This window comes from Grus americana, chromosome 17 (genome assembly GCF_028858705.1).
Source record: "Grus americana isolate bGruAme1 chromosome 17, bGruAme1.mat, whole genome shotgun sequence".
NCBI lineage: Eukaryota > Metazoa > Chordata > Aves > Gruiformes > Gruidae > Grus > Grus americana.
The window spans coordinates 15,350,188-15,422,276 of record NC_072868.1 but is presented as its reverse complement, the minus strand read 5'-3'; positions in this window follow the sequence as shown (position 1 = coordinate 15,422,276).

Sequence of the window (72,089 nt, the reverse complement as noted above, 5' to 3'; positions counted from 1 at the left end):
TGCTACGGTGACAGAGAAAATGGGATCGTGGGATTCTCAGCATTAAGTAAAATAGGATACGGCAATATTTTTATTTCCAAAGCTTTAGATTATGCACAAGTGATTCTGAAAGCATGTCCCATGCAACTTGAACACATTATGAAATCAAAGTGTTCCACAAATAAACTTCTTTTGCAAGAGAGAGTAACTGGCAGGTTATAGTATGAAGTGTTTAATTGACACTGCCTTGTACATATGTGTGTGAAAATTCGGGAGAAATGTTCAATAAGAAAACAAAAAAAAACCTTTCATGTTTTCTTTCTAGCAAGACTGTATTGAAATCAACCAAGCTTAAAGATACGCAGGTTGTGCTCTGTGGTCAGGTGTGCCGTTGTGCACGATAAACGATACGGAATGTTCCCTAAGATCTCTTAACTTAACATGAAACCACGTGGGTTTTTTCCCCAGTCACCTCTTTTATAAGACAAAAGCAACATGCATGGTGAGATACGGGGCAGAAAAAGGCAAATACATGCCAGCCCTCGTCCGCACGATGCACGTGCCTGACCTTTGCCCTAGGATGGACAGCTCTACAGATTGGTCAAAAAAAAAAAAAAAATTATATTGTCCAAGAAACTGTAAAATAAAATGTAAACTTGGCCCTAGTTGGTTTTGTTATTTGTTCATTCCTTTAAATTAAGAATTAAAACCTTCCTCCCCACTGAATCAACAACTTACTGTGCTTTCTTCAGGCTGACATTTATATGAAGCTTGTATATACCCTTTTTCCTCACCAGAAGATTCTTTTAAACATGCATGCATTTTCTTTAAGGGTAATTAAAGAAATAATATCAGAAGAATAAAGCCTGCAATGTTTATAGTCTGTCTCTCAATCATTCATGAAACGGTTTATGCTTCTTTTGTTCATCAGTTAAATTATACTCGTTCCAAACTGAAGCCTCCAGTGAACAAGCTAAAAAATAGTTGAGATAATGTATAAGTTTTCAGCTTAAATTTTTCCTTTTATATCAAAGCTAGTGTTACATATCCGCAACCCTAATTGTGAGACTTTTTGAGTAATAGATTCCAGGATGCTGCTCCTAAGGTAATTGTTTCACCCAAAGACTTGCTGATACTATCACCTGTCTTTTGTAACTGAATATATTAACACTGATGACTGCATCTTGTAAAATCAGCTCTTACAGAATCATCATAATAAAAAAGTATCGTCTGATTCAGAGGCAGGGCAGAAAGCTTGTGTCTTACAAAATCCTGTGGCGTCTGTTGCCCTGCATGGGTGGATGCGATTTCTGATAAATTGTCCTCAGTCGCTTTTCTCTGGGAAATCATTCTGAAGACTTCATAGAGACAGATTTTGAAATGGAGAAGTTGAAAACAGTGCAGCCAGATGAACAGATCAGGAGTCTTTCAATTAAAATTTATTTAAATTGAGATTAATGTAATTTAAATTATTAAAGGGCATTGTGGACTTTCATTAGCTTCTTTACAGTCGACATAGATTTCTTACTTGTTAATAGTGTATTCAGAATGTCAGCCTTGATTTAAAGAAACAAAGTCTAGGAAAGCAGATTTCTTTCCCACCCACCCATTGTAGTAGTTGATTTTCATTTCTTAAAGTCACTTCAATACTAAAAATGATTCTGCTTACATTTTAAAATATAAGTCATTACATATCTAAAATACATTGAAGTTATGCCTGATTTTATACTATATTATAATAAGAGACTGCTTGTAATGATTTCATACCCCCAGAGACTTGTTGAGCTGACACTTGGTCATGGTACGGGTGGGCGTCCGTGATCACGTAGTTCTGCAGATCGCCTACGGCTGAGGAAATGGTGACTACTATTCTTTTCTTTTTAGAGAAGACTTTTTTATTTTTTTATTTTCCCTATGGAATTTTCTGTAAATTCTTTGGTAGATTCTCACATAAAGCCCTGGGTCTGAAATGAAAGATGGAAGGGAATGAGGAGGACATTTCTGTGGTTAAAAACAGATCAAAGCTTACGGTTTGCCATAGAAAAACCTTAGCTTGAAAACTTTGTATTATTTTCTTACAGATTTTTATAAAAGATTCTTGACAGAGTTTCCCCAAGATTTTAAATGTTCAGTTGTTAATGTGATACCAAGATTAAGTGAAAAAAAAAAAAAAAAAGGAGTAGTTTGTGTAGCAGGTAGATTATGGGACTACCTGTCAAAATTGTCCCTTTGGGATCACCGTGGGACTGATCCACTCCCTCTGAGGTGGGTGAGCATTTCTTCATTGGCTTGAATCATGTGTATGGAATTGGCCTATTTTTTTTTTTTGAGGGGTCAAAAAAAGATATTCCATTTCTAACCTTGTGATATTAAGATGCTTAGCTATTGAGAATGGCCTTTATGTCAGTATTCAGAAGCGTTGTATCTACCCTTTGAAGCATACTGACAGTTTTTTAAAAAAATAAATTGAATGTCCCTTAATTATTTGTATTCCAACACCACCTGAAGCACTAGGCTGGAACAGTCCTTTGAATTTTCATAGTTGGACACACGGAAAATGAAAGGATGGTCTCTCTTTTAAAACTTTAAAATCTCTTCCACGAGATTTGAAATGACTGAACAAACCCAGACCTTTTGTTTAATTCCTGGCGTTCGGTTCAGCTGCTGCTGACTCTCTCCAGTGCCAGCTTTTTCAGAGAGGGCAGCACAGATTTAACCCATTTCCTAAGGATTAATGCACAGTCTAATTATGAACTTGGAAGACAGTCTGTTTCTAACAGAGACATTACCTGCTAAGCTGCCTTCCCCACCGCAACCCCCGTGATCTTTTATCAGCGAGGCTTTGACCTGGCAATTCACCTAATTGCAGTTCACTGATGAGGTTCTGTCTTCCAAACCTCCCCTGGACTGTTTTGGGTGCTGCATGCTGGCAGTATCAGCCAAATATTCCATGTCTTCTCTCTTGGTTCCAGCCACACCTCACACAACTTCACTGAAGTTGAAGAAAAATTTTGTTGGTTCTGATGGTTTTGGGATTCAGTTGCAAAATTTCAGTATTTTGGAAAAATCTGATTTATTTGACAGAACGTGTCTAAAGTGTGAGGTTTTAACTTTTCCAAGTCATGGCTCTTGGTGAGAGGGCAAGAACTCCAGGGCAGTCGGGACATTCAAGAAGACTAAATGAGAAGGTAAATTGCAAGCTAATGCCTCTCCAAGGTTAGTGGAGCTGGCTTCTAGTATTAGCGATTTCTGTTGTTGTTGCGGAAGGTTTCTGTCCCGCCGGGAGAAATTAAGCCTGAGGAAGCTCATGGAATTTAAATTTTGGGATCTGGAGTTTTGCATGCAAATGCTTCATTACCGCTTGCCCCACCGGGTCAGCAGCAGACGGTGCTGGGTCAGAATGTGTGTCGTCCCCTGCCCTCCCCGTCCCTCTCTCTCACTCCTGCGTCACCCCCCTGGGCCTACGTTGTCATCCTGACCCGACAAGGTAGTTTTACCAAGCAACCTAAAATTCTAACAGCTTTTTTTTTTACTGTGTTATGTCTAAATGAAAATTCATATGAAAACATGATTAAAAAAGGGAGTGCTACAGAAATCACAGTTAATTTATACTCTGCAGGCATGGCGGTAACACCTGATGAGATGTTGCTAACTACATTCAAATGACACTGCTGTAGTTTGAAAAGAAATTCATGCGCTTTAGCAGCACTTGACAATGGCTGTTTAACAACCCAGCTAATCAGAAGTGGATTATAGCAACAAAACTAATGAAGCACTAAAAGTCTTTAATGAATAATGGAGGATTTTTCATTCTCTTATGCTCATGTGTTTATTCATTTAAAAACAGTTTGGGTAAGAACTGAAGTCACATACATTGGTTTGATACTGGATTTATTTAAATGCTATATCGGTGTGGAAATTTAATTTTTAGGTTCTTTAGTCTTAGCCCTTCCCTAAACAAGACTAAAGCCCAGGTGCAAGTCTCTTCAGTCTGCATTTTGTTTATATGACATATAGTTCTCACTCTTGTCTAGCAAAGAAATCCGGGATGCTGTGCATACGTCAGGTTTCAGCTTTAGCATGCGTATAACTGTGTCTAAGCAACAAATTTGGATCCGTAATCAAGCCCGTGTGTTCTTCCACAGGCTTTCCACGCTGTGATTTCTGAGCTTGGGTCCCTAAGGGAGACTAAAGTTGAAGTAAAAGCTTTTCGTCCTTGTGTCCCAACGGCTCTAAATTTAGCGAGTTTCAGAGACGGGAATGTAATAATGTAAAATGAATACGCTGGCTGCTGACTTCAGCAGAGGTACGTGCATATGCTATGTGCACCCGAAAATCTGACTCTCCCTTTTCCACTTCTCTTTTCTCTTTAACCTCATTTCACCAGATGTGACAGAGATATGTAATTTTTTCTACTTTATGAATCTCCCAGCCTTGGAGGTTTATTTGTCCTCATTGGCTGTGTGACTTTTGCAACTGGGAAAATATCCTAACGGCACCTCTGCCAGCTCTTCTGGCTACAGCACGGGTGGCGGCTCCCTGCCAAGACGAGCGCGCTCGTTCCCCTTCCCTCTTCTCCCTTACAAAGCTTTAGTTATCCTTTTGATTTCCGTGTCTCGATTTCCTTAGGATAGGTCATTTCACAAAAAGGTTTCCGTAAGATGAATCTGAGTACAATCCTAAAAATTACAGAACTCAACCAGGAATGGTTGGAGAAGGCGTTCTGGGCTTTATGTGGCAATATCTGTACTAATAGTATCCCTGGATATTTCCCATCTTCTGCCTCTTCTAGATTTTTCAATAGAATTTTAAAAACTTGTGGAAGTTTAAAACTCTGGAAGGGAAGAACAGAACGTTACAGGTGTCTGGTCTAAAGGCTGAAATAAGAGTTTCACAGAACAAAGTTTACATAATTAATTTGGCCATCTTCAGGTAGCAAAACTCTTTTTCCAGATTATTTACAAAGGAAATTGATTCTGGCAGTAAGGTCGAGCAGTCAGATTACAAGACTCACGTTTTCAATCAAAACCGTTTCTGTCTTATACGTACACAGTGCAATGATGCAGAGCAGCAATTACTGCTCGAAAAGTGCTATTAATTGGTACGGATACAGAAACTGTAAGAGGTGCAGAGACAATTAAGACAGTTACATTTACATAACTGAATATTTTCTATGAATTATGGCTATTGTTGCCTGTAGCATTCCTTTTCAGCGCGAGAAGGAGCGTTTCATTCTTTAAGGGCAGCGCTCTTGTTGGAGCTCACGGCTCAGGAGGTAGTTCAGACCTTTTTCTGGTTTGCTGCCGATACCGGTTTGGAAGCTGCTGGGATAGAACATGGCAAAGAATAACCAAAGCACGTGCGTATACAACATCCGCGAGCTTTACGCGTCGGTGTTAGACTCCACCTTTCTCTGGTTTGTGCCAGGAGTCTCAGCGTTTGTTGTGCACCAAGTTTCCGTTTCAGCAGCACCGACGCAGCCATTGAGTATGTGAACCCACACTCCTTTGGGCTTAGATTTAAACAGCAAAGGGCTTTTTGCTCAAGATACAGTTGCAACAAATTGTCTTTCTGTGTATATTGTTGTTTTCTCTATGTAAGTTCCACAACTGTGCTGGCTGCTGTCAATGTTTTGCTGCAACCTCTGGCCCCTGATTGCCGAGGTAGAGTGTTTGGGGGTTTGTTCCCCTTTTTTCTTGAGCAGGAGCCATTAGATGACCGTACTATTTTGTACACCTTCGTTTGGATGTGATCCTTACAGATTTGATCTATGAAGTCTCTAACTATGATTAAAATGATTATTGTGTTTATTATTTGCTTTTCTATGGCAAAGGGAGCTAGTTTTACCTGTAGGGATTACACTATAAAAAGGATTGTGGAAAAAAATCCTTAATTCCTCCTGGTGAAACTACGCCTAGTTATAGTAGCACAAATACTTGTGAGCATATTTCTCTCTCACTTTAGAACAAGGCTGCATTGTTTCCATTAGCTTTACACAGATGTGTGTATCGTATTTGTTAACATGCATGTGCAGAGTATTATTATCAGAACCGTGTTAACAAATATCACAGAATGCCAGAAAGAAACCGGACCTGATTTAAATCTCTAATTCCAGGGAAATGTCCAGTTAGTACACAGAGCCACCATAAAGATAATAACCACTTAAACCTTCAAAGCGGGACTTCTGTGGAACTCAATGGTTCGCAGCGCTGCAATGCTTTTTTTGCGTGTGGTTGAATCTCGCCCCGAGCAGATGACATGCTGATCACATCCCGTGTCTGATGGAAGGACTGTCGCTGGCTGTGATGTTGACTAATAACCAAACTAGCAGATGTTGATACTGACAGAATTTTTTGATCTAAAGAACACCACCAATTGCTGTCCCAGTCTTTTTATTTCTTATGTCACGCTGAGATAAATATGGCAATGATGCTTAATAATCTCTTTCTGATGGAGAGCAGCTGAACGCATACCTCAAACCAGAAACACTTCCTATAATCTTGGTGGACACCGTTTCTCTGATGTTTCACATATTGCTTCAGCGCCTGAGGCACTCTGCTGGGATCAAACTTACTCTGCCAAAACTCCAAACAAAGCCCGTACCGACAAGTTCCTGCACCTCTGATAAAGTTCCTCTATGGTCTGTACTAGTAGTCGTATAATTTATCCCTTCACGCTCAGTATAGATTTTAGGAATTGTGACGTAAAGCTGCGGAGTTGTGGGGATATTCGGTAACTTTTTCCTGATGCCCGTGAGCGGGCACACGTGCTGTTGCAGAGCTCTGATTGAACCACGTGCGTGCAGGAAAACTGCCTCGTGTAAAGCCCTGCGTCAGGGCTGCCCAGTGCCTGCGGGCAGCTCGGCTCCCTCGCAGCGGCGCAGGCGCGTTCCGGCTGACCCAGTTTGGTTCCAGCCTCCAAGGTTGGATATCGGAAGCAGACTTCTCGGTGTTCTCCTGGCCACTGGATTTCGAGATGCGGCTTTCTTGTGGTGTGTGTTAATGCATGGCAACTTGTGATGTCACATGATCGTTTTGCCCAGGATTTTATACTGTTTAATGCATCTGCCGCTTCTTGTGCGCCACCTCTTTCTGTTCAAGGTCTCTTTCCCCTCGTCTGCCTCGCTCTTCGAAAGAGAGCTGCTCTGACTCCCAAACCCCCCCCTTTCTTTGAGCCTTCACCTGCTGCCATCCAGCACCTCTTGCCCAGGTTTGCTTTAGTTTGTCTAGGAAGCCAAATAAATATTTTATTTATTCTGAATTTTTCCCCTGGGATTTTTTTTTTTCTTTTGAACTAAGTGCAATACATTATTTCAAAGGAACTCTCAAAAGAGCAGCAGCTGAAGAGTGCTGCATATTTTATGTGGATTTTAAACAATGTCCCCGGTCTGTGGAGGGAGAATGGCTCAATCATTTGTATAACTTTGCTGCAGGATGTCGTGTCCATATCTCAGGGGTAGGTAACTTGCATACAGTGAAGAGTAAAAGCTGGGTGTGTGTCTGATAGTCTACTCACACTTAGGTCACCAGCAATTCCTACTTTATGCTAACGGGCAAGCGTCAAGAGCAGAGTAAATATAGATTCGTCTTTGCTTGCGTGAAGCTCATTGTAAACTTTGGATGAGCATTTACAAGAAGCCCTTCCAAGGTTGTTTTCTCAGCATTACTGAGAACAAAGGAGTACGAAGAAATACCCTGTTACTAGATAGCGTACTGAGCTGAAATATTAAGTCTTACCAAATCCTTACTATCTTTTCTAAAATACGGATCAAAGCTTTATTTAAGTTAGCAATGTCAGATCAGAGAGGAAAGGAAACGGGGGCAGGTGATCGTGTGTGAGAACGAGAAGATGACAGTCCCCTTGACTGCCCCGGGATGCTTTGGAAAAAGACAGGGTTGCTTTTATTTGGGAACTTCCCATTAGTTATATAATTTGGCTCTAAAGGCAAAGTGTAATTAATATTTTCTAAATTAAATCTAATTTGTTTTGTTTATACAAACAGGAGGAGGAAGTCAGCTTAGGACGTCGAGGGGGTTTTCCTCTATTATATAATTCTTCTCTAATCTTGAATTATCTGAACTCCCTAGGTGTAAATCCAGGCTAGCTCTAAATAAACCAGTTCAGATTTTGGAGCAATGTAGTCATTTCAGGACTGCATTATGTCCAAGTTAAAAACATCTTGTCTGGATTGAATCAAACCAAAGTGCTCAGATAACAGCTAGCCTATTTCTGGAACCTTAGCTGAGTCGCGTCCCAGCATGGTGCTGGTGGGACCATGAATTCCTTCGTCTGTGAAGCAGGGGATAAGAGTTCTTCCCCATTAGGACCTGTAAGAATAAATAGAGTGAAAGCTGTAAGATGCTCCGTTAGTGTAATAATAGGATAGTCTAAATGCTCAGAATAGATTTTAAATGTTTATTGTAATATATAGCCATTTATTATAAGAATTTAGGATGAAGATAAAGTATACAATAAAATCCAGACTGCTTCAAATACCTTTTGTAAACATTAATTCCCAAGACACTTAGTTTGTAAGGCCTGTGTGCAAACGGACATGCCTGAAACAATGACTGTGGTTCATGCCCATATTTAAATCTGTGTAGATCCACACCAGCTTGATTGAAATCAATAAATGTGATTTGCATCATTATTGTAATTGTTATCGCAGGTTTTCACCAGTATAACACATGAGATACTCTAGTTAATCGATGACTGTAATCAAGTCCTCTAATTTTCGTGTTTATACTCTTTATTGGCAATTGAAAGCAGAATGATAATTTTTAAAAAATACAATGGCAGAATCATGGAAAGATGAAAAAGGATTTATTCTGGTTTATGTTTGATCCTTTCCTTCTTTATTCAATAGAACGCCACACAAGCATTAATGTTTAAAACACGAGGGCTAATGCAGAAGGACGTACGGATATTGCAGTAACACGTTCGGAGTTCTGTTCCTGGAGTTTGAGAGCAGTGTCGCAGCTCTAACAGCAAATCTAAGCGCTTGTCGGAAATACTGAGACTGACCGATGACAGTGCCACTCTTTTGAGAAATAGGTGTGAGTTTCCAACAAGCGCTGCAAAGCTATCTGCCGAGGTCTTGCCTTTCTGATTCCGCTCCGCAGGTTAGTGTCTGCCTCTGCCAGATAAGAGCCCAAAAGGTGACGGAGGATCCCTGAGCCTGTCACCGGCCCCGGTGCGATCGCCAGTCAGTCCCGGCGGCGCTCGGGCACTATGGCGATAGCAACGATGAGCTGTTTGCAGCGCTCTGCCTGCTCTGTGCACGTGAGAAGGCGCTTACGTGGCTAAGGGGTCCGTTAGACGAGGATCGAGGCTGGTGGTGCGCTGAAAGCTCTTTGAATGGCTTGGGAAGGCGGTGCTGCCCGAGAGCCGGACCCCCGTTATTGGCCTTTCTGCTCCCCAGTTTCATCATACGCGGAATAGCGACTCTGTTTCTCTATTCGCGGGAAACTTTATGGCTTCGTTCCATTAAAGTTTGCAAACCTTTTAGTGGATCGTGGGAGTAAAGCACTCCCGAAGGACAAGACCTGATCCAAGTGCAATTGTTGCGACGTTTAAGCCCCTTTCCTCCCTTTCTCTCCTGCGGTTCTGCTCCTGCAGGCTATCTCTGACTCTAGCCGAGCCCTTTGCTTTCTCAAGCCTGTGTTATCTTAATCTCTACGAAATCAGACTGATTATTGATCAAACAAATTAATTTCCTAACGGTTCCACCACAGCTTCTTGCATGTAGAATGGAGCATCGCTACAATAATAGAGAACACATTGTGAAAACATTCTAAAAGCAGCAGAGAAATAAGAGAATAACTGTAAATTCAATTATTTTGAAATGGCTGCACTGTTTCTAATTAGCTAATTGCAGCCAGAACATAATTAGGAAAAACGATAAAGGTTGAAATTCTTATTTGGAAAAAACCCCCCACAACCCCCCCCAAAAACAACAACAAAAAACCCACCATAACCCCCCCACACCCCCACCCTACTGTGGAGAGAAATATTCCTGAATAAATGGTAGCAGACAGCTGGTCAGAAAGGTGGACCTGACAAGACGATATTATTTACCCTTCCCATATTGACTGAGATAATTGCAGTAATTGCAGAGTTCATTTTCGTACAAAGAGTAGAAACTGCTTGAAATCAGTTTAATCTGCGAGAAACGACACGTTCCTCATATAGAGACAAAGCATTTCAGGCAAGCAACATTTATTTCATCAAAAACTTGTAAAGTAAAGAAAGCATTTTGATTTAGGTACCAGATGGATGCAATGAAGAACTCATCATTTGCTAGCTTATAAAGATAGGAGATATTTAAAGGAAAAAAAAAATCTACAGGATGTGCTGTAAAAGTACAATTTCTAGATGAGATACTGTTTTCAGACCAGCGCGATCCCAGAGAGAACAAACTCTTAATTTTGAATGGAATCAGAGAACATTTAAGGTAGAGGCAGGAAAGGTGGCAACCGCGTCAGTATTTAAGCAGGAACCGGAGGATTTGCTCTGTCCCAGCGTACTGGCCCGTACCCCAAACCAGGAAGGTGTTCCACCGGACTGAACAGTGCGCGTTCCTTTTCAGCTTTTCGTAGGGTGGTGCTCTACTCAGAGAAAGGGTTTTGTCCTGGTGTAATCTATGAATTTTGCTTGAGATGCGAGACCATGGTGACCAGCTACGTTTTGCGAGTGAGCGGGTATGGGAGGGTATTCCGTAGCTGAATTCACCAGCTGAGGAGGTATGTCTTTACTTGTGGTTGCACTGTGTATAAACTAGTAATCGTTCTACGGTAGTTTTTTTATTCTCTCACATGCTTTCTTCTTGCCTGTTTTTCAGCAATTCATTTAAAATGTAACTGCTGTAAATACAGATCACTGAAAGAATCGATGTTTCTTTTATTTTTATTGAGTTTGTTTTAAATCAGCACTGTTTATATTTTTCTTTTTAGAATTTCCTCTCCAAGCAGTTTCATTTGACTGAAAATACTGCTTATTATTTATGAGGCGTCTTTTCTTTCACTGACAGACAGCTGGGGAGAACATGCCATTTTCTATTGGTCTTGAGAGATGAAATATGAAACAAGGGCTGGTTAATCCTTGAGCTTCCAATCCGACCTCTGCTCAATCGTTAGATGTCAGCAAGTTAAAATATATAATACGGCCACATTAGACAAATTTGTCAAGCAAGCCATATTGACTAACAACAGGACAAGTTCTACCTTACACAAATCAAATCCTGAACCCATAAAAAGCGCGGAAGGCCTTGGGAAGTATTGTGTGAAAACAGGCGTTTATTTTGTTTTTCTGCTCGCGGGACAAGCCCTGTGACTTCAGCAGGAGCTCCTTGTAGGAGGTACTGATGTATGTGCTAAGTCTGGGGAGGGAAGAACAGAGGACGATAACGAGATATTACCTATTAATTTTGAAGAAGAGCATCTGATGGGAAATCTACATTAGGAATAACGTAGGTGATGTCTGTTTGGTGCATCTTCAGAGAGGAGAGAGGGGGACGACAGCTTTAAAACGTGGAATTTGGACAACATGCAGTTTTGATACCTACCTGACTTGGTGCACAAATGGTTAGAGTTGTGATTGCTGTTGTAGGTGCCAAACCTTTTTGGAGATTGAAGATCTCCTTGAAACATCTGCTTTGCTGGAAATATAATACCTCAAGCAAAAACAGTTTGGGGAAATTCTGTGATTTCTCAAGCGGCTGCGTCAGAGCTAGTGACAGCCAGGAAGGTGACTGGAGGGTTAGAGCTCTCGTGGAAGTGAGGAGCGAGCGTGACCTCCTGTATCCCTGGATAATTTGTAATGAAAACTTTTACCTTTGTCATGTAAAGAGAGTTTGAACCAAGTCTGGAGTGTCAGTTTCTCTGAGCTGACGGAAAAAAGGTAATTGGGTAATTTAACTGGTTTCATACTTTCTTACTGGCTCAGGTCTTAAACCTTTTAAGTGAAACAGCTTGATGGTTTTGCAGGAAACCTAAATGAAACATGTTGATCTGACTGACTTAAGCATGAAATTGTGTTTTTAAGGGTTCTAAACAAAATCTCAGACTCATAGAAAAGGAAGAAAATTCTCATATGAGTTAGCACAAAGCAAAAGCAAATTTTACCTATTTTAAGACACGGGTAAATGACGTTTTAGTTACTTATCCATGTCCAAACCAACCTTCTAATAATTTGATTTCAAGAAAAGTGAACAAGTGTTAAAATTGCGTAGGTCTGACAAATTAAGATTGCATTATCTGGTTAGTGATGTCTTTGCATTCTGCTCTGTTTCAGGTCAGTACAATCTCTTATATGCACAAAATTCAATTCGCAGTCGGTCTCTGTCTAGACATATTCTGGTATTCCATTTCCCAGACGCGTTACTTGAATGGCTGGTGCTTGTACAGATCGTGCAAGGTCTCACTGCCCTTGGCAATATTAAGTGTCGTCTTTTTCATATAGATGAACAATATTTTTTTTTTTCTCAGTGTATTAAATGAAAACAGGCTTTCCTTCAAAATTAGGTTTCTCTCCAATGATTTAAATGGTTTTGCTTGGCACTTCTGCATTCCTCGGTTACCATTTTAACACCAGGGGCAGATGATTGAGTGCATTTGCTAATTATTTCGACATCCTCCTGAAAGTAATGCCACTCTAGACTGGATGAGACCCTATTTGATGTCACTCATTAGTTAACTTTGGGGTTTAGCGAATAGATGGGATTACCAAATTTCACCCCTTACCCCTCTTACCTTAATTTAATGATATCTGTGCACCTGACACATTAAACTAAAAAAAGATGAATATTCTGAAGTGGTATGAAAATTCTCTTTTCTAGTCAAAAGCTGTGCTCCTTTTACCTCAGAAGTTTTTCAGAAGATTTATGTTTGATATTTAGCTTCTGGATGAAATCTAACTGTAATGAAATCAGGGGCATAACTTCAAATGCATTGAATCCAGGCTTTCACAAAGTGGTTCTCCACCGCTATAAAAGACTTCCTCCCTCCCAGGACAAAAAGAAGCAAGAAGAGATGATGCTTGACAGTGAAAGATTATTAACAAATTCTCTGTTCATCTCTAACAGTATACTCTGTTAGCACACTCCTAATTAACAAGCAACCAATTTGATTTTTCTGGCTAGAGCGGGGGGGGGGGAATCCCAATATTTCATTAAAACTTCGGAGTGTTTTCAACTTTTCCTGATCTCATTGTTCCTGCTAGTGTTTCCAGCCTGCAAAAAACCTGTCTTGAACCAAACTCCATTTAACATCTTCCCCCTGCAATGAGGGCAGATGCTGACCTACTTTTCCAGCTTCGGTTGCCATCAGCCGGTCTGCCAGCCCAGCTCAGCCACCCAAGACAGAGGCAGAGCTTCCTCCCATCCTCCTCCTCCCCCGCCCCATGTTCCCTCTGAAATCCAGCATCCCTCATTGAGCTGGTCCTACAATAAACCTTTGCGAGTTTTATTTGAAATATTGCTGAGCAGAGTCACCCCATGGAAGGGGAGGCAAGCAGCAGAGGGGGAGAGGCAGGATTCCTCGGCTGGGAGCATGGATTTTGGGGGGACAGAGATGGGCAAGAACGAAAGGGGGAGTAAGACCTCCTCCCTTTGGCACTGGGCAGCCACTCGGGTGGTCTCGCTATCTGTGCAACCACAGCCTTCAAGCAGCTGGTTTACATTCAGTTTTGTCTCTTATTTCGGTTGCAACATCCTGTGAGAAAAGGGCATTTGTTCTTTGTTGATAAGGAAGAGACCCATGGGCCTTTTGAGTCATTTCTCTTATCTAGTAACCCCCGTTTGCTGACCCTCGTCTGATGGAGGTTGTTAGCCCCAGTGAGAAACTTTTTGAGTGGGGAACACGCTCTTGACTTGGTTATGTTATATATACATATGAGTAAAACATTAGATTTTAATCTTTGTCTGAAGAAGGCTTCTGCTAGTCTCAAGATTTTTTTTTTTTTTTGAATAGCACAGATTTTACCCTCTTCTATAGCAGTATCTATCTTTTGTCTGCATTCTTCTGCATTTTTCTTTTGTATTGCTGCCGCCTTTGTCTTCTCTGGCGCTCTGATGGTAACTGTCAGGCAGACCCAGATTTGTATTGGTTCTGTTAACTTCAGCTCAAGTCTTTACTCTCTGGCCTGACATGCTTGCTCTTATTTTAATGAAAAATACTTCATTTTGGTGGAACATCTGTTTGTATTGATTTCTGCAGCCACTTATTTCCTGAGGTTTTATCCATTCTTTTGAGCGAGACTCACACTGTGCAAGAACAGTTCTTAATCCTCAGATCTCCCTCCAACTCAAGCAGAGTTACCAGGAGAGCTACTAACTACCAGCCATAAGAATTTTATAAAATGGTCCTAAAGCAGCAGGCAGCGATTGTGCGTTAAGTCGTATTATTTGCGTGACCTTCAGTAGGTAGCCTGGACCCCTTCATTATCTTTGCTGGGCAATGAGAGAGCTCAGTGCACACAAATGTTGCATTGAAAGTAGCGGCTGTCGTAAAATTGCTGAGTAACTATAACGTTGGCTACCGTAGAGGGAAAAACAGGCGGTTGTTTTGTGCTCTTGTGTGATCCCGTCTCTGTCCTGAGCAAATCCAAAGCAACCTTCACCAAGTTAATTCCCCATGCTCTGTACAGAAAACAGAGACCAAAGAAGCTGGAAAGCTGATAATCTAAAATTCTCAAATGGATGTCAAGGACGAACCCCAAATCTAATAATCTAACACTAACAGCAGGCGTAAATAACTCACTTCTGGAATGCTATGATCTACAAAACTCATAGAGTTGCTGCAACTATAAAAATCAAATGTGCAGTGTTGAGTGGGGATTTTTTCTTGTTTTAGCTTTTTTTTTTTTTCCCCCTGGATGTCGTGTAGGACTCAGTCTTTTCCACTCAGCTAAGACCTGTGTAAATCCCATAGGTCTGGTGCTTAGTGTTTGTGCCTTGTCTTCCAACTTTAAAATAGGGACCATAGCGTTTTCTTCCTTTGCAAGGAGGTTATGTGAAAACTACATTAAAAGTGCGGCATATTCACACCATAGAGTAATATAAAGGCATAGAACTCCACCAGGTGAACACACACACAGATGCTCGCTGTACTTGGGCATCTCAGCTTGCTAAGCCAGAAAACAGCAAGCGCCCAAACCAGAAAATCTATCATTAAGAGCAGAGGGGTTTCCTGGCACAGCAAAAGCACAAATGAGCCAGAATCCCTAAAAACAGAGCGAAGATTTATAACGTCTTCACCAGCAGCTCTCTCCACGCAACAGAGTGAAAGCTCCCCCACGCCACCAAAGACATGATTGATGCCTCGTTAAGGAAGTGTCGTGTGCGGGATGATTGCAGGGGCACTGCTGCACGGGGTTACGCCTTCGCACGCTTCTTGTGGTGTTCACTGCGCTTTGCTTGTGCCCTTCCCACACGTGGGTACCGCAGTGGGGTGGCAGCAGAGGAACCTGCACCGATGGACTTTTTTTTAGTTTCTCAATTCGCATCCAAATTTCAAAATAATGGTAAATGCTGTACCGCTGTGCGTTGTCTAAGTACATTTTTTCAATTCTGAAACTTTCTGATTTGATTTGTAAGCAGATGTAGACTGCAATTTTTTCTCATATGTGATTATAGATCCAAATTCTGTCTAGCTCACTGAGGACTATTTTTGATAAGAAAAATATGTCAGATTTGAGTCTCTCCAAGCAAATTAGGCAGCAAGGAAGCTGTCTGCATAGCCACCTGTAGATTCCTCTGGCATAAGGGAATTCCTCATGTGGTATGAAAGCATCCTTGTAGCAAGAATTAGGAACAGGGACAGGTCTCGGTGCCTTGCCTAATTCTTATCGGGAGACCGCATTGTAGAAGGAACTTCCAATCAGCATCAGCCTGATCTCTGACTTTCCCAAGCAGTAGGTTTGCGTTGGTGGATCACTCCTACCTCTGCTGACTCTCTGCAGAGCAGGGGAAGGATTCCTTGTTCGTTTCCTGCTGGTTTATGAAGCAGGAAAGTGAATTTTTATTTTGTTGGGTGTCATAAATTTTTTGTCATAAGTAGCTGTGGACAGTGGAATTTATATGGCTTTTAAATTTATCTGTGAGATGTTTGGAAGCACTGTCAAGCCTGGAGTAGCCAGCACAGTTTTGGGGTACCTGATGTCTGTAGGTTAGCATGTTCTGTAAATATTCTTCAACATCATACAGCCTGTTTTTCTGCAGCATACTGAAGACAAACTGTGGCATTGTATCCTAGAAGCAGAACACATTTTTGCAGAATTTTGTGAGTAATTTATTTCAATAGTTCAGAGCAAACCCACTGAAGCCGGCAGCCACAAATCACAGCAGCAGTATTTGTTGGCTGGTGAGGTAGCGTTATTTTGCAGACTGCTGGTAAATCTCTGGGAAGTTTCCTCTGCACCCAGCTGCTAGATGGAAGACATAATTGGTGCTCGTGATGGGCAGACCCTATAAAAGGCCAGAGGTTTGTAAAACTGCTATAAAATCACTGGGTTGTAGAGAATTCTATGAGCAATATATCTCTGTTTGTTTATACGATGGAGGCCAAATTCTGCAAGGTCCTTTCCAAACCCAGAATGAAGAAAGTCATAACATAAAAGAGCTTTTGAAGGAAAAAGTTGTGAACCGAAATCATCCAAGTAAAAGGGTTCAAAGCAGGGCTGGGAGTAGGAAAGAACAAAGCCAAAGGATTAGTTATAATACAACTAGCCCCCGACTTCAAAGGCTTAGAGCAGCTATGGTTAGCTCAACTGATTACTGAAGCTCATCTAAAACCAAGCAGGAATAACAGTCCTTCTGGCCTCAAACTCTGCCCTAGCCAGGGGCGAAGGGAGTGGATGCTTCTTTGAAAGGCAAATCTGAGTGCTCTGGCAGAGGGTTCCCAGGGTGCAGAGAATGGGGACTGGGAGGCACTTTGCTGCCCGGCTGACCTCCGTGGGCTTTCCCTTTCTGCGTGGGTTGATATTAACATTTGGGTTACTAGCCTGTGAGAACTCAAGCCTGGAAAGCTTTGAATAGTTGGTGCAAAATCCTGGATGTCCTTGGCCTCCTAAAGTAAATGTAGGTTGGCAGCTTGACAGCACGCAGTTTAGGGAAGAGGATGTGCAGTATTGAACGCTAAAAGATGACGCTATTGGTGAAAATGAAATTTTGGTGTGAAAGGAGAACCTGACCCTTGGTTTGTATATGCGTACCATCATCATCATCAAAGACTTGAATTCTGGAAGACATCTGTAATATTCAATGGGGTTTTTTTGACCTACCAAATGCCCTGTGGCATTGTGTATCAGTAGATGCTTTTGTAGGGCGCTTTCCTGTTAACTGTTTCTGGTGTGTATTCGTGGTTCCCTTCTGCAAAGCAGCCTCTTCAATGTGGTGCAGGCTCCACCCTGCACAAGACCAAAAATTTAGCTAAAAATTTCAAGCTTCTCACTGTTCTGGCAGATATGAGTTGGTATGGTTTCATTAAAATAAACTGAATTATTCCTTCCCCCCTTCCCAACTTAGGGATCTAGACAGTTGTTTGCATCAACTAGTAAGGCAAAGGGGAGGAAAAGGCTGTTGTTTTTTGTTTCTATAATAAGTTTAGGAGGAGGCTCAAACTCTACAGTAACTGCAGTCTTCTGAGGAGACTTAGACATTATGCACAGCTTGAAATGTTTGTAGCCAATGTAGCATTTAAATCTTCAGTCCAATTAAGTGTAATTATTGTATGAAAGGTAATACTTTTCTTCAACAATATGACGGTTAAATTTAAATTGGTTTTTAAATTAGAAGGTGACACCTACTAACTGTCAGTCAATTAGGTGTTTATCTGAAGACTGTTGGCATGAATATTTTTTTTTTTACTGTATATATATATATAGCCCATCTATCCTACTGAAGGCTGAGTAGGTTTCTGTATTTTGTGCAGAGACAGTAAATACACAGAGCACATATGAATAAATGAAAAATGAAACAACGGATTTGCTTTCCGGAAAGTGTCCGGTTCTCTTAAATAGGTATTGACAAAAGCTTTCTATTTATTCTGTTCTGTTAACTATCAAAATTGAACTCTTAGGCTAATATTTCCAAAAAGTGTTTAACAAAATAATTTGCCTATTTCCTGTCCATTTATGGGCTATTTTGTCCATAAGTGAACTTCTTCACTTTGCCTGAGCATTTCTACTACATATTACCCTCTAAAACTTTGAGGGCATGTCACAGGGTTCAAGGTGCAGATTTACTCCTGTCCTGTGTTCTGCCCCATAACACCTCACAGATTTGCTCAGAGAGGCAGTGAGAAGTCTGTTAATGCAAAAAAACCAAACCCCCAAAAACAAACAAAAAAACCCCCAACCCACCCACAAAAAACAAAACCCCAACAAAAAAAAACCCCAAACCCCACAAACTTCTTCTTCTTTAAAAAACCTACAATTTTCCATGGAAATCCTCACTTCCTACAGCATATACAATAGATAGGCTTATTAATACACAATTGCAAGATCATAAAATAGAGAAGTTTTATTTGATTAAATGGCAATTTGAGGTTATAATTTTTGTACTCCAAGCTGCCTTATTAGATCATCTCAGTGACTGGAATTACAAGCTGCTATTACTTTTAAAAATCAAGTATTTTTTTCTCGTTTCTTCTTGTGGGAGAACTTGTTTGAGGTCTTTCTGTTTGTGACAGCTAAAGAAGCATAAATTAATAGTTTCTGAAGGGTTCTTTTTGTAAGCAAATGCTGATAACTCTTATTTTGGCATTTACGGTAGAAAGAGATAAAACCATAATGATGTGCAAAGGCATGTCAACAACTGAAATAAACACCTATTTTGAGAGCAATTGACACAACAGTATAAAGATTTTATTTACATGATGAAAGGTGCCAGGTGACATGGCGATGTGGGTTTTAAAAGATGTTTTCCTCAACTTAAAAGCCCCGTCAATCTCCGCACAAACACTTTGCGATTCGTTCAGTGATAGGAAGCTGCGGCAAGCAGCGACAGAGCTTGTTTCCCTGTGTTACAACTGCAGGTAATTTTTAAGTCTTAGTTGCCTTCTGCAGCTAGAGCCTGAGAACGTGCCCGTTCCCTACCGCAGAACGGCTTCCGCTTGGTTTCTGATCGTAGCGCTGTATTTATATCTGGGTCCGAAAGGAAGGAGATGGAGCTGTGTCAATCAATCCAGCTGAGCTAGTAGCTTCTTTTCATCCCGAGCTGCTCCGGCCCACGGTTGTCAAAGCTTTGCTAGGAAATGCCGTGAGGGGTGCTGGCTCTGCATCGGCGTTGCGCTGAGACCTCCCGCAGCGTTGCACCGCAGCTCCCGCTGCTCTGCGAGGCTGCCCGACTGCAGGAAACGTGATTCCCCACCAACAAAACACTTAACGACGCTCTCCGGCAAAGGGCTCAGAATTGGAGGTCTGTGCTTAGCCAAATGCTTCTGGGCATTAACGAAATAGATCAGAACTCGTCTTCCAAGCGCTAACGGGGAAGACCAATGCGCAGGCCATGAGGCATCTGTAACATTAATATTTCGTATGCAAAGTTGGTCGGTTGTACATGCAACTCTTGCTGGAAATTTGCAAACATGAAATGTCTACTTTGCATGTAATTGCATGACAATGTAGTAGTAATCACACGAAAATGGAGACAGTTTTATTCTTTTTCTTTTCCAGTCTCTACCAGAACCAACATATAAAAGACCTTTTTTCCCTTTCCCTTTCTCTTTCCCTTTCCTTTTCCCAATATTCAATTAGTAGTGGTTTAAAAAACCCCATGTTGATAGTTTTCTATTTCTGCTAGCCTTTCTTTTTTTTGCTCCCTGACCTTCCAAAGAAATTACTACACTGCTTCATCATACAAAGAGGAACACTTAAAACAATTATCTCAGAAATGCTTCTATTTACTTTCCCTTTTAAAATGTTCAGCCTTTCAATGTTACAATTATGTAGACAAATGTTTCTGTTGTACTAGAAGACAAAAAGGAATAAAGGGAGAGGAGGGGAAGCCCCAAGAACCACACAACCACTTAAAAACTACTTAAGGCATTATGTACGCTCTGTTCGAGATCCATTTTAGACATTGGACTAAATCCTGCTTTCAGGCACACATCAGTAGCTCTAACAAAGACTGTGACTTTGCTCAGACGTTAAGGGCAAAATTTGCTACCACGAGCGAATTGGTTTGGTATGTAACAGGCACAATCATCGAGGAGGAGAAGTGGTATAATTGTAACCCTGACCCATACAACAGTGTTACGTTATTCAGTCATTTAGCCATGTTGTAGAATCTGCTGGAGGCTGGTTATGTACCGGGAGAGCCAGGTGCCATGCAAAGCTAACACCTTGCTTCGTCTAAAATCAGGCAGACTTTTCCTGTAGCTAAGCCAGAATGAAAAATGTTGGGGTTTTTTGTTTTGTTTTCTTTCTGGTTATTGTTTGTTTGGTTTGTTGGGTTTTTTTCCTGTGGAAGGACCCAACAAGCCTTTGTAATGCATTTGATTGATGACAAATCAGCATGCACGCCGTGTTTTCCAGTAAGAGCAAAAGCAAAAATGCAGTGTAGGGAATGAAATCGCGGGCCATGTCCAGCATCTAACGTTCAGGCTGTGCTGTCAGTAAAACACAGGTCTCAGCCCGTTCCCAGCTGCCGGGTGCTACCCTGCACTGGCCAAATACCGTGACTGTTTGGTCTGGGTAGGATAAAAGCCGTGGAGCGTGCCAGAGGAGAAGCAGGCAGCCCAAATGCATCCAGTACTTCACAGTGTGGGGAAATAACGTGGATAGACTACCCATGAGCTGCAGGCTGCTGTGCTGGAAGCTGCTGACACAAGGATAGAAACGTTGGAAAGGAGGGGTTTTCACTGCATGGGTGATCTAACAGCGGAAGAAGTTGCCCAGGGACACTGTGGAGTCTCTGTCCTTGGAGGTACTCCCAACTTGACCTGAAGCTGGCCCCACTTTGAGCAGTGGGTTGGACGAGATGACCTTTAGAGATCCCTTCCAAATTAGATTGTTTTGAGATTCCACAAATCCTATGAAATAACCTCAAACTAAGCTTGGTTGTCATGGTAATGGAATTTTCTATTGTTTCCTTATGTACCTGCAAAAGGGCATGTGGTGGTCAGATGTGATGCCACCCAGTCCATAGCAGATCAGACATAATCAAGTTTTAGTCAGAGGTTAGAATAAGCCCTTGATCAGAAGGGAGCATTAAAAGTACTTGCTCTTGGTTTTGGTTTTAGCTGAGGATTCAGCCCCCGTGTCTACGTGGTGTTAAATGCTGCCATCTGGTTCCTCCTCTGCTTCTTGTGGTCTGTGCAGTTATACTCAAATGGTATGTATAGTTTCTTATCGGGAGAATTTTGAACCCTAAAGGAGAAGTACATGCAGCTGCATGTCTGGTGGAGGTAGTGACTTGTTGAAAAAATACTTTATTGCAGTATTTCTGTGTTATAAAATGTCATTGACTTTGATATTGACCAACTATGTCCTAGTTTTGACAGACAGACAATATTGCTATTGATTTTGTAATCAGAGCAAAATTACAAAATCTCTGAAGCGTTCTGAACCTGATTAACATGGGTATCTATAGACTAGAATTAGCACAAAAGGTTAATCTTAAGAGCTATGAATTACTGAAACTACCTTGATTGCCTGAGATAGATCATGGGAACTACCAATGCTGCTTTAAAATTCCATTTAACAATTCATAGGGAAATTCTATGGTTGCCTACGAAGTACAATAATAATAATAATTTAATTACATTTCTAGTATATTAAATTTTAAATTACTTCTCAGTTTCTTTTTGAATGTGCCCTGTAATAATTGGCAATAGCAGTACAAACACTTTACTGTGTTCTGTTACAATCTGCCATCAGAGATCTTCTGTGTTCCTTCCAGAGGTAGCAAATTAAACTATCAAAGCACAAAAGGTACAGTTCAGTTACAGCATCAATAGCTGACTTAATTTTCTAGATACTAAACAGCTAAATTTTTTTCTTTTAAAAGTGTGAGAGAATGGAATTACGGATGTTTAAAACAACATATGACTTTTACAGTGGAATATTCTGACTGATGGTTAGATTTTTTTGCATGGGAAGAATTTAGATTGAGAGTGCCTGTATTTAAAAAAAAAAACCAAACCAAACAAAAAAACCAAACAAAACCAAACAAACAAAAGAAACACAAGACAGAAAGAAAACCAGTATTTTTTCAAAACAGAGCAAATACCAGGATGAGAGTCATCAGTGCAGAATAATAAATTAAAAGGACTGGCTCAAGCTTAGCAAGAGTTTGCAGATTCACTATTTGTGACTTGAATCCTTCACCGGCTGTGTTAGAGCTCCGTCTGTGATGCTGTACAGCTGTTTAATCTGACAAAGTGTGAAAATGGCACTAGCCGAAGGAGAAATGGTTTTAAAAGTTCCAAGGTGCTGTGCACTACCGTTTGGCTTTGAAGTTGGCCTTGCTTTGTGTGGGGGTTGGCCAGGCGCCCTCCAGGGATCCCTTCCAAACTAAATCACTCTGTGATTCTGGGTTTTCCGTTGGGGACGTATCTTGGAAGTGGCATTTTTAAGGGATATATTTCTTGGTCTGAATTGTTTATAGGAAGCTGTCCAAAAATAAATGGATTTAGAGACCAACAATTCTTGTGGAAATGTGCAGACAATTTCTATATTTGGCTTAAGCTTACTGGTTTTATGATGATATCTGATTAAATAATGATTCTGTTTGCATCTACTGATTGATCTATTATCTTTTATGCAGCCCTTTATGGATGAAAAAGGTCTCCCAAGCATTTCTCTTACCACTTTTTTTTTTTTTTTTTTAAATTGAAGTCTCTTGCAAAGAGCTATTTCCTCCAGACCCCCCAAACATAGTGACAGGAAAATGACTAATAGAAGAGAACAACAAGTTTGTGGGGTGTTTTCCTTCCTTCCATTAGACTTTGTAGTGTATCTTCCCCCCCCCCGCCCCCCATCAGTCTGACTTTTCCTCAAAACTGTCAGCTTAATGGAGAAGAATCTGGTTTTGTCTTGCTCAGCGATGAGACTTGGAACAATGCACTTGCTCACCAGCCTGACACTCTCTACCCCAGCTCGGGTTTCTCAAATGCCTAAAATCCACACTTTTCTTCAAAGGTCTCCCTGTTCTTCCTACATATCAAACCCAAACATCTAATAATTAGGAGAGTCATCTCTCTCTAGTCAACGTTGCAAAGGCTGCATCTCTCCTGACTATTGATGAATTTGGGTACCAGGGTTTCCTTCTTGAACAGCATGTCAGAGTGCTTTAAAACAGAAGCTTTCAACATAGGAATGACTTATGTAAGCCTGTTTTGGAGGAATAAAGCTTATCTCTACACTTTAATAATAAAAAATCATTTTGATAAGTCTACAGAGCAGGGAACTGTTACATATCCAGGAGGCAGCAGCCACTTGTTGGTCCACTGAGAACATGAACAGTATTTCCATGTTAATAACAAATCAGTGTTCTGTAGGATTTTATTTTCCACACCAGTGTGTTGGGTTTCGTGTGGCAAGGTTTTGGCGGCGGGGGGGCTACAGGGGTGGCTTCTGTGAGAAGTTGCTAGAAGCTTCCCCTGTGTCTGACAGAGCCAATGCCAGCCGGCTCCAAGATGGATCCGCCCCTGGCCAAGGCCAAGCCAATCAGCACCTCTGTGATAACATAGTTAAGAAGGAAAACAAAAGAGTTTAAAAAAAAAGCTTTTGCAACCGGAGAGAGTAGCGAGAAAATATAAGAAACTCTGCAGACACCAAGGTCAGTGAGGAAGGAGGGGGAGGAGGAGCTCCAGGCGCCGGAGCAGAGATCCCCCTGCAGCCCCTGGTGAAGGCCATGGTGAAGCAGGCTGTCCCCCTGCAGCCCATGGAGGAAGGATGAGGGGGTGTAGAGATTCCACCTGCAGCCCGTGGAGGACCCCACGCCAGAGCAGGTGGAGGCACCTGAAGGAGGCTGTGGCCCGTGGGAAGCCCACGCTGGAGCAAGTCCGGGCCGGACCGGTGGACCCGTGAAGAGGGGAGCCCACGCCAGGGCAGGTTTGCTGGCAGGACTTGTGACCCTGTGGGAGAGACCCCACGCTGGAGCAGCCTGCTCCTGAAGGTCTGCACCCTGTGGGAGAGACCCCACGCTGGAGCAGCCTGCTCCTGAAGGTCTGCACCCTGTGGGAGAGACCCCACGCTGGAGCAGTCTGCTCCTGAAGGTCTGCACCCTGTGGGAGAGACTACGCTGGAGCAATTCGTGAAGGGCTGTAGCCCGTGGGAGAGACTCCATGTTGGAGCAGGGGAATGTTGAGAGGAGTCCTCCCCCTGAGGAGGAAGAAGCGGCAGAGACAATGTGTGCTGAACTGACCGTAACCCCCATTCCCCGCCCCCTTGTGCCGCTGAGGGGGAGGAGGTTGAAGCCGGGAGTGAAGTTGAGCCCGGGAAGATGGGAGGGGTGGGGGGAGGTGTTTTAAGACTTGATTGTATTTTCTCATTGCTCTGCTCTGTTTTGCATAGTAATAAATTAGATGAATCTCCTCTCTACATTCAGCCTGTTTTGCTCGTGACGGTAATTAGTGAGTGATCTCTCCCTGCCCTTATCTCGACCCAAGCCTTTTGTTATACTTCTCCTCTCCCATCCCGCTGGGGGAGGGCTGAGTGAGCGGCCGCGTGGCACCCAGCTACCGGCTGGGCCTAAACCACGGCAACCAGATATTACAATGTGTGACTAGTAGTTCAATGGGGTAAGAAATGGCATAACTGGGACAAAAAGAGAGCAAAAGTACAAACAGACGAATGCAGTACTCTTGAACAAAATACTGTATACCATTAAACTCTTAGTTCTGGGAAGGATTTCTAGTCAGAATTACAGACCTTGTTCCACCGACAGTCTTGCTGTCTTTGGTAATCGTCACATTGTAGGTAAAATTAATGCTCAGGTCTTAGTTGCTGATAACAGCTTTTGGTCATACCTTAGCTTCTTTTTTTTCAGAAATAATAAATCTTTGACAAATAATGTTGGGAGGTTTTGTCAGTTATGCAGAAATAAGGGAAATAGGAAGAAAACTGAAATCGTGAGAAAAGTTTAGAATTGCCATAGCTGACTGGACAGTGGCCAATACATTAATAAAGTTAATTCTTAAAATCATGTCCTACTTCAAAATACTAGAGTAACATTCAGTGAACCACCAGTATGTGATGAATGCTTTTTATAAGCGTTGCTGAAATGTGAAGAGAATGATTTCTCAGAGCTCATAAAGAAGGGATATAAAAAGCAAACAACAATATGTTAGCAGAGACACAGTAGATCTAAGGTGTCTACTCCTGGAGGCAAAACCAAACTAATGGACAGTCCTGCCACTTTCCCATCCTCTGTACAAAATGTTATTGCCTGGTTAGTTGTCCTAATCCTACCTTTCCTGTTTGTTTAAGCTACTCGAAGAGTTTCTCATCTCCCTTGTTTCAAGCTACGTTGAAAATAGCTCCACCGAGTTATTGAATTCGAAAACAACTTCAGCAAAATGTAGTTCCTGGATAAAAATTATTGAAAGGCAAAGTTTGTGGAAAACAGGCAGTTTAAAAGAGGTCAAGCAATGGGTGTAAATAGGGATGAACCATCCTGTTGATGCTTCCACTAGATGCTGCTGGAGGTTCCCAGTGTTTGCTCTGCTGCCTCTCCTGGAGTCTCCAGCACTGATTCCTCTAGGACTGATGCTGGAAGAGCTCAAACCCAGAAAGCAGCTCTGGGGCCAAGCCAGGAAAGCCCTCTCAGAGCCACTTTCAGAAGCTGCCACTGGAACAAAGTCTGGAATAGTTTGTGGATATTTTCTTCTCATAAAACATAGAAGAGTTTCTAGGACTGTCTCTAGACTAGTATCCAGAGCCACTCTTCAAACATTATGTTAAAAGAATTGTTATTTAAACTTGCTATTTCAGGAATGATTGTTCTTCTGCAGAAGCATGTGAAGTACAAATTACTTGTGTTATTTTACACACTTGAATTTCTCTTATTTCATGTGGTGAATTTCTGTTATTTCACATGACATCAGACCCAGGCATAAAAGGCCAAAGAATTGATGATGGGAAAAAAAGGAATTGGCAGCAATCTGCTAAAGTGAAGAGGAACCTAGAGTCCTCAAATTTAGGAACCCCAAGGTTGATTTTACTCTCTCTCTCTATATATATATATATGTATGTGGAATGTTTTGATAATTAGAGTAAAATCTTTTGCAGAAAACTTAGAAAATAATTAGTCCAGCATTGAATGATATTTTTATTTACTTTTATAAAGATTGATTCTAATTTAAAGCCAAAAGCCTTGGTGCTGTCTGCACGTTGACAGTAGCGTTCCACACTTTACGTTCTGCTGAGGTGGCTGCGAGTGACTATGCCTTACCATTGCAAATTCCATCAATTTTACAAAACTCCTATTGTCAAAACAATTCAGACTCTCCTGTGGTAATCGGATAATTGAGACTATAGTAAACTGGCAGCAATTGCTAAATTAATTTGTGAAACAATTTTAAGTAACAAATAGATGGGAGAAAATCACAATCTGATTATAGATATTGCAGAAGTAAGAAACCAAATTAAATTCATCAGATAAATTATTCATCATGAATCACTTTCTCAGTACTACAACTAACACCCCAGGGGAAAATGCAACGTAAAGCTTCAAAGCGGAGTTAGAGCACCTTCGATTTCTAATAAAAAGTTTTAGATGACTGCAGGTGCCTTGGATACCTCCTTGAAACTATTCCAATTTCAGTTCAGCATGGCAAAGGCGGCAGAACTGAGGGTTATGGAACAATATAGAAAGACGAGTCTGGGAATCAGATCTCCTGATTCTTCTGGCACTCTACTACTGGCAGCTGCACGTATGGGCAAATCCTCATATCTTACTGCTTAAATTTTCTTCTAAAAATCAGAAGGACTACAATACAAAATAAGCAGGAAATATTACTAAAGTTCTTGGAAAAGACAAGTCTTGGCTTCTTAAGGAGATGTGAAAATGGGAGAAATGTATTACGGGCTACTTATCCAGTTATGATCGTTAAAGTTGACCATGGTCAGTGGAAGATGGAACAAAAAGTGAGATGAGATGTTTGTGCTTCCTCACGCTGTTCTGCTGAAGCTTTTGGCTCAGCTTCATGAGCATTCATTCTAATGATCATTCTAAGTCAGTTCACGATTTCAGGATTATGTACTTTATTTTTTATTTCTTTAAGTAAATGCTTAACTGGCCTTCAGAATCAAGGCCATAAAAGGCTTCTAGGGCTGAGGCTTTGATTTACTGTTTCTAATTGGAAATTTCAAGCATATATTTCAAATTAATATGGGGGGGAGTAATATGAAGACTCATTTTTAATAATATGAAGACTAATTTTAAAACACCCAGTTATAAACCCAGGTGCAATATGTTTCTTTGAAATTTGCTCCATTTGTTCATAGCATAAGCTGCCCTTAATACTTATTTCCTACTGTCTTATTTAGGTTTCATCTAAACAAATTAAAAGCAGCCAGAGGCGGAAGTACAGACTGATTAATAAATGCGCACCTTTTTGAATTAGTCTCATCTGACAAGAAATCTAAGATGAATGTAACAATTTCCCTGACAAAACCACATTAATTTTTTTCTGATCCTAAGTACAAATTGCTTTTAAAATCGACCCTGGGATTTTAGCACTGCAAGGTAGACACAGCCATTGAGTAGTTTTTCTGGAGAGTTGACTGATGATAAGAATTGTCTTTTAAAAGACATGTTGAATATTGTAAGAATTAACACCTTATTTTAGCATCTTAGAGCACTGGATTGAGGATGATACTGAGACACGGGAATTAAGCTGTCAAAGGAACTTTTTCTGTGTTTTGTTGCTTTCATCTACAGCTAGTAGAATAATTAGCATCAAATAATGGTTTAGCTGGACTTTTGTGGTATTTTTAAATAAGTAGTTGAACAAGTATTTTAAAGTTATTCCTTTTGTTACAGAGATGAATTGTTAATTTAACAAATATGCTTCTGAATAGTGTAATTATTAAATCAATGGGCTTTTATTTGCTTGGTATTTTGAGTACTGGACTGATTCATCCAAATAACTCAAGCAGCTATGCTACCAGGAGGTATAGGACAGGATGATAAACACTTAAGTAAAATAGCTGCTTGCAGAGTTTGTGCAAGGAATGCTAAAATTACCCATGACAATTTTGGAATGACATCCGCAAAAGTCTGTCTCCTCTTGTTTCAACTGAAGTATCGGCTGGAAAACGTAAACTCAAATTAATTTAAAACCATAAATAGGTGAGGCAGTCATCTCCAATATTGTATTCCGTCTCCGTATATAACTCTGCTTACAGGAGGACTGGAATTTCCTCGGTTTGCTGGACTGTCTGCCCTATCTGCAGCTCACAGCAGCACACCTCTCCTACAAGTGCGTCCTCGGGCTGGACAGTGTTGCAAAGGTTCTCCACCTCCTGTGAGCCTTGCCTGTGGGTTGGATTCTGTCTCCCTCTGTATTTCTGGACTTCTAAGTTACTTAAGCTGTTTGTGATTTGACTCTATGTACTTCTAATTGCAGCAAATGCACCTTGTAATTTGTAATCAAGTTACTGTGGAAGTTCAGAGTTTAATTTGCCATCTTTTTGCCACCTACCTGGAAGCTTATGATTATAGAGGGCTCTTTTCTATTTTCTTCCCCCCCCCCCCCGCAGTTTGTTTCACATACTTACATACAGTAATGATGTAATTTATGACACAGTTAATGGGATGAGACGTTTGTGACTTGCTACCTCGGTGTTCCTCTGAAGATCATGCCGAGTTGTTTGATCTTCTTCTACTGGCTGTAGGCGCGGGGTCGGTCTCACATCAGACCGGACTGGACTTTCAATTGGTCTTATTCCCCATCCTGATGCTGTGGACGTATTCATCCGTCAAATTCACCACTCCTGCAGGGCCAGTAGCAACATCCTTACTCTTTTCTGTTCACTTCAGGTTTCCATGCTTGTCTTGGGTGTGCAGGGACATAAGCAAGCAGTCTGCGTGGAGCTGCCTGGACTAAACACGTCTCGCGTTTGGCCAGTGCGTGCGGAGAATTATGGCTGATGAGCCAAGCAGCCATTTTAGGCCTGAGCTCTTTCTCCACACCACTAGCTTTCATTCATAAACTCTTGTGCTCTTGCTGGAGGACAAGGCGCACTTAAATCGGTATGATCTGAAAGGCAAGGGCAGTGCTCAGCTTTCAGCGTCAGAAAGGTAGAGAGGCCAGCTCCCTCAGGAGGATGTTGGCCTGATGTCGGGAAGCTGTTTTCAGTTCTCCTTCCTACTGGTGAGATATGTGGTCAGCTTCTCAGTGGATGACAATCAGCGCGCTTTCACAGAAAAACGTGGTTTTTAAAGGCAGTTGGGCGCTTCTTGGAGTTTTCAAGTGTTGATTTTGGAAAGTGAGCAGGAATTTTGTGTGAAGAACTTCCCTTCACCACGACCCTTCCATTAAACTTGTGTTCGGGTGAAAGACCCCCAGTGCAATGCTGGGGTTTCTTGGCTGGTTTTTGCTAGTTTCTCCATGATGGGCAAAAGGGTTGGGATCCTCTTTGCCCCTCCCCCCCTTATTTTTCTTTCTGGGCCTCTCTACACACCCACACAATTTAAATAGCTGTTATCCTCATGGTCTGGGTAAATTACAGCAGCATCATGGGGCTCCCTAAAGGTGACCCCAGTCTGGTTCCAGTCCCCATTTTATCCTCAACACTTGTACGCTCCCTTCTCACTCCTGCGTCTCTTCCCGACGCCAGCAGTTGCCAAAGAGCTTTAGGAAGAAAACTGTGCGTGTCTGCATCAGTAGAGTCATCTAGCTGACTGATCATAGGGCATTTTAAAACCCATTTTATCACTCTGGACCCTTGCAACTGGATTGGAATATAGATGGAAATTTCATAGAACCCTTTTAATATAATGCTGCCACATACTTTGTCAATTAGATTTTTCCGTTCATTCTCTAGGCATTTGTATACTGGTTTTTTTAGATGTTTAAGTAGCATTTATTTTTTTTAAAAAAGGAAAGAAGTATGTGTACAACTGTGATTTATAAAAGGCAAGTATTCTCACTTCTAGGATTTAAGGAACAATTCTCAAAGCGTGTCAGAGACACTCAGGAATAAGACTTTCAGTTGAAGGATCATGTGAAAACAAATTGCTCATGTCTGCTGTACTGGACCTAAGGTTAATTACTGTAATGTAGAACAGACTGAGGAAAATGTTGTGTACAGATCTCCTCAATTAACCCCTTGTCTAGAAAGGAGGCATTCTGCAACAAGCAGTAGACCATGTAGTCATTTAAATAGCAGGTGTTTCATTGCAACGGAGCATCAGGAGGCAGTGTGAAATAACATTCCAAGGAATGCTATAAATGCATAGAGAAAATTGTGAAATTGAGGGTTAACCAAAATCCTGCAGTCTAAGACAGATGGGTAACAGAAAATAGCACAGGGCAAATATTTATAGGACAGCCTTTGATTTTCTGTGTACAGTTTTGCATACTCAAACACTATCCGTTGCGTGTGATTGATTATCTGGGAGTGTATAAAGTCACCTGCCAGCAATAGTTGTCTAAAATGCATCTAGGAGTGCCTTAGAGGAATACTCTATCACACGGAGAGTAATTAAACTGTGGAACTAACTGGCAGAGAAATTCATTGAAGGCAAAAATTGGGGCAAATAAATGGATAACAGGCCTGTCAGGAGTTATAACTGATGGTGAAGAAAGGCTTTGGAAGGAATACTAAACATCGCAGTTCAAGAATTAAGCCTTCCCCTTCACGACTGGCGATGTGTCATATGGGGCAGACGACAAGGCGTCTCTCTCTTCTTAAGGTCTGTGCTCTGACCACTGTTGGAGGTGGGATGGTCCAAGGGTTGTCACGTATCCTCCAGGGTAACGACCGCTGTGCACGACTGGAGTTGGTTCCCATCCGCTTGGAAACTGGCTATTTATCAAGGCCTGTCTATGTACAATATTCTTTCCCTTTTTCCCTATCTTATGAGGAGATGTCCCTCTCTGCGCTTTCACAGCTACGGAGGATAAACTCTTCTCATTTTGCAGCGTTGCAGAAACCTAGACTGAAAATAAGAATAACATTCTTAGTTGCCTGCAGCGGAGGATATAAGGGAGAAGGAGTTATTATATCTGTTATTGTCAGAGTGACTCAATTGGCAACAATATTGCTTCCAAACTGGTAGGTTTTGGGTTACTACACCGTATCACAGATGATGCTGAACTGCAGAACTGGGGATTGTTTCTGAGAAGAAACTGAGAGAGCAAAAGGAAGAGAGGAGTTAATTGATGATGAAAAACGCTCATGATTCCCTTAGCAGGTAGCACACGTTGTCTTCCTTAATAAGTCCAGAGTTGTGTTCCAGATGTGTATTTTCTTCACTCATAAGAGTAGTATTTTGCTTAGAAACCCCCCTCATTTACACCACCCGTATTCTTCCTTCCCCCATTCAGTTCAATAATGAAGTTCGGGGAAAAGTATAGATTTTAAAGCATAGGCCTTAAGCTGGGCTTTTAGGCCATTGCCAGCTCAAATAACTGGGCAAATTTTCAAACGCACTTAGAAATCTCCTGGTAAATTTGTATCAGATGAGTGCTTTGAAATCCTGAAAATTAGACACTGTAGTTAGAAACCTTAATGTTGGTCTAAAAGTCAGATTTTTGTCAGTCCTTCATGGATTTTTTTTTCAACAACTTGACTTTAGGATATTAACTTATTTTGGCACATATACTGTAGAGAAAAAAAAAAGCAGCCTCCTGAAATTTGAAAAGCGTCGATATGCCAGTCTAATTTTAAAGTTTTGCATTGTGAAAACTCTGTATATAAACCCTAGCAACCTTCCTTCAAAATTTCACAATTTTTGTATAATTATTTTGGCAGCATCAAGCACTTGCATATTGGGATGTTGTGAATGGTGAATATTAGTCCCAAATATGCCAGCTTCAGGACCTGAAAGTCCGGGATTGTTTTTGCCTCCTATCAATCAGCTTACCAGGTGAACTCTGCGTACCTTACGAATCACAAGGAGGAATGTGTAGCAACTGGTTTCAGTTATGCGAAGTCTAGTCCAGAAGAGACAACTGCATTCACGTGGGCAGCACCAGTGAAGTCTATACTGGTTAGAACCACGATGTGTATCTTTGCCCACAAGCAAAAATCGAGAGATGACTTGCTAAATCCCTTTAAGAATTAAGCTTTTAACTTCAGCCTTGGAATATTATTATTTTTTCAGACTGACAGCCAAATAAATGCTAAGGATGAGCTTGCTGAGGTCAGTTTGGAGCTGTACCTGCTGAGCTGCCCAGCATGGCCGCAGGCGTAAGCCAGTGGCTGTCACGTGTCTGCTCCTATACAGAAAAACAAATTTGTTGTGAAGAGCCCTGCGATTCAACAAGTGACACGTGTGACGTTTTGCCCATACTCATCCCAGGCGCCACATTATTTTTTCTTTTCTGTTCTCACACCATTCCATATGGGCTAGTGATACCCATAGACTTTGTCCTGGGGAAAAAAGTCTTTTTTTCAGAGTAGCAAGAGTCAATGTAAGACCATTTCTTTCCCATTTCTTCAATGTATTTATAACCAAGTGAGGGATGCTTTAGGTTGGCCATCTATGGACAAGCAGAGTTGGATAGCTCCTGTGCCAAGAGTAGTGCAACATGAAAGTGCGCATCATAGCACTTTTGGAGGTCCTTCCTCACATGTAGGGTGTGGAGCCAAACAGAGCATGACCTGTGCTTCCTCGGGTCTTATCGACTAGCAGCGATCCTTAAACTTCCCTTTGGTTTTGCTATTTGAAGTGAATACAACATGCTAAATGTTGAGGCAGTGATTTTGTTCATTAGTTTGGAGTTTTGTTTGGTTGAGCCTGCTGTTTGGGGTGGTTTGGTTCTAACCAAAATCGGTGATAGTAACCAACTAAAGCATGATAGTTTTAGACTTTTTTAGTTCCTGAGGTCAAGGAAAATTATATTAAGTCAGGTTATTCCACAAATTTTTAATCAAGCCTTTTTTTTTTTTTTTTTTTTGGTCTTGTTGAGACATCAGGTATAATTTCTTTAATTGAAAACCCTGCAGGGTAAGGAAGATCATGAGATACGAGCACTGTCACTGCTGTAATGCCTTTTCAGTAAGTGTTGGGTTCTCAGAACTACTTCCATGCAGACGATAATGGTGATTAAACAACAGATGTGTTTGGTCTTCCTCTCAGAAAAACTTCTATGGCAGTGGCCAGGAGCAGATTTCGGGTTTTCTCTGAAAAATGTGTGTGTATATATGTATATATTGCAAGGCAGCTGCTGTAGAAGATGAGCCTAACTTTCCACTGAAGAAATGAATATTAATATAAGAGATGTTCATTTTCATCTTTGAAAACCTTGAAGATCTGGAGCAGGCAGGTTTTTTCATATATATATATATATAAACTTTATTATAAGAAAAATCAGAATATTTTCAGAGGAAACCGTCATTATTTTCCTGGGGGAAAAAACCCATTCTGCTGAAAAGCAATTACTTATTGGGAAAAGAAAACCAGTTTGATGGGAAATTGAACACCTATCAAAAATTGATCAGCTTTGCCAGACCGGCTGAGAGAAAGAATTAGCTAGAGAAAGATAGGAGGCAGGAAAAGAAGGGACATAGAGGCAAAGGAGAGATGCTTATCAACACATTTCATTCCTTATCAGAACCACTGCTCTGCAGCCACTTTACCTACATAAGGGTCAATTTAGTTACAGTCCCTTTCCTCCTCTTTGGCTGACTAAATTTGTGCTCTATACTTGACTGTGGTGAGACCTCAGCACCTGTACTCTGCTACGGATTGCCATGTATTTTCTCCACTGTGGTGGAGCCATGGGAAAACACTGAAGTGAGTCAGGGTTGATGGGGTTTTTTGTTTTTATTTTTTAACTTCACCCGTCTTAAAATTTGGGGTAGCGAATGTTCAATTTGATTGAGTTTCTCAGGAAATTCTGCTTAGCTCAGTCATTTCTTTCAAGCCATTAACTACGGTTGTCATGTACACTTGCCACTAAACAAGGCTTCGGCTGCCAATCCCCAGCTAATTTATGGTACAGAAATTTCTTGTTCCAAGAAAGGCATATATTTTTTTGAAAGAAATGATTTGTATTACACGCTCTTCTGATTTCTCTCCTTGTTGTTTATATTTGCCTGGTGAATTTTATCTTTTTTTATATCCAGTGAGGCAAAATAATACTTGCCTTGCCTTGGTGGGAGAAAGGTCAACAGACTTCCAAGAAGTGTGATATAGAAAACAAAGCTGAATTGTTCAGGGCTTTGAGAAAATGTCTGTTTGCTGATGGGACCAGATCTTGGCAGCTCAGGATGGCAGGGGGACAGAGGTGGGACTCCCTTCCCTGGTGCAAAACGCAGCAGGACCCTGATGTCGCTTGATCTCTGGGAACAAAAAAGATGGGCAGAAGTAGCCAGCAGGACGTGTGTCGCGTTCTTGTTTCTCCACTTTACGGGTATAGGGGCTTTGCAGGGAAGAGCCCACTCCTCTTCCCTAAGGTGCCATCCCTCTGCCCCTTCTGCCCCAGCACCCTCCTGCCAGTCGCGCCTAAATACGTTTGCAAATCTGTAACGAACCCGAGAGCTCCTGTTTGGGCAGACTGATTTCTAACTTTGCCAAGCACACAAGTCAGAGGCAAAACTAATTAATGTCACTGTGCTGCAGACTCTTCCCTAATGAATCCCCCTCCTCTTCAAATTAACCTTAAATGAAGCGAGTAACATATTTTGCAGATGGATCGTTAGCGGTGCTATCTGGCACACAGGAGTCTGATATTGTATTTCCTCGCCATTTCAGTTGGAATTAGCTAAGGCTGTAGCACAGAAAGAAAAATTAAGCCATTGGCACCAGCAGTTTCTCTGTATCACAGCCAGCAATCGAACCGGAGCCGTTGCTGTAGTTTTGCTTCACGATTGTGTCATTGAAACAACTCCTGCTCACTTCGTACCCGCATACTTAACAAAAGCAGCAGTTCTTGCCCAGTGAAGGAGTGGCAGAGAGATTTGAACAGGTTTTAGCATCAACTCCACATTTTCTTCTTTTTTGGTTAGGACAAATCATTGCAGCACATGGCAGTAATATTTCAGTCAGCCTTGATGGAGCTAGCTTGAATGCCAAGAAGCATGAAGACAGCAGCTTGGATTTCAGCGTGTGATTGCTGCCCAAAGAAATACCCTGTGCTCCTCCTGCCTTTAAACATTAAGAATCTAATTTCGTTGCTGGCAGGCACAGCTCCTCAGGACGAGCTGTGGCAGGGACCTGTTGACAGTTTGAGCATTGTGAAGAAGGAAAGAGCTGGTCAGAGCTGGCAAGAGGTTTTCAAAAGAGCTCAGCTGCTGTTGAGATCCAAATACCATGGCTGCATTTGGGACTGCTCCTTCCTCTTGGCATCAGTGGAGAATCCTCCACCTTGAGAAGACTGCCGAGCGCTGAGGACTTTTGAAGCTCTGACCACTGCGACCACAGGGTAGAGATACAAGCATACATAGGACAGCAGGTCCTGAGCCAGGGCAGGGGGTGGGCGCTCGGCACACAGTGGGATTTGTTTACAGCAGCCCACATTGTATTGCTGGTGCCAGTTAGCAGGGCTTTTTTAAAGTTGCTTTTCAGCCTACCTTTTGGGTTTAGCAGCAAAAACCAAAGTGTTACACAAGCAAGACAAATATAAGGGCTTTGTTCCCTCTGCTGCCTCTGCCCAAATTCTGCTCGTGTTCTTTGCGTCATCCAAAGTTACATGTTAAAAACAACGGCAAATAACAAAAACTGGACCCAAGAGAAAACTGAAGCCAATTCCAATAGTTTTGTTATTGCCAGGAAAAATGAAGTGCTTTTATCAATCTATTAAAAAAGATAAAAGGGTATTTTTGGAAATAGAAAAGTAAAAGACCATAAAAGTCTCCCTTGTCCCTAAACGAAGAAGTGACCATTGACAATAGGAATGTGCAAGCTGTTCAGAAAAGTAACGTGCGATGTTGTTGCTTGTCTGGAAACAAAAATCAGTGTCTGGAGACAGGAGCAGGGGAAAAAAAAACCCAAACCCCCCAAAAAACCATCTTTGAACTGGGAGTGGGAGGACAAACTGATATGTCACAAAATGAAATCAAAGGCGTATTTGCAGGAAGGAAGAGGACTGCAGGGAGGAGAGAAAACCCACAGGACTGAAAGGCAAATAGCATGGTATGGAGAGTCAGGGAGAGACATTGACACTTGCAGATGCATTTCTGCCCAGGAGTTGCACTAGTCTCTTTAAAATGTCAAAAGCAGGTGTTTCCTTTTGAAATGCAAGCTAACGTGGGCATTCAGCACAGTCTCTCCCAGGTGCTAGAACAGTATGGGGTTTGGTCTTTCCAAGGTAATTATTGCTGAATCCATTGTGTAGCCTTCACCTGCCAGGTAGAAGATCTATGTTTAAAAGAGGAAGGAGAGATATATTGATAGCATCAGGAGGAAATTTTCTGCTTCATCTAGGTCTTTTTAAAGTCTTAGGTAATTTTTATTTAGTTAGTTTTTAATCAGTACTACAGTAAAAAAAAAAGTGTAGTCGCCAAACAACTATTTCAAAATATGATTATGAATATACATACACATAAGAGATGTGCAAACCTACATTTTTAAAAAGAAATTAAAATGAGCCCATGAAGAACATTGTCATCATAGGTGAAAAAGACCTGCTCCCTTCTGAGCTAGATGCAATTCAAGTCCTTTATTGGATAAGCCGGTGGAGATGGGTTTTGGTTATGTATCGTGCAGGGACTGGCAACCTCATTTATGCTCCGGGCATCAGAACTTGGTTAATTTTAAGAGATGTAAATCCTTTCTAAGTAAAAAGGAGTTAAACCCCTAAAATTGTTGCAGCGTCATCTTTATCCCCGTGCACACTGTAAGTCCGATTAGAAGATGCTGCCAGCTCAGAACAGTACTTGCCCATTCTTTCTTGTATGTAAGTGCCTTGTTGAACTTATTTCCCTCCAGTGAAAATGACTTACCGCAGAGCAGGAAAATGAAGAATTAGCTTGTAGGTGTTACTCATTAGAGATGCCCTAATAAAGCAGAAAGGTTTTGAGAAGTAATTAAGCTAGACCTGTTTGGAAAGGGAAGTCTAAAACTCTCCCAGAAGAAGGAATAGTGAGGTTTGGGTTTGTTTTTTTGGTTTGGTTTTTTTTTTTTTTGTCACTTGTTATTGCAGTCTACTTTTATTGGAACCTTATTATTTTTGACGTTTGGAGCCCATACAGATTTGATTTGACCTTCTACTTAGGTGAAAGTCCCATCTGTATTCATGTGAGGAAAGTTCTCATGTCTGTGGGAAAGTCAAAATTGTTCTCGCACTGCTGTTAACAGCAAAAGAATTTCTGGAGGAGACTAATTTAGTGCTGAGAAGCAAAGAAAATTACAGAATATATGGATTATTTTAGGCACTTTATCTGTTCTGCTGATAAGATTAAAAGTTACTGTTGTAATCAGCTGTTTAATTATTGGGACTTCTGTTTCAAAACCTCCTCAGCTCCTCTATGAATAACTCCCAGCTTCCACATTTTTACCTCGTACATTTCGAAGTCATCCTAAAGTCTGATCAAGGTACCGTGAATAGGCACCATAGAAATTTGCAGATATTACTCAGACGGATGAAGTATTTCTACAAGTGGAAGCAAAAGATTGTCTAAGAATGGGCAAAATTCCATATTCAAAATTAACTAATTTAATTGAACTGAGCCTTAGTAATTATTACCATTAAGCTAAGTGCTTGAGGGAGATACTATATTGTATAAAGTTGAAAATTATTACTGTACTTACAGTTATTCATACATGTGAATATGGTCCTCTCAGCACAGATGGGATACAAAGAGATTTTTGCATTTGTGCCAAATTAGAAAAAGGCATTTCACTGATCAAAGATAAGTTCCAGATACACTGATTTTCTTGAATTTAAAATCCACTTATTCTACCCTGTGCACCGAGATTGAAATGGGAGTTGCAGTTGTGTGCCTGTGTTTTAATAACTGGAAAATATACACTGAAACAGATTGTTATTTAGCCCAGAAGAGGAGCATGTACCAGAGAGAGTCCTTCAGTGTTTAAATTAAGGTTCTTTAAATAGCAGGGCAGGATTTCTGAGTGTTAATGTGACTGCCCTGCAAATACTTGTGCAGATAGGATTATTCGGTAGGGTTCCCAGCTTTGGCACACTGCTGTTAGATTTGTGTCTAGGTGTAAGTAGAGAGCTACACACAGTATTTTTTGAACTATTTTTCAAAGCAGATTTGGTTTGAGTTCTTTGTCATTTGCTTTTCTGTTTAACTCTGCACGATTTCAAGGATGATCCGGTCCCTTAATTCTCTGCCTGATCGGAGTCCGTGGTTATCTGTTCACACCCATCGGTGGAGACCTGGGGCCACAGGGATGATATTTGCTGGATGTCGCTGCGCTACACAAGAGGTATCATAGCAACTGTCAGAACGTCCAACAGCCATGTTGCAGGCACTGATTTCCAGATTACAGGTGGTGTAGGCATTCAACGCGTCGTTTTAATTAGCAGCGTAGCTGTAGAGCTCAGGCTCCTTGGGTGACTCCCCCGTTCGCTGGTTGCTGCTGGGGTCACCCCGTCAGCAGAGCTGATGCTGGGGTTCTGTTAAGGTAACCTCAGGTACGCCCGTCTAATCTGCAGTCTGAGCAGCTGGTGCAGTGCAGACCCACACTTAGCCCAAAGCTACAGAGAGTTTTTCTTTGAAAATAATTACCAATAAAAAAAAATCTCTAAAATGCAATGATCTAGCAGCAAGTGTCATCGCACAAGAGCACCGAAAAGTCCCAGTGCCACTGTATGACACAAAGCATCAATGAAGTCCTTAGTGCAGTCTTGCAAACGGAGCAAAATCTGGAAGTCAGGGCACCCTTATTCTTCCTAAATCTGTTAATGTTTTGTTTGACCTTGGGTAATTCACTACATGTCTGTTACTGCAGGTTGCTGTCTCTAAATAATAATACAGACAGTAATATTTACTTCTGATATAGATTTCAAGGCCTGATTAAGCATTTTAAAACTATACATATTCTTCCAAAGAACGTACTGTAGCTGCTATTATTATTACATCTCTGGCTGTGATTAATACTTGATTCAACCTTATTTAGAGTTTTCATCTGTTTCACTCTGCCCATTATTCTGGATATTTTCCTAACATTAGACCTTTGATATGATTTTTAATAGCTTTAGTAAGCAAAGTATATTCATACCATTCATATAATCAGCTCTCAGCACTAGTTAAACTATTCTCCCACCCACAAGAGAACAGACCAAATAATCCACACAGTTTAGATTTATTTAATAATCACAAATACTTTAGCTTATGAATATTTCATACTGCCTCACTTTCACCAAGAATATAGTCATGCTGAATGTCTATATGATCAGATTATGCAGCGAACAATGGAAAACATGTGTTCTATGCAGTTTTTCTTAACAATTTGCTGAAGTGAGAACACCTGGCATGGGTAGCAATAGGATGCAAAAGAATTGTTTCCTTTCATTATTTGCACTCTTGAAATTTTGAGTTGCATCCCAACTATAGTCATGTTTTTAACTTTGGGTAAATATATTTTAAAAAGGTTTTAAAGGTGTATTTTTTTAATTAATGAAAATATATTCATTTCCACTTGTGGTTAAACGCACTTTGCATTCCTCACAGAGCTATGTGGGTAGCATTCAGAAATGAAAACAAAAGCAGCATCTTGCTTTTGCAACGTTGTGCTACCTTTCAGATCTTTTTAGTTGCTATTAATATCACCTAAATCATGGATGAGATAGTGGCAACACATTGAAAGCAGTACTCCGTTAACTGACGGATGGGAAACTCTGCCTGCAGTTCTTGTGACAGCACAGGGCTGTGCATCAATATTGCACGTGACACAGGCTCCCTGTTTTCATGGAGATGGAAGTGCATCCGTTTAGATGTGGGTCCACTTCTAAATGGCACCAACAATCTCAATTTTTAGCAGTAAACTCTAAACATAATTAAAAAATACACTAAAAAAATTTAAAAAGCTAAACTAGTTCTAGGGAGAGACTTGCTACCTATGCAATGTTCGGAATTGTCCAGAAGAGTCACGGTCAAAATAAATGCTTAGGTTTTTCCTGAGCTATTTCAAACGTGCTACAACAGAGTGATTTTACTTCTGCTCATGCCCAGTAATCACAAAAGGCATTGTTACAGCAAATCGTGTGTGCGTGTCCCTAAATCCCTGGGATACCACTAAGATACAGCATGCATATGGAAGTTGTGCGGACGATTGCTGAACCAGGACCAAAATGAATCGTAAAATGAAACAAACCCAAGTATTCAGATCAGATTTTAGTTAGGGAGGGTAGGTGGTAAACTGTCAGGCCGATCTGGCTTTGTGAGAAAGAGTTTACAAAAGCACTGTCAAGTACAATAGCAAGTAAGAAACCCATTATCAGGTTTAATAGCTCAAGTGTGGGTGACCTCCGATGGTATCATGCTGCTGGAGTCTGAAGTGTTTGTGCTACAAGCAGAAAATCTGTTATTCCAGGGAGAATATTTGTGTGTGTGTGTGATAAAATACTGGTAAAATGTAACACGTACTTTGGGTTAATAATTCCGAGTGCTCTGAAGATACAGGGAAAAAACTCAGGGAAAAAGCCCCACTCCTACACTTTAATTGTTAAAAAATAGTCTCACGTGGTAATGTTATTCTTCTTAAAGTTAGACCAGAGAAGCTCTGAGTATAATGCCTCAATGTATTTCTTCTAAAGATGGGTAAGTGGGAAAGGCGCTTTGCACAGTGTTTTCAGTCTCGTGAATTGCATCAATGGTTGGCTGAGACCATGGTAAAGCAGAAAAGGGACTTGATAAGCCAGATCACGTAAAATTAAATGGCCATGCTGGAGTCTCAACCCAGCTTGATGTAGCCCAGCATAAGACTCTTCCCCTCTCCTGATTCCCATCAGACCTTTGGCTTTCTCTTTAGGCCTGCTGTCTCCTCTCTCAAGAGCTTAATGCCGTGACATTGCAGAACAAGCTGAGGACTCGCTGTGAGGAGCCATCCCCACCTTTGGCCGTCAGGTCTGTCCTGGTGCCAGCTCTGCCTCCCCAGCAGAACCTGGGAACCGCCAGCTTGGGCAGCACCGCTCTGCCCTGAGCGCTCTCAAACGAGCTGATCATCAGGCTAAGGAATGGGCACATCTCCTGTGCTTCCTTGCCACTGGTAATGCCAGGCTGAATCTGCTGGTTTGCTGTTTTCATTTCAGACATTTTCTTTATTTGATGAGCGTGCTCTGTCCAGGAAACCTTTAGCTGGCAGCAACTAACTCAGAGCAGAGGAGGGAAGATAGAATTCTAGCAGAAATGATGGGAACCAGCTATTTTATATCCATCCCAGATACCAGTAGCATTACTATGGCTGGTGATGGCACATCCTGAGATACAATCAAATAGAATAACATATTGCTCATGCTTTGCATGGCCAATATGACTGTTGGCATCACTTAAACAATATTTCTGGCAATAAGCAGTGCCAGGAGGTTACGGATGGTTAAATACCTTTCATGAACAGAGCAATCTTCTAGGATAATGACAATAACGAACTGATTTCAATGTAGAGCAAATTCAATAAAACTGATTAAATACAGATTGCCAGACTGTTTTCTGGTTTACAACTGGGCAATGCTTTAACAGTGCCAAATGTATTTTGTTTTCCCCTGTTACAAAATGTCATGAAATCTGCTACTAATTTTGTTAAGAAGAAAAGTCCTCCAAGTAAAAAAATCGTGTGGTTTTCCTCAAGCTATTTCTGCCTTGTAACGTCAGGAAAGTATTTTCATAAAGTGAAAAATATATTGGTAGCTCTTGATTAAAAACTCTGTTTGATTGATTGGTTTTGGTTTTGCCTTGGGGAGGAGAACTAGTGCAAGCTACAACCAATGTTTTGTTTTGATGATCAGTAGATTTGTAGCGTACACAGTGTGAGCAGCAGCATGTGGGATTGCTCCTTTGTAAAAGAACGCAGAAAGACACGGGTGTAAGGAATTACTGTTTCTGTACGTAATTACAAAGTTTAGCCCAAAGAAGCCATCCAGGTTCTCCAGGTTCTGTGTGTGTGTTTAGTGCTGTTCGATTCTGGGTTTGATTTGGATCCAAGAAGATTTTTCCTGCAATAATTCTTAGTCTCCTCTTGGCTTCCACTTTCCTTCTTCATAGATGCCCTTGACTCATCTGTATTGGTCTGGGAAATGAGGTAGTGAGTGTGTTTAACTGGAATTAGTCTACATTTATCAATTTATCTTTCGATCAATATGATACCATGCAATAAAGGATATTACTAGGGTAAACTGCGGGTTCATAACATTCAGAAATTATATTCTCAGAAAACACAATCAAAATCTTCCGAAACCCCTTGAAAAAATGAAAAGCCCTTATTTTCTCCAAAGGGAAAACACCAGCAAACTTCTGTTTCTATCCTGCTCCCACCCGTGCCTTGATTTATTACACCATTTCCGTGCTACTTACTGCAGGAACAGGCTGAAGGACCTTAGGTGTAAAAGCCCCAACAACTTGTATGCGAGCTTTGTTAAATTGGTGATTGGAATGTGAAATTCCATCTCCATTTTAATGCCATTGGCACCAGTGAAATTTAATTAAATTCTTCTTCATTGGATTTTTATTAAGGACAAGTTTAGCTCCTGAGTTTTACTGAAGAAACAGACAACATCAGAAAGGCTTCAAAGACCATGCTGAACAGACAGACTAAAGAGAAAAACAAATTCTGAAGAGTTCAATAAAATGATCAGATAGAGAAGAACAGTCAGGGAAGCAATTAATAATAATTACAGCATTATTTAATTATCAATTTTTATCATTAAATGTCATCATCCGTCTCATATCTTTAATTAAACTTAGTTTTGCTTTTCTCTTTTACAGTCTCACACACACACACAATTAACCAGCCTAAGAAAATTATTGTGATTTGCTTTATCTCACAAGGATGTTGCATTGTTTTGTGTTTGAATATATAAGCAGTATCTTTTAAAGAACTGGAACTTGTTAAATACTTATTTCCTCTCTTTTACCTCTCAACATTTACCATAGGAGTGTTGCTCCTAAGTTGCAGAAGTGTTGTACCAAGTACCATAAGAAGTTAGCTGAGTATGCATGCGATATCTCACCCAAGTGCAGTCAAATTTTCTTGGTCCGCTTATTCTGTTCTGCAGGTAATGTATAGGTTCCTCACCCTTGTCTCAAGGCTTTGGTGCAGAAAAGGAAGGAACTATGTTAACATGAAAATGCTTTTGAAATGAAACTGTGGCTTCTCTTTTTTGTTCTGCGTGGGTGAAGTGTGATGTGGTGAGATTCAAATAAGCCTTTGCTCTTTCATTGTTCCAGAAGCCTTCGTAGTGTTTGTCATTTCACAAAAAAATAGAGAAATTTCAGGAGACTAGCGATTCCCTTGCCAAAATGACATTTCATTGTTAAAAGGAACAGCAGAAAAGCTTGCTCTAGGAAGATTTTACAATCTGTTTGATATAATGGAGGGTATTATTTTCTTTTGCTACTGAAATATGCAACAAGAAACATTTTCAGAGTAATAATGTCACCAAAATTCTTAGGAGATTATAGGGTGTTCCCCCCCCCCATTTTTTTTTCCTTTTCTTTTTTTCTTCCTTAAACAATGGCTCTGCCTCTTGAGAAAAATCTCACTAAAGTAGTTAAGGACAAACTTCATATATATTCTATTTCGGTTTTCTCTCTGTTGAGAGGGACTGAAACGTATTTTCTTTGATGAACCCACGGAGCTGATATGACAGCAGTCCATGGCTAATTTTTCATCCATGTTTATTCTTTCATTTATCTTTGCAGAATCTGAATCAGTACAATAAGTTCTGGCAAAGACAGAGCTTGGCCCAGTGCTTAGCGCAGTCACCACCCGGGGCTTTTGTCTTCAGGACGTGGTGGCACGGAGATATTACCCGGTGGTGATGTGATGGGGAAGCAGAAAAGGCCGTTTCTCTCCTGGTGCAGCTTATGGGTAGGGAAGCCGCAGACCGTCCTGTGCCTACGAGGTGACCCTTTACAGGAGCAGAAACTCTGATCGATAACATCAGAGACACGAGGCTGAGCCCAACCTGCAGGGGCTCTGGGCAGGGCACGTACGCCCAAAGGCAGGTGGATCTTAATGTGGGAAACAAGTGAGAATGACTGGGGGGAAAAAAAAAAAAAGCCCAAAATAAACTTCCATCTTTGCCAAGAGGTTGCTATAAGTATTGTATGTGGCGTTAAGTACTCAATCAAAGCTGAAATCTTTGTGCCAGGACTCGCAGATCTAAGTGGTCTGAGGCAATAACACGATTTCCTCAAGTATGTGGAGGTGTTTGCACTCAGCGGAAGAAAACCGAGGCAATCCTCTGCTAGTGCTAAATTAATCTGGGGAAGAGAGGGGAAAAAAGTACTGTTTGGAAAATAGTTTTCAGTTTCTCTTTTTTTACTTTTAAGATATATTCTGAGTTTATGCAGAATTTAGGGCTTATTTAAGACTCTGTTTTGCATACTTGTGTCCAAGGGACACTCCCCCGACATGAATGGCAGCAAGCTTCTGGTTTTCAACCGTAAAATTAAAGTTTGCGGAACTATGCAGGCGCTTAAATTTAGATACCTGGTTAAGTTTTTGCAGGACAGGGTTTTAAGGTATATATGGACTATGACCATGTAAACAAATACAGTTTTTATTTATTACTAGCATAAAGCAATATTTCATTGTTTTATGTGTTTTCTTCTGCCAACACAAGAGAGCAATGTGTAAAGCTAAGCTGTTATTGAAGAGAGGTTAAATAACAAAGAGCAAAATATTAAGCAAGTAATGACTTCACTCAGGCAATAAAGAGCCTGCCATTCTTCACTCCTGTCCTTTTAAAAGTTGCTGTTTGATGGTTCAGCAGTAAATACAATGCTAGTTTTCAGGTTTTGTTGTTTCGCTTTGGTTTTTGAAGACCCTCATTTATACCCTTGCCTGCCATGAAAAAAAGAGAGAGTGTTATTCTTTACATTTTTTGCGATGTTCAGACAAACGTCAAAGGGGAAATTCAGTGCACGCGCAACTTGAGCACGCACACGGGAATGTAAAGTTATTGTGTCACAGCAAAGGTCAAAATTCCTTTGGTTGTGGAGGTGAGAAGAAAAAAATACACATAGGCTTCTGGTAGAAGGAAGATGAGTGAAGATCACAGCAGCTGGAGTAAAAAAATTGGGGTTTTTTTTAGAATAAACTTTGTACATGGATAGGGTCCTGACCTCTGAAATCTGCACTGGCCCCATCTGGGAAGCAGATTTTAATGCCATGAGTATCTTAGGATTTGGCAACATCTGGCAGTTTGAACTCTGCCAGGGTATTTATTCTCTTATTTTTCTATTAATTATTAATAGTGCTATTGCCTCACAAAGTTTTGTTTTAGACACTGTGCATTAGCTTTGCTGTTCAGCTGGTGGGCTACGTATATATGCGTGCATGTATATATCTCCACATCTAACTGCAAAACTGGTGGCCAGCTGAAGAGGAATCTGATCGGCATCCGCACTGCTGCCTTCCGGCGATGGGAAGGAGAGAAACCCCGAGGAAAGCTGTGTTTGCTTGCAGCTCCGAGAGCGTCTGGGCACAACGGTGCCTTGGCACCAAGTTCAGAAATCTGCAGATCGTAGCTGGTGCGGCAGCAGTGGAGGGCAGGCTGCGGTAACCCTGGTGCCCTCCTTGCGGGGAGATGATGCTGAATAAAGAAAAACCAGGACAGGAAAGTCCCCTTGCAATGCCACCCCCCAGCCTTATGTGCAGGTGAGAGAACAAATTGCATGGAGGAGGGGAGCTCGGGGAGCTCCTAGCCCCGGCCATAACTGATTGCAATCACTTAACTGGAGGAACGAGAGAAGATAACGCAGTACAACTCGTAATATTCTTTTCCCCTTGCATGCTCAGGGGTTACACCGATCAGTCTGGTTTCTCTCAGAAGCCCCCAGAGGACAGGCAGCCGCTGGGAAGGAAGCCCATGGGTTCCGTTGCCCTGTCTGGAGGCACCCACTGCCCACAGACCCCGAATCCTCCTGCCGCGACCCGTGCGGCAGCGTGTTTTCCCTCCCGCGCTTGGCTGTTCAGATAAGGCTCTGAGGCCGGCGCTTTGAGGAGCCACAGTGATGGATGCCTGCGCCTTATCGAATAATCCTGATTTAGTTATTTCTCTAATGAAAGATCATACAGAGCAATAAAATCTAGGCTCTGAGCTATGATGGCGTAGTTGAATTACAAATCACTTCTGAGGATTAATAGTTTTGAATTAAAGACAAACAAGTAAACCTCAAAGTAAAGCTAAAGCTCTCCAGGGGCAGTCCCACTGCGCTCGGTGGCAGAGGTACGCGCTGTACCCCGCGAATGCTGTTATTCGTCGTCTGCACAGGGCGCATCGAGTCTGCCCCGCGTAGGCTGTTACAGGGACTGAAGGGCAGACGCTCCCTTGGACGAGAAATGGCGTGGGTTTTCAGCGATAAAGACAGGGTGACTCTGCTTACGTGATGTATTCGTTGCTTAATGGAAACTTTGGGGTTCTGTTTTCAAAGTTGGGGCTCATACATTCAACTGTGGTTTGTCTGAACGGGCTACCCCGTACAAACTGGCTGTTGTAAACTTCTCAGAAAGTGTGTTTTCAAAGGATTTCTGGCACACTTGACCAGGAGAAGTCCTCCTCACCGGTTATTATCTGTTCCAAGCGTTCTCCTTTTCAAAGCATGAAAAGAGATGGGCAGCCTGAAACTATCAATGAAGGCTAAGATTATTTTTTTTTTCCCCTTTTCTTTTCCTCCCCAGAAGAGCAGTATTTCATTTTGGATTTGAATTCATTCCCAACAAGCAGTATTCATATTACTGCAGGTTTATGCAAAAGTATTTTATACTTTGCATTATCATATTCTAAGGATTTAAGCCTGATTCTGGAAGCTTTTATAGATTTTTCTGATGAATAGCCTGTCTGAGATCACTTTTATTCAGACTTAAGTCAGACTGTACATAAATAAATGAGAACTGCTGAGAAAAACAGAGGAATCTGAGATCTGTGCCATACCCGCTTTGGGTTTGAAATCCTGGCCTTGGTGAAGTGACTGAAATCAGGATTTTACAGGCTTCCTCAGCAGAATTGCTCTGGGCCTGTGGGTATAAGAGGAAAGTTTTCACCTGCTAATGATCTGGGGAGAAACCTGAACCCAAGCACACCCTGAGAATGATGCCTGGGGAGCTGCTGCACCAGCTCATGCCTGAAACAACTTCTTAAAATAACCCCTGTATTTTTCTGCTACAAATTCTCTTTTTTTTTTTTTTTTTTTAATTTGGGACGGGGGGCAGAGGGGACCTTAGCATCTAACAAAAAGGAAAACAAAAATCACCTGGTACCAGGTATCTCCTGAGAAGACGCTGTATTTGTGTCTCTTGGAGCGATAGCAAAGCATTATTCATTCTAATTATTTCTGCTATTTCACCACTTGCTCTGTATAAGTGTCTTTAATGAAGATGAAGGAAAATAAACTGGTTCATACAAGAGCTACTGGATCCATCCTAGAGCTTTCTCTGGCAAAGCAACCAGAAAACTGGCAGAAGGAGCTCCGTGAGGATTTTATATAAATTCTGGCAATCCCTGGCTGCTGAATTTCCCCCCTCGCCGAGGTGCTATTTAAAGCAGCTCGGGAGCGGAGGGCTCCTTCCAGCCTCCTGGTTCTCTGCCAGACACAGCTCAGCGGAATCAGTGGGTCTGGCACGCTGCGTAACTAGCTGTAAGGAAATCAGCTGGGGTGTTTTAATGGGAAGCTTCTTCCCTTTTACTAGAGCAAGGAAACTCGGCATCCCCTGGCACGGAGGGATTGAGGTCCGGAGGGTCTGGAGTTCCCCTCTCTTGTTTTCTTTCTCCGTACATCTCATTTGATCCAGCTTCAGCGCTGTTTTGTAAATTCGCTATCAACACGTAATCAAAAGCGGGAAGGGACGTCAAGAAGCAAATCAGAACTAGGGGAATTTAGTTGAATTATTTCAAGTACTAGAGGCTTCCTCAAAAGTGTTAAAAACGCACAAAAATTATATTATTTTAACTTTATATGTAATAATGTGGCATGTACTTTCACTGCAATCCTTTTAGTATAACGGTATTAGCAGGCTGAGGTAATATTTGAAATATTTATGACAGAGAAGTTGCCTGAATATGTTGCATTTATGTAATAAAGGGCTCTGACATGGATTAATGCTCATGTAAATATTGTATATTGGATGTTTTTGTAAATATTTCCTTGCTCATTCTACATGCTGTTTTATGCAATTTTTAATGGAACCATCAAAAATGTTTACAAATCTGCTTCTAAAATGGCAACTTTTGATGTCTTAATTTTCCCATGAAGTATGGTTGGCCTTCATTAGAATTCAGGATTTTAAGACTCTTGGATATAATCCCTCTGTAATTTACATGGAGCTTAAAGCTAATAAACAAAATCTTTACTATATAGTCTCTCAGAGAACACTGGGGTTTGTTGGTTGGTTGTTTTGTTTGTTTTTTTCCTTTAAATCTGAATATTTCTGCTCTGCGCAAGGGATGTGCTGTGGTAGAACTGCATAATGAAAAGTCAATTTGATTATGTACTGCAGATGTGCAGAACAGTTTGAAAGAAATTGTTGAAGAAACAACAAAGATTTCATAGACTAGCAGAGCCCGGAGCTAAAGTTTTATTTCTTACTTTCATGGAGGAGATTTGGTTTTGGCATGGTGATCACGGCAAGGTTACGAAACAGAAGTGAGGTAGACCTTCACCTCTGGCTCAGCAGCTGAAGCCATTCCAAACCTACAGGGGCCAGGGATTGCCACCCACAGAGACGCAGTTCAACGTATAGGGATTAGTTCCTTTTGGACAAGGCTTTCACAAAAATAAACAACCCCCCAAAACCCCAACTAACTATGCAAGTGCTATTACTAATGATTGGCACCTTTGACACCTTTATTCTATTATAGGGATGAACCAAACTCTTCAGTCCCGGAGCTCTGAACTTGCTCGATAACATGTTGGTTAGCAAAGCGTTAATTGTATCAGTTATACCAGGGCTTGGTCCTGAAAATTGTTAATAACTTTTGTGGAGTACTGAGTACCTCAGGTTATAATTACTTCATTAGTAGTTTGGAGTATCTGGCACTTCAGAAGATTAAAGGCAAGCTGGGCTATCTCCTTGTTCGAAGCATGAAGCATGAAAGGTAGAAGCATGAAAAATACCTCACTTAACCTCCCCGTATACCCAGCCTTTCAAGCTGATAAATGAGATTTTACCTAGATAACTTTCATTAATGCTGGATGAGGAGATTTTGTGATGCGGTGTCTTACTGCAGAAGTACAGGTATAACAAGCATGTTAGGGATCATGAAGACTATCTGATCCTCCCCGAGGACTGCAGACTAGGGTGACCCAGAAATTCAAAGGCCACAAAGGACTAGCAAATCATCCATCTTTACCTTACCTCTAGTACCATTTGTAAAAAATTGATAGAATGCTATTTTTAAGAAAGATTATTGTAACACATTTCATCATCTTGGGAATGTGAGTGTGCCAGAGAATGTGGCAAAGTGGGGAAGGAGCGAACTGATTTCATGCTGACTTTATTTTTATTTTTTAATATTTTTTTTTTACTTTTAGCAAAATAACATGCAAAAGTGTTGTTCCAGAGTAGCTGAAACAGTTTGTTCAACATGAAATGTTTATTATGTCACTTCTCTTTGAAAAAATGATTAATTCAAAGAAAAGCACCTGTAATTTTGAAACAAAAAGCCAAAACATTTCTGTTAGAAGTCAAAATGAAACATCCCCCTGAAAATTCATTTTCCTGTCAAAATGATTTGCCATATTCAAATGAGTGATTTTGATTGCTTTAAGCTTGTGTGTTCTAAATATTTATTATTACTATTCATATCATTTTCAATGATTAGTCAGTCCATTATTTCCTCCAAGAAAATACTCCAGAATTCAGAATTGCCTTCGAGGACACTTTTAAAAATATACCCGATGTCTAGATTAAATTTCTCTTCGCTCTCCATAGAGCTACTTAAATCTCTGTCAGCAAGGCTAAAAGATCTCCACTCTCAAATTTTTTTCCATGAGTTACTGCATATCAGTGACCATGTCACATCTTGTCTGGTCTTTCTCCTAAGTTCAGGTTCTAATACCCTAAATGATTTAACTAATTTATTTCGTTTCTTGATCAGTTCTGTGGCCTTCATTGAACTTTCTATCGCTCACGCTCTCTTCAGTCGTGGACTTCAGAACAGGACAAAGTGTTCCAGCTCCTGACAATGCCAACATTTACAAATAGAAGCGCTATCAACATCCCCTTTCTTTTCCTTGACATTCCTCTTGTCAATAAAAATCAAGATTTTAAAGTGCACCATTTAATCTGTAATTTACATTTAGCTGTAATCCTGTCAGAAAGAAATCCCATATTTCTAACAAGATCTGAGTCCCAAGAATTAATTGTATTCAGTCCTTTCATTGTTCATTGCTGCAGTCCAAGGTTAGGTCCAGTACTATATCCAGTAATTAACAGAACTATGATTAGATGATTTCATCAAAGAAATGCCAAGAATTTGTAGTCAGTCAGTTTTCCAATATTTAACTCAAATTTAAAATAGCTGTTAAGCAAGCTCCTCAGTCTCTTAATTTGAAGACATTTGAGCATATCTCTATATTTAAATTAGAATGCTTTATTTTAGTAATTGTCCTGACATGTTCCTTTGTTATTGATGTTTCTACTTTGACCACAACATCGCAGTGTGAATACTCCTTATTCCATCTTTGAGAACATATATTTATTAATACTTTGTTTTCTCTTCCTCATCATTTACATTATTAAAAAACCCAAACGATGACAACAACTAAAAATAAAAAAATCACGGGAAGACATCTAAGTTAACATTTGCTATTATTTTCTCTAGGGTTTTTCTGTTATGATTCTGTCAGCTGGCCTTTTCACAGAGAAGAAACAGTTTTAGAGGTAAGATGATAACTTTTCTTGGGGAAAAAAAACCAGTAAATATTCTCTGAGTATTTAAAGGTCTCAAAGCCAGATTTGAGTGCAGGTTGGGATATATCAGCATAGAACTTCACCAAATGAGGAAAGCTTTGGCTGTAGTTTGCAATTGCTCTGCGATCCTAATATGCGATTCTGAAATTTCTGTAGATTGCAAACAGGAAGGGGCAGGATGCAACTACATTTTTTGATGTTGAAATTATGTAGCCCTCTTTCTAAATGTTGGCTGAAAATTCTTAGCGCTCTAGAGACAATTTTATTACAAGCCATAAAAGACATTTTTAATTAAAAAAACAAAACAAAACAGAAACCCCTCTAAAAACAAAACACCAAAAAGTAAACCTAAAAAGAAAATAAACAACTTCTTGACCAGTTGTATAACAGTGAAATTTTGAGGGGGTTTGTTTTGGTTTTTTTTCTAGTTGATCTGACATTAGTAGGAGAACAGATTTTGGTTTGATAAACCATGGAGGTGTTTTTGCTACCGTTACATTCCAACGTGACAAAGCCTACTTGGGAGTGGGATTAATGAATGGATTTACTGACAGAACAGGCAGTATCAAGTCCCCCAGTGTTCTTCTGATCTATAGTATAATGTCATGTTACTTTTATGGCATTACATCACTGTGGTTATGGGTCTTCTGTTTAAGTGGGACCAGGTGCTCTGCTACTAACGGACAGCTGCTGAAAGAATTGTCTGATTTAGAAATGTACCAAAACTAAAGAAAAGTCAATTGAAATGCAAAACGTAACACCCGAGAACTTCAGCTATTAGACTTGTAGGCACCAGGAACGGAAAGTACTTTGACTGCAAGGGGCGGGCAGTATCCCATCCTTTCTCTTGATCCTGTTTAAATCAACAAGACTTTCTCCAGAGTACTCACGTGTTTGAGCTCCTCTACTCTGAGCGAAGGCGAGAGGTTTAAACTGGGTCTCCTGTCCGTATGTTCAATAACCTGTTCAGCAAAGCCGCACGATATTTTCCCGGGGGTCTCCATCAAACTTCTGCAGTAGTTAAGCCTGCTTGTATAAAGCACCGAATGAGCTGAAGAAAAGTGTGCTTTTATAACCTGGCATTTCCCAGAATGGGATGGTCTCTCCCTTCTAATTCGTACAAACAAACATCCAAGTAGAACTTGTGGGCAGGAGTTCATCCCACAGGAGCCTCGAGGTTGGGCTCTCTTTGAGAAGTGGGAGCTGTGAATTGCAGTCTCAAAAATAAGCAGCGATTGAGCCTGCCCCGGGTGTTGAGTGCCAGCTCCGCCTGGGAGAACAGCCAGGTCTCAAAGGCTGGGTTTAGTCTCAGAGCAGAGATTACCGTAACTTTGTTCTTGGGAAGTCCAAATCCCTTGCTCTCATAATTTGACGCACGTATTAAGGAATCTGATTAAGGAGACAAAACGGCTAGAAAGGTATTTTTTTCAGTGTAGCATTACCTGGAATTAAGGTTTTATATTTCATGTACTTGTAGCCTCCTATTTCTAATTTTGTGCCTAAGTGCCTAATCATAACGACTTATCTCCGATGTAATGCAAAGCGCGTTTGATAGCAAGATGGAGCCGAGATGGGACGAAACCAGTGAGCTCCAGGTGGTTTCTCTCTTTGGGGGGATGGAACACGAGCCTCAGCAGGGTGTGCAGGGTCCTCCGCAGGCGTCACCCATCTGGGTGGGAAGGGAAAGCCGGGGAGAGTTTCAGGTGTGGGCCCCGGGGCGGATCTGCCTCGCGGGCACAAAGCAACTTCCCTGCCCCCCTACTAAAAAGAAAATAAGAAGCAGGCAGTCCCAGGCCGGCACCGTAAGAAATGAATAGCCGCAGGCCATATTCTGATAGGCTTTTTCATATTGATGAGTACAAGACAAAAGTACCCCTTTGGGTTTTCGTGGGTCTATGCATGGAATAACATATTTCTCAAGAAGAGTAGGAGTTTTAAAGTCTCTTCCCTGAATTCTCTGTTCAGCTTCATGAACTTCATCTTTCAAGCTCGTTATATCTCAACACATTACACTGGTCACACGCCTAACTTGTTCTGAATTTTTCCAATTGTTTTCTTGCATGTGGCTTAACAGTGCATAGGTACAGCTGAACCTCCCTCAATAGGTCTTTAATTATAACCAGTGGGGTTTCTCTCTTTGTAGCTGCTTCAGTTTCCTTAATAGGTGGCATTATTAAATTAGATTGTATTTCATTTTTTTCAATTATAAATAAGTGTTCCTAAGAAACAGGTTAACTAGCAAATGAGGACATTAATATTTGCTGTGATCATGCATGAAAGCAACCTTTTTCACCATCAAGATTTTGAAAAGGATTCCCGCAATAACCTGTTTTCTTCATTAATATAAACTTCAGTTGGTTCATTCCTTCTTTTATGAGGAAAGAAAATGACCTATACAGTAGTTTTCTCACTGAAGTGGTTAGCTCTCAGAGTTAAAACAGCTCTACAGATGACTTGACTTTATTTTTTAAATGCATAAGAAGGCTGTGCATTTTAAACCTATGAGTAGCAAAGGTTTTCCGTATTTAAAATCAAGAAAAGGAAGTATATTCAGTTTTCTTCTCTTTCCTCTCCCAGCACTATTTTTGGTGGAAGCTAAACGCTAATTATTTTATTTTGTACATCTTTGTATCGGTGTATTACACAGACAAAATAAGCAAACGAAGGAAGGAGAGATTTCCTCAGAAAAAATAATGTTTTAAAATGAGGTTTTCTACATTGAAATATGAGAGCTTATTTATTGCTGACCAGAGTAGTTTGAGGTGAGGGGAAACAGGGGTAGAAGTTAATGTTAATGTATGAATTCCAGAAACCCCACAGAAAATGCCAGCCCTCACTGATGTGAGGCATGCAGTCTGTCAAACAAGTGAAATAACGTTCGTCTTCCTTTCTCTGACGGCTAGTTGGTGACTCACAAACACACAACAAAATGTCACGTTCAGATTGTTTGTATGACATGAGTTCAGTAGTTCATCTGACTTCTGCACTTGAAGGGAGTTTGGGTCACTTTACCTGCTCAGAGACGAGACGGGGGATCATGCTCTTCCTCACCGACGGAAGAAACAAATGGCAGCGAGCTTATCACTCCGGGGTCATTTAACAACGCGCCTAACCAACGCTCACTGCGGGGTCGGTGGTGGCTGGTGGCAGATACAAGATCTTATCCGACAAGCAAGTTACGCAGATGTAGATGTGAACAAACCCTGTAAATTAGCTGGCACTTCTCACCATGCCAAGAGGAGAGGAAAAGAAAGGAAAGGAAAGGAAAAGAGAAAAAGAAATATTTTCCTTGTAAAGAGAAAGGGGTTTGTAACCACGGACCCGTTGTATTTCTGTCTGGCATTTCTCCCAGTTTGGCCAGGGGCTATTGCCTGTAAAACTGTGACCCTTCTCAGTTTGATACTCTCACCTAGTCCTGTGAAACGCACTGGATTGTCCCAAATAACATTTTAGAGAGAGGTAACTTAGCATGAAGGTAAAAGAAAGGAGGAGCAGACAGACCAAACATCTTGGGCAACACTACGGAGAACCAGGAACGGCCAGGGAGGTGCCGACCAGGGGACTGCTCTGCAGCTCCTGCTCCCTCCGCTTCCCCGTGACCATCCCAGGACCCACCTGTCCTGGGGGGTCTCACCTTGGACTGATGTGTCTGATGTCCCCCAGCCATGATGCCACCTCCATCTCTTGAAACTAGAAAGCCAAGATAGTTCTAAGGGCCAGATTCTTGGTTCTGAATCTGGGAGCTGCTGCTTCTTTAGCTGAGCTAATTACTTTCTGCTCTCCTCCCTTGGCTAGTGACATTTGATACAAAGACAACATTGGCCTAACGAAAATTATGCAGTAGATCCATAGTATATATACATATAGATAACCTATATGTATACTTGACCCTTCTCATGAGAATTTTCTCAGACTCATGCTCTTTTCATGCAAATTTCCCCTTTTTGTGACATGTGTCATCCCAAAGCACGTTACTCCTCGACCTGACCCAAGGAACTATGAGATGACTATTTCCTAATTGCAGCCATGGTCCTGAGGCACTGAACACCATCTGTTCCCATGCAGAATTCGGCATCTCCCCAAACCAGCCTCCTTGACCCTGCACTGAATAACTGATGCGAGCTCCAATAATACTGCGATTGCCCCAAACCACTGAATGTTGCCAGCCTACGATGTGCCGTCTGCGTTCTTTGAGGCGATAGGTACAGCGAGAGGTTAATCACATCATATTTCATTGTCAGAAAATATTTTAGCGAGGCCCTTTCATAAGTAGAGTGTCAGTTAAAAGCAGATTACCAAACCATGAATTTTAAACAGTGAAACAGAAGAACGGTGTAAGGGTCAGGTTGTGGGTTTTTTTCCCACTCCCCAAACCATGAAATTAAGAACCTTATTCCAATTAGTTTAGGAAATGGCTGTCTCTGAGCAAAAGAAATGTAGAATATCTGTGAAACTTGTCAAGTTGTTTTATATATTCTGACTGCAACTTCAGGACCGTTTTTTTAATCAAATACTTTCCCCCACAATGCTGTGCAGTTGTGCCCTGTAGTGCGTGAACAGCAGATACGTGTCACGTCATATGCTGCGTGTATGAATGTCTTGCATATTTAATTACCCAAGGCTTTTACTCTTTTTATATACTGATTCCACATTAAATTATGCACCAAGATGATTTTGTTGGGGGAGAGAGGAATAAAATGACATTTTTTTAGTGGTGAATTGGAAGTATGACATTATGTGTAATTTATCTCTCTTTCTCAAACAAAATAAACATATTTCAAGATATAAAAGCTTTACTGATGGCTCTTGGTAAAAGCTGAAAATAATTTCAATTCATCATTCCTTATCTGCCTTAAAATGAGTTTTCTGTTGTATTAATGGTAGCCAAAAGGGTTTAGCTGAAAATAGGGGGGGGCAGTAGTTCAGCTTGCCCTACTCTGGCAGAGCGTATGTGCAAGTTGTCTAACAGAAAACATCATTTAACAGCAGAAACAACAGAAAAATGTGCAATAAAATTTTAAGCTTTTATGATGGGCTTAATGCTGGAGTAATGAGACACTTACTTACAGAAACGCTGCCCTTCTTATTCAGGCTGGACCAATTATTTCTAGAGTTTGTTCTATAATAATAAAACATAAGACCAAATTTTGTGCTTTTGTTTTTTCCCTTTTTAACAAATGCTAGAAGAACAAAAGCAATAATCAATACTAGAGAAGAATTTACTAGTGTAACCTGTCCTAATGCATCACGGTAGGTATGTCTCTTTAATATACATAAAATCATGCTAATATAATATCTTGCATTCACCTTCCTCTTGAAAGATTTATATAAATTAATTTCCCACAAATATTTTTCTTCTTTATCAGTTGATGTTCAACTTATTTTGAGTTCAGGTTTCAATCTTTATTTTTTTATTTGAACCATAGTTATGAAGGAGCCATTTTGAAATGTGGAAACCTGAAGTTTCCTGGTTTTGCAGAAAAGTAAAGCTCCTGGGGTAGGAAATCTACTAAAAAGAAAAAAAAAAGAAAAAGAAAAAGAAAATTGTGAAGATTATGAACCAGTAGAAAATGAATGGGAAAATCAATTACTTTAATTTCTTCTTTCTGAGGTTTGTTTTGGATATTTTCTTGTTTTGGAACATAGCATCTGGAATTATCCCAACCTGGAAATAGAGTTAACAGAAAATAGACTTAAATAAGAGATATCTGTGGGTATTTTATTCCAACACCAGTGCATAATTTCATTTATTTATTTATTTTAAACCAACAAAAAAACCTATCAGGTGAGGTGGTTCATTGTTATTTAATCAAAATTCTTCCCTGCACATCTCGGTGATCTCAGTAGCCTTCTGCGCATACCAGGAAAGCTGACTGTCTCTGCCAAGATCATCTGTGCAGTTTTAAGAACATTTTGCCCTCAGGCTCCTAACGGTGCATCGATTATACAGAAGCGGCTTTCCCTGGCAACCCTATCCATACGCTTTGTTTCATGCTGTAATTAGGAAGTGCTTGCCTTTTACCAACAGAGTAGAAGAAGAGGTGTTACCTCTCCGCTATCCGCCCCAAGCTCCAAAGGAAAGACCTAGTTCTCTGAGTGCTTGGAGTTCATCGAACGATAGAAACACAGACTGGTTTGGGTTGGAAGGGACCTCCCAGCCCACCCAGTGCCACCCCTGCCATGGGCAGGGACCCCCTCCACTAGCCCAGGTTGCCCAAAGCCCCATCCAACCTGGCCTTGAACCCTGCCAGGGAGCCAGGGGCAGCCACAGCTTCTCTGGGCACCCTGTGCCAGGGCCTCAGCACCCTCACAGGGAAGGATTTCTGCCTCACATCCCATCTCCATCTCCCCTCCTGCAGCTTCAGGCCATTCCCCTTGTCCTGTCACTCCCTGCCCTTGTCACCAGCCCCTCTCCAGCTTTCCTGTAGGCCCTCTACAAAAAGTTAAGGAAGTTTGATTTCCTGTGGGTTTGTGCTTCACGACTTGACTCTCTGGGGTGTGACAGAGTTGAGCTCTGGTGGAAACCTCCTTACTGTGGCGGTAGTGAGAGGGGAACCTCTCATTTACTATCCTGCCCATTGGAACTAGTGTGACCATAACTTTGAGGATGCTCAGAGATATTTGGTTGTAACTAATTAATTGAACAAATTAATGTGGTAAAATTTGGTTGTAATTAGCCAAGAGATTATAAAGAGGATAGAAAAAGACCTATGCGTGTAATTGATACTTACTCGTTGTGTTTAGGGACCTGAGCTAAAAATAGAACATGTCGATTTAAATCTTTCTTTGATTACGTTAGCTTTGCACACCGCAGTGTGGGGTTCGTTAACTCTCTATAGATTCAGCAAAAAACATAAGGAAAGAACAGAGTCTAAGCACATCCTTAAAGTTAAGTATCTGCTTAAAGTGATTTTCTGAATCAAGGATTTATATTGATGAATGAGGAATCACTGAAAAATTATGCATGAGTTGCTCTTTTGGATTTCTTTCTCCCATACTTTATGCTGAATTTCTTTTGATTGAGATTTATTTCTTGGATTTTCTGCTAATTTTGAAGACCTAGACTTCCATTTTGAATAAAGCAGTGGTTGTCTGAATAATCTCCATTAGCACAATAGTTTTATATCTGTGTATATATATTTTAGGGAAAATACATTCTAATATGATTAATTTTTCATTCATGTTAAAGCTCTAAAACTGCCATCATAGAATCTACAGATCAGGTGTATTTCATTCTTTATTGAACAATTTAAGGAGAAATGCATTAATATTATTCCAAAAGCAATCATAGACATGCTTTATAGTTCTTTTATACCGATATCAAATGAATTCCCTGACAAGTTAAACATGGTAGCCTTTAATCATAGGAAACTGCAAGGCACTTCAGCTGCATAAATTAGAGACAATTAACTAAAAAACAAAATGAGTTACACACATGCAGCTCATTATTTTTAATTTGAAATTTTATTTATGCTGGAGTCAGTTGCTATCTAATACACCAGATGCCAGGTAAAAAAAAAAAAAAAAAAAGAAGGAATAAAATATTGGCTCTGAAGTCAGGGTACTGTTCTGCCGACAAGCAGGACTGGAGCAAGTATATGTTTTGAAACTAACATCAAAGATGAGAAGTGCCATGTTTCCTTGGGTGGTTTGTCCCCAGTGTCTCTTGATGAATGCAGAAGCACGCAGTTGCAAGCCAACATGTGATGCTTTTGGTGCATGTCATAAAATCACTTTATCTTCCCCATCTCCTCTCACTTTGTGATTATCTGTTCTGATGGCTCTTCCATACCCTAGAGTGCTTCTGGCTGGAAACTCTCTGTAGTCGTCTTTCACTCTGGCATGAAAACCATAACGATACTTTTGGTTTACCAAGTCTGAGCCTCGTTCTCTGAGCACCGGTGCAGGGCAGACCAGATGACAGTGCTTGTTGGTGGGTGGCACTCATGGGCCCCTCTCTGCCAGCCAGAGCCCCAGAGGGGGACACCTTGTACCTCTTGTGGGACACCACACTGGGATTTACAGAATTGGATTTGGGGGAGCAAACCTGTAAGGGCACTTATCTAGTTAGATGCTGCCCTGTATTTAGCAAGATGGTGAACCTGAAGACCATTCTACCCTGAAAAGCAGAGAATATGAAAACAGCGTTTTGTTACTTGGTAGAGCTAGACCTGCTTGCCTTAGAAACTGGCCTCTCAGCGGCATACGCCCAAGGTCATACCCTAAAGTGTGATTGCACAGGTTTCTGCAGTGGGACGCAGCAAATGTCCATTGACAACAAATAGATAAAGAGATTGATCAGAATTCTTCCTACCACCTTTTCTTGATAGGCTTGTGCTGTTAGCAGAAGAAACACTCTGCGGGGGAACCTGCAAGAGGTGTCTCCTATAGCAGGCAAGCACCAAATGTCTCCGTGATGCCCACGGTTGCTGGTGTTGTCTTATACGTTCATTAGTTAATTGGTTCAGTCTAGATTTTCCTCAAAAATGATCTGGGAATGCAACTTGGGGACCATTTGCAGTGGTTCCAGAGAAAACGTCTGAGGAAACAAGAGAGAGCAGTCAGGGAAAATGGCGAGGGGTGAGGGCCTCGGCGAGGTCCATCCTGCGAGGTCCACCAGCCGGAGCCGTGTGGTGGGAGGGGAGGTGGGAGCGGGCTGGCGTCTGCAAGCGTTTTTGGAACACGGGCCTGGCTGGCTGAAACATCCCGCTGGCTCTCAGCGAGACCGTGATCACCTAATCAGTTACTTCTTGTTTCCATTTCTGTGGATTTATTTCTGCAGCTTACAGAAGGGATGCCTTGGGTAAAAGACCTCCAAATCCGTTCTGTGAATAGCTTCCATCTCTGTAACACGCTTATCAGGGACTGGCGTTTGCTCTAAAATATTTCTCAGTTCGAACGTGGTGCCTGATAGGAGAATTACGAGTGACTTAAAGCCGGTTAGATTGTTTTTTCTGTACATGGTATGTAGAGGTGAGACCATTTCCATCTAAAAAAAAATTATGTCTCCTTTCAACTCTCATTGAAATAATTTATTAAAGTAAACACGCCCTTCCCTTTCTGTAGGGCTTCCCCAGGGACAGCACTTTGCAAGAACAAGCAGTTTCCATGCCACTAATGTTACTTATTCCAATTTTACCAGCTCCTATGTATTTCTGGAAGTGTCTCATAGTGTTAGTGTTTTCAGCATTTACATTGCTGTAGAGAATTGTTTTGCCATTACATGAGAATTTTTTGAGCTCTCAGAGGAAAAAAAAGAAATGTCATTCAGGATTGATATGAAAATTCAAGACTCAGTATTTTAGAGAAGTTAAGAAAAATTTCAGTGTATAGTATTTTAGCTTTTCCCTTTTAAACCTACTTTTTGACAAATTTGGAAAGTTCTTTTCACTAGAATCACATTAGTTTCAGTTTGACAATATTGAAATGTGGCGGATTTGTCAAAACTGTCATAGGTTTATGAACAGTTTCAATTTTCATACACTATCATGTTAGCTAAAAATAGTTAATTGAAAAATTTTCAGCTGTCTGTAATTGTGATGTTTTTTTCATCAGCTCCAAAATTGGATAGAGAAATCACAGCCCAGACAAGCTGTCCCAGCCCCCTGGTGAAGTGCAAGGTTACCCTCTCCAGGCTTTCAATCTAGGGACTTTCAAATAAGCAGTAAATCAGTTTGCTGGGTTGTTTTGGTGTTTTTTTAATGTTTTAGAATATGCATTACAAATCCTTTGTTAGCTGAACTCTTTTCAGGGAATGTTTCCTGACTATATATCTTAGCATAAGTTCAGAGGCTGCCCGTAAGAAAAAAATGAAAATATTATTAAAGACACTTATTTTCCAAAAATGTCTTTCTATCCCATATCTTGAAAATCAAGGAATCCTCCAGTGGAACCGTCCTTGTCTATGTGTTGCAGGATGCAAATAACATTGCCAAACTGAAACTGAGCTGCCATGAATTATTCAGCGCACCAGAAGCAGCAGCTGTTATTTGTATTTGTCTCTAATTTTGGAGGGTGGAGAACTGGAGGCCTTCCTTGACAACCAAGGGGAAGAGGAGGAGACGGTGGGAATGAATTGCTGCCCAACACCTCAGATGCTTCAACATCTGCAAGGCTGTGTTTAATTTGGTAATCTAGACTGTGGTGCCTTCTGTTAGCAACAAGGGCAACAAATTGGTTGTGTGAAAGTCTGCTTCTTCCGACAGGTAGAGAAATAGTCAGCCCATTTCGAGTGACAGAACAAATTCTGGTTTAAAAATGATCAAAGCCAGGCAGAAAAAATATCTTTATATCCATGAAACAGCTCTAGGGAGAGAGATAGAATTCAGAGATGTATGCAGAGTACAACCATTATATTATGAAAAAATACTGAATTTTTTTTTTCTGAAGTGAAAATGTTTCGAGATGGGATGATTGGACTATTCCATATTATTTTTATGTATATACTCTTCATAAAGTGTCTGGCTTCTGCAGATCCTGCCTTTTCTCCTTCCATTGCTGCAAACTCAGTAACTCAATTAAAATCAATATGCAAGTGGCATGTTCAAGAGGAGAGGGGAGTGTCCATGATTTTAGTTACTGTTAGAAAGATCGAGTTTTGCACATTAAGTATGAATCTACCTTGAGGAAGGAAACAAAATTAATGAAAGATGACTGCAGTTACTCATGAGTATATCACAGGTGGCATACGAGATGCTGTAGGCCTAATCCTCCAGTACGATGTAGTATTGCTACTACAGTACAGCACAAAGGAGTATGCAAAACTTTTTTATCACGATTGCAGGGATAGCTGCATACTTGGTAGAAACTCTGATAGTGTATTTCCACTAGACCATTATTTAAGCAATGATTCACTCTCTAATGCAGAGCAGAAAAATTTCTTTGGGTACAAAGAAATCAATATCAGCAAACAAAATGTTAAAGAGTTCAGCACTTACTCTGAAGCTCAAGCACTATTTACTCTCCTGGGATAAACCCCAAGGTCCTTTACTCAGGCAAACTCTCTTTGATACCAATGGTGTTTGCTTGAATGAAGACAGAATTAAGAAGCTCAGGATCTGGGTCATGAGATTTAGCTCACCAACCTGTAAAGACATTTAGCAAGGATTACACAAGCACAGAACTCACACAAAGACCCCATTTCACTAAAATCAATTTTAGATAGGAAAAGCCTTTTGATAGGAAATTCAATTTTTTTTTTTTTTTCTGGAGAGCAAGAAAGAAAATGGCAAAAAATACAAAGTTAAGATAAATTAACTTACATAACTTCCAGACTATAAACTGATGTGCAGCTCTGCAAAGAGGAATAGAAGAGGGTTATAGCTTTATACGAGAAGAGAGCCATCTTTAAGGATACTATTTGTTTGCACGGTAATATTGGGCACTTAAACAGGGTTTGCGTGTAGATGACAACAGACGTATTGGCAATTTTTTTAGTATTGTGGGATCAAACCCAAATCCAGGCAAGAAGAATCTCTAAGGTAGTTAATTAATGTTTGTAAAAAGAGAGGAGGTAATTAGCAAAAATGAATAGTCCGTGGCTATTCTGTTTGGAAGGTTTAGCTGAACCTGGTGCAGAAAGAAAGGTGCTGCTCAGCATTTTATGGCAGTGACAGCAGGAAACCCAGCTTAAATGCAGCTACACGCTTGGTTTGGGTTTTATTATTTTTTTTATTTTTTATTTCAATGGAATCGAAGACTTAGGGCAGGGGTGAGCACCCATCCCTCTTTAAGCTCTGTGGGGAAGCTTCTCCAATGCTGTGGTTTTTGTTCCTGGGGTTCCTCCCGCTGCTGCAGGCGCTGAGCCGCTGCCCCAACCCTCCGGGACAGGCAGATCCTTTGCATCCCCAGGCGACTGCACAAAAAGTTTGCTATTCCTCACTGCAAACCGATTTCCATTAAATATAGGCTGGAGATCTTCCGTAAAGCCTCTCGTATTAAGCTCAACTTAACAGGAGCAGCGACGGGTGGTGTTCTCATAGAACGGCCAGGGATGAGGGCAGGGGCAGAGGAGCAGGACGGGGGGCTCTGAGGTGGCTGCTGCTCCCCCACCTCCGTTTTCCCCCTGGACCTGAGCACGGTATTGTCCCATCGGACGCAAACTGTCTCCCATTCCCCTGGCAGTCCCCAGCACAGACAGCTCACCGCCAGGTTGATAATTAGCCAGTTAACGCACGCCTCGCAGCTAACCCACGGAATCTATTAATCCGGTTTCCATTAAAAGGTGCTCAGCCCCCACACGTGAACTGTCCATCAGTGCCACCAGCGCCGCAGAAGCTGTTCTGTGCAGAGAGTTGTAGTTGAGGCTTTGAATGGCTTGGGATGTTTCTGAGGTGTCTCAGCGTGAGGATTTCTACCAATTTATGGTCTCTCCGTAATGAATTTCAGGCATTCGGGGAGACAAAAGACTCCAGCGAGCGCTCCTGCCAGCGTGCTGCTTGAGCTGCTCAGCTGCAATACTCCGGTAAGCAGTTTTTAAAATAAATTGCTGAGGGTTAGATTGTTCTTCTGGGAAGTGGAAGCACAAGGGTGCCTCTCCTAAAGGGGCGCCTGGAAATGGGGGCAACCTGCTGCTTTTCCCCCTTTGCCAGGTGAGGTACCGCCGTTCCCAGCCCTCAGCTCACCGGCTCAGGGTGCGGAGTACAGATTTCCCTATTTCTGACAGTCTCAAGTGGGGAAGAATGAGTAGGTATGGAGCTCCCCTTTACAATGTGCTTCGATATCCCCCGACAGAAAAGCCTGCAGTAGTGGGAAGGGAGAGCCCGGCAAAGCTGGAGCCCCAGCCGGAGGACACAGCATCCCAAGCGGTTGGCTGAAAATCTCTTGCCGTGCAAACGGCAGTCGGAGGAGAGGCGTTTGCAGGAGCAGGAGTGGAAAAGCTGGGACTCTGTTAGTCCTCTAAAAGACTTTCATTTCCTCTCTTTGTTCCTCCCTGTCTGGGACAGAGTGGTTGAGGATCATGTCAGGGTAGGAACCAAGAGGGCGATACAGGTAAAATCTAAGTTAACAGAAAAAAAAGAAGCCAAACGGCTACATAAACACGTGAGCCATCTCAAACACATTTACAGTGACAGCACGCAATAAAAAGAAAGAATAGAGCAATAAATTTCCTTATCATGATATTCAAAGGCATGAATTTAAGAGCAAGTCTTTTTTTTTTTTATTTTTTTTTCTGAGTATGAACTTAAAAGCATCCAGGTGCTGGGTTCTTGCTGGCTGGGATTGCCTTCATCACATAGAAAGCACTCATCATCACACAGAAACCTTCATCACAAGAAACCACTATGAGTTTTTCCAGTTTGGTGATTTGGGTTCTTTTAAGCAAAGATGTTAAGTATCCTTTAAGAAATGTACGCATCAGCTAGGAAAGCAGGAAGCAAAGGATAGAAATAGAAAGAAAAAAGAAAGACTAAGGCCTGTGTTTGTTTTTTCATACAGAAAATATTGACAAGTTTATACTGGACCTGTCTGTATGTTCTGCAGCCTTTAGGTAAATGAATAATCTGAATAAATTTACTTGCATTCCCAAGTTAGCCCAGTCTTTGCAGTTCCCAACAAAGCGCATGTTTAAAATCAGATGTTACATCAGAATATGGAAGAACTTTTAGTTTAAAATAGTTTCAGTGGAGAAAAATGGCTTTTTTTGTACTTACAGAGAAGTACATTCCATTCCCCTTTTTGTCCTGCCTTGCTTCCCTGGCTTTTAAGCCACTTCCACTTCGCAGTGAAAAACTGGAGAATCCCTGCATAGTTATATAAATGATCTTGACCTTTTTGTCCCCCCCCAAATTTTTCTTGGAAAACTTTTTTTTGATCGGTGTTCTATCATGATGTCCCAGTGTATCTCTAAGTAATTGCACACTTTATCATCCAGATCACAAAGCCGTAAAGAAAATAGAGGAGACCTTTACCTGCAGGATGAAGGAGGGATCAGATGGCTGAAGTGGGAGCCAAGTCAGTGAGCATAAATACAGGAGTTTGCCCTGTCGATATCTAGCACCAAGCAAAGCAAGCAAAGGAAATGGAAATGAGCTGTGAAGCCAAATGATAAAATGCTTCTCTGCTTACTCTAAGCAGCCTGTTTCCAGTTATCCTTACAGCCGCGGTTAGATTCATTGTTCGGTGTCCCTCAGTCAATAGGCTATTTATCATTCAACAACAGGAGTGGTTACAATCCTTCATCCTTGATAAAAGAGTAGAAATTATTGATTTAATTGGGAGCAGGGAAGAGAACTTGGTTCGCTACCTTCCTGTTAACTCTGTTGCTTACTGTAAATTACTTGAGGAAAAGTCTGTTTGCTGTACTGCTCGTACCCATTTAGTTCTGTTTCCAGTGCTGCTTGAAACTGCTTTCTCCCAAAGGACATAGAGCATCACCAAGGAATTCACGGATTAGATCTCCTTCAGCTGAAATCAGTCTATGCAATTGTGATCACGGTTATTTTTCAGAGCAGATTTGTGTATGTGTCTGGGTATTTTGAGAAGTACATTGTTGATTACTAAAGCAATCAAGTCCAGACAGTGATTGTGTGATTCACTTCAGTGACATGATATAAATACCGTATATGAGCTTTTCAGTTTCATTTATAACCCTGAACACCCACTCAGCTGCCTTGCTGAGATTTGTTCCGTTGCCTCCAATTCTATGTTTATTGGCTCTTTAAGCTGAAACAAAAAAACCCCACGCACAAAGTAGGTATTTTTGGAGGAAGAGACTGATGGCTCTCTTTGTACCGAAACGTCTTACTTTCTCCTCGGTTGATTTTATAAATTACTGCCCACACTGAACCAGACTGTTTATCACTCTCATCCTCAGCGGCGCTTCCTCAACCCGTCGGTAGCTATACTTTGCCTTCCCAATTTGTTTAGCCCAAGATTTAAGATGGACAGAGACTGCCGCTCTTATAAATCCTGATTTCATTAGCGATGAAGCGTCTGGCAAAAAGACCCTGCAGTAGACGCTCCGCTCTCCATCTCCCGAACAGCCTAACTAGGTCTCCGATGGTAAAAGGAACGTAGGATGTCCGGGGCCCACGGAAGCGCGATAATAAGACTTATGAAGAAAGTGGTCCCTGCGAGGCCTCATTACAGGCGTTTCGAGGGCTAAGTTACTGCTCCGGAGGGTGGGAAAGGCATCTTTACAACAGCTTCCCCAAAACAAAGTGGATCATTTCTATCCGGATCCGTCTTTCATTTCCCTCATAAGAGTCGCAGAGTAAGACTTGCTAATTGGTACATAATGCAGTTTGTCATACATTTTTGTTATGCTGTCATTATTTCTACCATCAATACGAACCCATCTTAACACTGAGGCATAACTGTCTCCAATTAACTGATGAAAAATGACAAGTGTGTAAATGCGCGGTGTAAAATTGTCCTCATCTATCCGAATACGGTATTTCTCCTTGGTAGCTTTCTTTCGCAGACAAACTAAAATTGAGAGATGGAATGAATTTTAAAAAAAATAAATAAAACAGCGCCACTGTTGTTTTCACTAGGCAGATAGATGGCTTTGTGTAGCTTGTATTTCAGTAGGGGTGGGAAAGATAGATGCTACCTATCCTATGATCTGAAAAATAATATAACTACATTGCAGAAAACAGCTCCAACAGGGTAAAAACATCTACAAGTAAAAGGAAACTTGGTCATGGTGTTTTCTGAAACTTTTTTCAAAAACAGAAAGAATTTTAAAAGTGGTATCTGACAATTTATCCACAATCATAGTTGGGGGCAGGTATCCCTATTTATATAAAATCTATCTATTTACAATATATCGATACAAAATAAAGCAGGTTTATTGTCAAAATAAACTGTTTATTGTCAGTGGCTCTGCTTAGTCTAGATTAATGTTTACACGGAGCCTGAATAGAGCTTGGAATTCGGGGTCGAATACTTTTAATGGATTTCAATCCAAGTACATACAAACTGTAACAGAAAGAAATGCAGAGGCTGGAAAGGAAATATGGAATTTGAAGTTCCTTCCTCCAGCTGCTCTTACCGGGGGGGGGGCTACCACGCCCCCCCGATCCCGGTTACAGAAGGACCAGCGGTGAGCATCGGGGTTCGCGCGGATCCCAGCGGGCGCGGGGGCGAGGCGCGGCGAGGTGCCGCTGCAGGACCCGGGAGGACGCAGCAGCTCCCGGCAGTGGCACAAAGCACCCTGCCAGGGCCGTGGAGCTTCAGAGCTTCAGGTGCGAAAGGGGAGCGGACACCCCTCCAGCCGTACGTAGCCGTACAGCGCGGCTCTTCGGGGTTGCAGTATGGGGCACGTCTGGCACGTGGGATCCTCCGTGAGTGTGCAAAACCGGATGGCAATAGGCATTTAAACACAAACTTTTCTTCCGTCCGCTTTCACCCAGTCCAAACTCAAGAGGAAGGGGACCTAAACTCTGGAGAAGAATTTTCTTCCGCCTTCTTTTGTATTTACAAATAAAATGACCTGAAGAGATGCCACATTTATGAGCAACTAAAATACCATCTGCTTATGTGTGAAAAAATTGCCTAGTCATATGGATTCAGGGTTAAAATGATAAATTTAATTATCTGAAAATAAAAGAGCAATTCACCTTTGGAAACAGCAAATTTCAGAAGAACTCAATATTTAATTTTATGCCATTCCTTGAAAGTTCAATAGACACTGGGGTTTTCTCCAAAATTCAACACATCATTTGGAGCAAAACTGTTGAGATGCTGCATTTGTGAAGCATAACAAAATGTGGCTTATCACACACCCCATTGTGGCTGCCAATACACGACGGAAAGTTTCCTGTGATTTCATCATTCATACTTTTATGTCCTTTATCGGTGGCTGCCTGTATTGCCATATAACTTAGTTTAGATTACCCAAACTCATTTTATTAAATCAAATTCTGGTGGGTTTTTTTTCCCTTTTATTCCATCAAGAAGAGGTGTGCTACATATGGTCCAATATTACAGTTGGTCTGAATTGATTAGAATTCTTTTTCTAGTTATTCTATTACATGAAAAGCATCACTTATATTTTTCCCATCACAGTTTCTTAGAGACACACATAATGCTGGGATGGCAAATAATTTCTCTATGAGAAGATTAAAAAAAAAAAAAGTTGCAGATGTTCTTCTCTGTTCTGATTAGCATCCACATCACTCTGAAGCTGAACGTTTCCTTTGATTTCTCTATGTGAAATTGCCTTTATAGTTTTGATGAATTTTCCAGCCATCACTTCTTCAGGTTCCTCAGACTTCATTCTCAGAGGTCCTGCACGGGTACCACCGTGCCCCAACGAAGCACTCGCTCTTACATAACGTAACGCAGCTCTGTAGCGCTTTTGTTCCCTGAACGTATGGTCAAGCTATTCAGCAATGCATATCTTTACCTTGCTACATGCTGAGATATGTTCTAGTTTAAGGACATTTTTCTAACTAAAGAAAAAGTATTCTTTTGTCAAGCTGCAGTATTTTTAGGCGCTTTCTCCTCCAACTTGGTATTCACTGAAGTCCTCTAAGATTTCTCTGTCACTTCAGGCCATGCCAACTCGGATGAAGCATTAGTGCTTCTTCAAAGGCACTGAAAAGCGTTAGTTTGTTTTTCTCAAAGAAAGAAGACCTGCCATACGGGTCAGCCACTCTAGAGTTCCACCAGGGAGCAAGCTGGTAGATTAAAAACACTCTCTAATAACGTGTTTTTTTCATAATTCATTGTTTGAATTCACTGTTGGGGGAAAATGATTGCAATGAAAATGGAGGCAAGTGGAGGCACAGGCAGCCTCATGACTAACCTTCCTTTGCCCCACCCAGAGCACCCGTACCTAATGTTAGGGGATCTCTGGGTTTAATTTCATACATGCCATACAAAATGTCAATAGATGACAACCCAGATTCCAAAAAATATTTTATTACTTGGATGCTGATTTCCAATCCAATTTTTGGATTCTGGATATGGGGTCATGCAGGCATATCTAACTGGACTTATGTCTAATTATTGGAAATAAATACGCTGTTCGATCTCTCTGGTATACATGTCCTGACCTGCTTTATTGAGGCTCATGCATGATACTAGCTCAGGCAATCACACTCTGGGAAAAGGCAGGTTTTGTTATTGATTTTTTTGTTTGTTATTTAATTGTGTTGATGAATGCTCTTGAGTTTTACCAAGCGATGTAAGAATGTTTCTCCAGATTTGTCAGATGCTTGAGTTCAGGGTGTAAACTGGCATAAATCGCAACCCATTCATTGGTAATTGAAAAAGTAACCTCAGTATTGGGGGGAGAGGGGAAGGAAGGGTAGGAAGGTTGGTGGCAGATGTGTTTATGATAGATCAATTTTTGCAGTAGCAAAAATACTTTGTTTTTCTACAAGCTTTTCTGTGTTTTACATTCTTTCTATCCCTTATATTTCATTTTCAAGCACTATCCCTCTAATTTCCGTAATACAGTTCATACCTAGTCTCCTTTGCCCAACTTAAAAGAAAACTATTTAAAAACATGAAGTGTTTGAGAATAAGCTATTGTCAGAGAAAAGAAAGCGGGGGCGGGGGGGGGGGAAGAAAACCCTCTATCTTTCTTTTGGCTGGCACCACTCCTTGCTGATTGAAAAAGCTACATTATTTAAGCCTTCTGTAGCTGTCTTCCACATTTCTGGAGAATTTCAGCTCTCAGGGGTTTTTCTCCCTTTCTTTTTTTACTGGAGTATTCTCATACTTCTCCATAGGTCTGGTGTCTACCTTGCTAATCTCTCAGAGTCTGACACGTCCTTTGTTTGGTATTTCAGCTCTAGCTGATCAGCATAACCACGTACTTCTGACTGTTTCCGTGCTCCTTTGTAAACACGCTGAAGGATTTTCTCCAGAAGATGGATTACGCACTTTATCTTTAGTAAGAGTTCTAATTTATCTCCAAGTAACGGTGAGCCCACGATCTCTTCCTGTATCACACCTGTTTAATTTAAGATCAATACTTACATGTCTAACATCTAATACTTGCTTATCACCTTGTTTGGGTTTGGTCCCTGAAAGATATTTTTAATGTTTAACTTCTGGGGTTTCCTTCTAGGATGGTATTGATGGTATAGTTCGCCGTTTAATTGCTCTTGAGGAAGCATCATTATTTTCCTAATCCTTGTTTTATTTTTATAAATGTAATAGTATACAGCCCCTTTAAACAAGGATAATCTTCAGCTTTTGGACTTATGAGAAGTTGTTGAAGTTCCCATGAGATCTATGCCTGACTGAAGGTAAAATAGACAAGTTGTTTCCCCGGAGTGGTGAGTGCCTACACCAACGGGTGTCTTTGCCACTTCTTAAACTAGATGAATCACACAGTGTCAGCTCAGCCTTTTTTTTTTTTTTTCCCCTTTGTAAAATATAAGTAAGGGGTTTCTAATAGCAAAAATGGTCATTTATTGGGCCAGTTATTCAAATGGATGTGGCCAGTAGATCTAATTAGGCGTATATTGAACTAGAAGATAGCATGCCTGTTGGCATGGCCTTTGCTGATACACTTATATGCAGCTCACGTGTCTTGCAGAAGAGGGGAACAGTCAGTCTGAGGCAGTTCCTAAAGACATCAGCAGGAATCTCAGCTGGTGTGTCAAAACTTCTGGTTTTGGAATGTCAATGGAAAATGTCACAGGTAATTTAGCACTATCTCTTCTATCAATCTATGTACGCTGAGAATAAATACTACTTTAGATACACGCACTTCACATTGGTTAGAATCAGGAGAGTTAAAACAGGTATGTCAAAATTGATTTTGCCATTAGAGGGATTTGGTTGTTTAGTAAAGAGGTGAAAAAAGTGGGTTTTTTCCTCCTCCAGGATACTTGAGCATTTATACCAAATGAAGTTGAAATTTGGTCTAAACATCAACAAAATTGCCTATTCCCCCCTTTTGAAAGGACTACTCATTCTGTGGGAGAGATTTAGTAATAAAGGAGCTCATATTAAACAGGGCTAAAAATTCTCCACAGGTAAAAGCTGCATCTTTCAAAAATAAACTTTACACTGAATTTGCAGCAGAGACTTATTTCATTCGGGGTCAATCCTATATTTTGCTGGGTTTGCACAAGAATAAAATCATGCAAATAATATACTGCAGAGCCCTAAAGAAACTCCCTGGCTAGCTCCTTTTCCTATCACCTTCCCCAGCTTTCCAATGCCTCTATAAACTTGCACCTCTATTTTGCACAGAATTGAATGGTTTCAGAAGTCTTTTACACTGTGACTGTATATTTGGGCAAAATTTCCCATCACAGTTGCAGCATCAATGATCAGACTATAATTGGTTGTGATCTTATGCTCCCAGTAATTGTGTCTACTCTAGCTTGAAGGTGGATAAAACTTCTATTAGACTCTGAAGGACTCAGACTTCAACTCAGTCTTTCTAACTGAAAAATATGAAAAAGTGGAAGAAGCAGAATATGCTCAGCAGGAGCAATATTGCCTTTGAACAGAAATGCTTAATACTTTCAGTTTACATTAGGCCTCAGTCTTTGTTGCCAGTGTATGGCACAGGCATTGGCTTTAGATGCAGTGGAAGGATTGCTTTTCCCAGATGGCAGAACGCGATTAGAAATTTTCTGTGATCTTTTCTGATTCATGCAACGCAGAGAAACTTGTTCTGTTCTCAGCCCTTACTCAGTGTCTGTCCCAGCGCCTCAAATTCGCTCGGCAACGTGCACTCTCAGAAGTGTGCTCCTTTAGAAACACCTCTACAACTTCATCTTAACTTCACCCTGTGATGCTTTTTTGTCTAAGACCCTATACTGCTCCAGAAAAGAATGGACCCTTGCTCTTCACTCCATAGCATTTCTTTTTATTCCTATTGTAGGTTTGACATTTTGCAGAGTTACTCTTTTTTTGCGTTCACGAATGTGAGGGTACAACCAGGTCCTAAAATGCATGTAGACAGTCCAAGGAAATGCAGACAAATGAACATTAAAATAATCTTTAAAATGTAGTTTGATCTCCAGCAAAG